The sequence below is a fragment of the Dermacentor silvarum genome, chromosome 4 (genome assembly GCF_013339745.2).
Source record: "Dermacentor silvarum isolate Dsil-2018 chromosome 4, BIME_Dsil_1.4, whole genome shotgun sequence".
Taxonomy (NCBI): domain Eukaryota; kingdom Metazoa; phylum Arthropoda; class Arachnida; order Ixodida; family Ixodidae; genus Dermacentor; species Dermacentor silvarum.
In genome coordinates, this window is record NC_051157.2 from 107,263,413 (window position 1) to 107,334,391 (window position 70,979).

A 70,979-nucleotide genomic window follows, 5' to 3' on the forward strand; every position below is an offset into this window, starting at 1 on the left:
GTTAATGAAGTCGCACCGTTTTTTGTTTCAACGCAGCTTGCCGGCATTGCGGTGGTGGTGGTGTCAGTGATGCTGCTGCTGGACAGTAGCAAGTACCTGGCCAATGATACGGAGAACAACCAGGATAGCCAGCTGTACTTCTCCATCATCTACATCCTGCTCGCCGCGGGCTGCTTCATGGCCATTGTCGGCTTCTTCGGATGCTGCGGAGCCCTGAGGGAAAGCCCCTGTATGCTCTGCACTGTGAGTTTCGCTGCTTGGCTCTAAAACATACTTGGAAGGAGGTCAGCAAACCACAACAGGGGTGGAGTGGTGGGACCAGTGTTTACAATTACTGTGTGAGTTGTTTAACTAACAAAGGCAGGTATGACCAACGATTCTTTCTGCTCTGTTGCACTGTTGGTGCTGCTTAAGTGTTGCACAGAGGTGACATTTCGTGGTGCACTTTAATACAGTGCAGTACTCCCTTTCTCCCGGGGAAAAAGAAAATGTGGATTTTTCTTAGTGATGGCGCGGCAATGTGTCATCTGTCGCTGTTATCGCAAGAGCAGTGCATGCCATGCTTCGCCCCAACAATGACAGATGGCAGTGCTGTTCCTTTCAGTAGCACAATTACATTCTTGGTTCCACCTCACTGCAGAAGATGTGCAAGTCTGATTTATTCTGAATGTTATAGGCATCTACAGCACTCAAACTGGGTATCTAAAAAAATATGCCACCAATGCTACGTCTATATGTGAAATTGGAGTGTAGACCAGCCAGTTGTATTGCCAGAAGAGCCAAATATAGATCACTCCATCACCGAGAGAGTTCTTCCTCCTCTCCAGACTGTTGCGTGCAAGTGCAATGCGCATATGCTACTGCTTTTGCAGTGCTTTTGTGTTCGCTCTTGTTCACAATAACAGTCCAGAGTGTGTTATGCCGATGCCCAGGGAGCTCTCATTGGAAAGGTCTACAGTTGTTTATACAGGTGACAGGCCACTGATAGCAAGCAGCCAGGTGCCGGGAAGTTTTATTCTTAGGCATGCTTTTGAGAATTTTTCAAGTTTGCCCAGCTTGTATGCATCCAGGCACAGCCATGTCATTTTGTCCTTGTGTGACAGTGTCTTGCCATGGTTTCTGACATTCTTTATCCTCTGTTCCATATGCAGTTCTTCATATTCTTGGTGGTCATCATGGCTGCCGAAGTGACTGGCGGCTTCTGGGCCTGGATGAACCTGGAGGGTGTAAGTTTTGCACGAAGCGCAGCATTAACTATGGCTTGATGATCGTGACACTAATGACACCAATGCAGTCAAACATCATCATTATGATTATGTTGCACCCAGCTTGAAAATACTTACATTTATTATATCTGATATTCATTATTAGTGCGCCCGCTGATATCTTTGGTGGGGGCGGGGGAAAATAAAAAGGAAAAAACATTCATCATTGCGTCTGTGCAAAAGGAATTCAGGCATACATAATGCCTCGAATGGGCTATCAGATGATCTCCTGCCAGTTTTGATGACATGTTGGCATAATTGTCTCCACGAAAAAAAAAAAAAAAAACGACATGATAATAAATGTGCACCATCTAGCCTAACAAGATGTTCTTTTGAATTGCATTTAATGGTCGGTTGGCGGCTTGCTGTGCTGCTATGTGAACAACGCTAAATTGCAAACAGGTATTGCAGTATCGTTAAAATACAACGGCACGATCGGTGTGATCTCACAAGATTGGCTTGCTAGCTACAGGTCAGCCAAGCCATCGGCCAAAACGCACACGTACATCCAGAATGTGTCGTTTCAAGTTGTTCGTTTGACATTTTTACTACCAGAATACAGTAGAACCTCGATTCATACGTTCTGAAAAAGAAAAGAAAAATTCGCGAAGAAAACATACTAACTGGGAAAACGTACGACCCCAAAGTCACTAAAAAAAATTTTGCGCTAGTTCTACACTAACATACTAGTTGTATCATGGAAGCGAAAATTGATACAAGATCAACATTGAAAAAACTTACAGCCACAACAGTGAGCACAGTAATGGACCAACATGAATGAGTATGATGTGCACATAGTAATGAAGCCGAAGCGAGACTCACTTGAGAAAAAGAAATGATGGTACATGGCTGTTCTGATACAACCTAGTGAAGGAGCATTGTTTGAGCAACCCGTCTGCACCCAAGTGTTTTTTCCCAGATTATGGCAAAAATAGTTTTGATAACCGTAGCTGTGGCCCTCCTTTGTCTGTTTTTAATCTGATCGTGGCTCCCCTTTGTCCTTGCAGTTCGAGAAAGCAGTGAAAGGCCAGGTGCAGCACATGATGCATAAGGACTACTCTGTGTCTGACGTCATCACCAAGACCATCGACACCATGCAGCATGATGTAAGCACACAATAAATCTTCTCCTTTTTTTCTTGTCACAGGCATTTGGTGCACGGTACAGTAGTGGCTGCCACCGGCACAGATTCTCCATAATTCAATGAGCTCAATGGCCCGGGCCAGATTAGATGAGTGTGTTCTGTCGCAGACAACACCATAACGGTGTGAAATTCAAGTCATGTTCACTTTAGAAAATTTCGTGGTCTGTTTTTTTATTACTTTGCTAAACAAAATCTGTGCGAAAGATGGCACGCCGCAAGCATCTGAAATTTGTACTGTTCTAAAATGCAAGCAGTGGACTTTCCAGCTGAAACGGCTCTCAAATCAAGTATGACGGGGACAAGTGAAATGTGTGGAACAGTTGGGACCTGAGAGACAGTGGTGATTGCAGAAAAACTGCAACCACATCAATGATTTCCTCTTTTGGCACTGTACTGAACATGGCACGTTGCAGCGTCCTGCTCTAAATTTAACCATATGACTTGTGAATTTGATTGACTTGCCAATATGCAGTGCCATCTTTTCTTGGTCATCAGGCTTGATTTTACCCTAGAACCAGTGGTTAGATTACCATTGGTACCAGCAAAATCACTAGCCAGGTAGTATGCAACATTGCCATCATCTGTGTCCCCGTAGTTCATTGGTATAATTCACAGTAAAACATCTAGTGGCATTAGCATTACAGGCTATGTGATCTGAAAGTGGCCTTCGTGTAGCACATTTGTTTATGTTGTGTTAGTGCGTTTCTTCGTACACAGGTTTGGCATATTTGATTTCTCTTGAGCAAAAGTATGTGCTCTCTCTTAGACATGGGATAATCCCAGTAATATGAATAACCTCAAACTGGCCTTACACAGGCTTGTGATAATGGTCATGTCGTGCATAAGGGCCATGTAATGCATAGTTGCAGAGGAACCGTAACATGTAGACTTGAACAAAGAAAAGTAAAGCATCATTTCATATATGCGCATTTTATAGGTACTGTTCAAGAAGGAAATCGTACTTGTGTGAAAGAGTATCGGAGCAAAAAGAAAAATACTCTTATTACCAAATAGGTAATGGAGCGTATACATTGTCGGTGAAAAGCTGGACCTGAATTCACAAAAAAAAAATCCTACGCTAGAACTGCTCCTAAGAGCAGATTTCGGACATATTACTACCAGTAAAGGCCGCCAGTCAATGGCAAACAGAACAAAAGAAATGTTTTGTGAATTTGGCCCCTGTGTATTTCCATACTGAAAGGGATAATGCAGCAAAACAGCTCAACGAGTGTTGCGAGGAATGACTGTGAAGTGAATATGCTGCACAGGTGTTGTGCCCACGAGGCAGTGAAGATTGCTCCATTTGGTCGACAATGACTACATGGCTTACATACCAAAAATAGGCTGACTGCTATCAAAAAGAAATTATATAAAAATAAATCTCGTTTTGGTTCTCGTACAACAGCTGTGTGAGGAAGATGTCATTAGCTGAAACAGAATGTGGCGTATCTCAGCACCACTGCCCATAAACATTCCCGGCATTGTCGGCTTAACTTCAGAATGCTTCACCCATCCAGTCATATTCCATCCTGACACTTACGCCGATGTGGCCATAGCTTATGCGACTTCAGCTTATGCGACTTCACTTGGGGGTGTTGAGTGTGCTCTGAATGTTGTCAGCAAACAAACCATTATGGTTGCATGCAGTCCAAGCACACTGCAGACTGTACTGCAATTTTAAGATTGTGCTTTAGCACAAACCAGAACCAGAAGCTAGATGTATCGGCCGAATTTCAAGCAGTTGTTTATTTTTTTTATTTATATTATTTATTCCTACTGTAAGCCTTCCCGGGCTCTTGCAGGTATGGGCAGAATAGTACACCATCAGTATTTGCTAACAAAATAAAAAAATAACAAGCGAATAACTACCGCACTCACTGGCAGTACATATACATAAACTGGTGCAGAAGTGAAGCAAGCAAGGAACACATACACAACAAATGTAATGCAACGAGTGGAAAAACTAGAGAAAAACAAGAACTGAGCGAAAGGATGAACAACATGTCCTAGATTTCAACAAAATCAAGCTTTCAGGCAAGTAAGCACACATACAATAAAGGAAAAAAAAATAAGTACTCAAGTGTTAAGAAGTAGATTTAATAGTATAGAGCAATCAGCTCATACTGCTGTGCTTGTGTGTTATGTATCTGCTTTACCATCACATAAATAATTTTCCACCTTCGTCGCGAATGATTCTAGAGGCTGCACTGATATACACTCGGTGCGGCAGCTTCTTCCATGTTTCTATTAAATATAGGGAAAATGAGTGCCTGAACAGTTTTGCAGGATTACAGTCTGGCTGCACATGACTTTTCCCTTTCTTGATGTTGAAATAGACTTCCTGGACATAAGCTCAGAGGAAAACGAACAAATCTTGATTTGCATTGCAAGCGTCACACTTAATGTTATCAGCCTTTAGAATAAATAGCGATTTGATTTGATCTGGCTCACTTAAGCATACCTGTAATCGTCTGCTATACTGCAACAGTGCCGGCACGCCAATAGTGTGCAAGGTGCAGAGGGTGATAAATTGAGCATAGAGCAGGAGAGTGCCGCAGATATGTTGCAACTTTTTCTTTCTTTCCTCTCTCTCTCTCTTATTTATTTATTTATTTATTTATTTTTTATTATTATTATTTTTTTGTAATTGAGTTTTACAGCAGGCAGGTTCGTGTGAGCTATCTAGGCCATGAATGATGCACCACAGGAGAAGCTGCTGAAAGAGGCCTACGTCCAGTTTTCCAAGAAGCCACTTCTTAGTTGGTTGAAAAGGACGGGACAAATCGTCACTGGCAAAAAGTAAAAACAGTAAAAACAATGTACAAGTGGCAGTACACGCAGCCGCATAGCAGACATGCTAGTCTGCATGCACGAAATGTTCATGGCAGCTGTAGAAAGTAGAACGCAGCCATCGTTCCGCTGCCGAATCGAGTGAGGGAAATGCAACAGTGTGTCTGCTTGTCTTTTGTGATGTTTTGCAACTACGTTGACTGCACATCAGTTGTGTCCCCGGGACAGACACTTAAAAAAATAAATGTTAAACTGGCACAGTCAACGAGAGTGTGGGCAGTGAGAGAATGAAAGATCATAAGTTAGAGCTCATCAGAAACATTCTAGTATTAACTTGACACTTGAGTGCTGATGGAGTTGTCACAGTCTTCTTTTCTGCATTGTAGAAATGGACTGTTAAAGTACCAAAATTTGGGTCAGTTAGTGTGAATTTACCTTTTGAACGTATACCAACCAATAGACAAGCCAGTAGACAAGGGATGTAAAAAAAAGGCAGCCTTACACTGGCACTGCTATCAACTGCCAAAAATTTAATGAAGGAAATCTGAAGAAAAAAAATTACTCCATCTCCCGCTAAAGGGAACCATGTGTGGATGCGAAGCAGCGGGGAGATGGTTATCTTGAGCGGGAGATGGTTTCATAGCAGCGGCCCGAGCGCTCATCGCGGCGCTGCACAGGAGAGAGAATGAGGCGCGCGCACTCCGTCATTTTCATACCGCGGAACTACTGTGGCGCCCCCAGCAGAGTATGCCGCTGTCGCACCACCTGTCGAGCGCGCCGCTCCGGATTCCTAGAGGAGGGAAAGGGGGGAGCATAGGAGAGGAGAGGGGGAGGGGACGCGCATGCGCTGTGGGGGTGTGGGACGTGGGAGCGATGGACAGAGCCGCCGGCAAGAAATGCTTCGCATTTAAAAAAACGACATATTGAGGATCAGAATCTGCACTGAGTGAGCAGTGCTTATAAATGTAGCATTTACTTCATTTAATTTGGTTGTTGGTTTGGTAGTTGTGAGTAGCACTGGGGGGGGGGGAGGGGTATTCTGTAAGAGTCCACCTAGTGGACTGTCCATTTCAGATGCAAGCGATTGGCTGCAGCTGCCCACGTGCGAAGTAGACTGGCTGCATTCGTCTCGCTTGTGCACCTGGAGCCAATCGACGAACTAGAGCCAGCCAAAATAGACAGTCCACTAGATGGACTCTTACAGAATACCCCCCCCCCCCCCCCCTGGTGTACATCTAACTATTCTGTATCCTTTTTATGTTGGCACTTTGTTCAATAGATTCAATAAGTTAGAGCTCTGGAATATGGCCAAATAGACCATTAGCGTCATATATACAATCTTTAATACGAAATTGGAAATAAAAATCTCTGTAGTGCCTCCATTTAACGAGTTCCTTGAGGCCTCTGTCATGCACTGTACTCACCTGCTTTGGAATCTTCCTTCAGCTGCGCTGCTGTGGAGTCGAGGGCCCGCAGGACTGGGCATCGGCCCGCATCAACCAGAAGCCATCAGAACAGGGCGGTGTTCTGGAAACTGTCGCTGAGATTGGCATCCAGGCCGTGGGGGCGTACCAGGTGCCACGTTCGTGCTGCGTTGAGCAGGATTCGACCACCTGTGAAGTCAATCGGAAGTTTGGCGGAGGGAACTTCCTCCTGCATGGCCTGCACGCACAGGTTGGCACTACCCCATTTCATTTTGCTAGCACAAAACCTGCAAGTGCACTTCCCAACTCACCTGCAACCTTGCTTAACCTGTAAAGTTGAGCCCGCTTATAACAAATACCACTACTATCATGCAGGGCATGTTTGTTATAGCCGAGCGTTCATAATAGGTGGACATGCAAGAACAAACCAACGAAGTGGCAATAGCTCTTTTTTAAAATTATTGATAAGCTTGCTTTAATTCTTCAATGGCTACCTAATAATCATAGTTTCCAGATTGTTCAAAGCAGGCAAGTGCCTATAACTGAGGGCTGTCATCGGGTAACTTCCATCAATGTTCGTGCACAAAAGCTCGGTCACTCTGACTTTGCTCTTTTGGCCACTGGCACACTTGTCACCTTTAAGTGCGTATGTCTTCTCTGGCAGCATTCGAAAGAACACTGGGGTTTCATCAGCATTGCAAACCTCTTGCTCGCAATGGTTGGCTTTTTCGAAAGGGAAAATTTCCCATTTCATGAATCTTCCTCCACCTTGTGGACTTCCATAGAACTGATTTGCCATATTCTGTCTCCCTGTTACAAGTTGTTGATAGTTAACATTTCAATTTTGCTCTCTAGAAATAGTTACCATAAAGTTTACTTCACATATTGAATGCACCCGCCAACTCTGCATCATTTTTTCGAAAAAAATAATGTGCATTCATTATGCAAGTAAATAAGGTATATGCATATAACGAATATGGTATGTAACGAAGGTATATTTTCGTGTTGGATGAGCCTTCATTAAAATGACATTTAAATGCATGACTTCTGCCATTGTCAGCCACAATGGCCACGTTTGAGTTCTGGTGGAATGCAATAAACACCCATGTAAATCGTTAAAAGAACCCCAAGTGGTTGTAATCATAGCCACAGCATCTCTCGCAGCCCAGGTGTAGTTCTAGTGAGGCATCAATTATATAACGGCCTGTCAGTCATATAACTGCTCAATCGAGCTCACTGGAAAGTGCGCCAATGCCCCACGAAACTGTGTTCTTAGCGACCTCCTCCATTTTGCAGCTCTAGGGGATGGACGTCCATCCGATTGTTTGCTTGGTTGATTGCCCGCAGAAAAGGACGAACACTCCCCATTTTAGTCATAATAATGGCCATTTACATTTGTAAATTTCAAAAATAGTGACAAAGCATTGCGTGTCATGTTGCCTCTACTGACAGCCCACTTTTTTTTTTTTTTCCATCTACAGGGCTGTGGAACGGCTCTTTGGAATGGCCTGTACAATAATCTCGTCCTCGTTTGTTGCATTGGCCTGGGCATTGCAGTGTTGCAGGTGAGTGTCAAGGCTTAGGGCGACTCATTCACACCAGTTACTCGCAAAGGTTGTGCGACCAAGCTGGTCGCAAAGTGACTGTTTTGGGTCGGTCGCTCAGCTGCTAGATTTTTCAGTTGCGTGACTGCAGTCGCAGACCTACTGAACAAATCAGCAGCGCAATAGGAGCATGTCAGAATGCACTTACATTTATTTGATGTGGCGGTGGCGGTGTGAGCAGACGTGAACGGCATCAATCGCGAGACATTTCAGTGTGAACATCAGTCGCCGTGAGTCGCTCCTTGGTCGCCAGGCACGGTTGGTCACGCAACTGCTGTCAATCGCCGGTGTGAATGCACCGCTTGCTGAAAGTGTAGCGCACAGTACCAGCTATTGCTCGACTAGCCGAGCAGGGACTGTGCCACCATCAGTGTGGGCATTACTTCACCTAAGCATTTCTAGAAACATCAAATGCAGAAGACGTTCCATGCTAGCCAGCCAATGCCCGCATTCACTGAAATGTGAAAATGGAAGATGCAGTAGCAAAATTTGGCACTGTTTCTCCCCGTCCATCACTTATCCCTAAATTTGGTAACTTGACGCTTTATGTGACCACCCAGTGGTGCACTACAGGGTTTAATGTTGTTACAAGGTTTAATGCTGACAGTGCTGCTGTTCTTGCAGTGAGAGTACTACTTTGTGCACAGAATGTGACCTCGTACAGGGAAGGCATGCAGCCCCTAGTTCCACGCTAGCCAACGCCATAGGACTTGGTAGAAACTCTGTCAGGAAGCAGCATTTGTAGGAAACATGCAGTGCATTTTTGAAGAAACCTTTTCTAAGGGAAGAAATGGGGGTCGTCCCTTTATTTGGTTGCCCTAAAAAATGTGTCGACCTGATTCTGATATTTTACTACTAGGAAAAAAAGTTAGCATGTCTCCAATTTCGCTATGAAAAAAAAATGCAACCTGCACAATTTACCTTCACTCATCTCAGACAGCTTTTTATCGCTACCTAAGTTGTCCTTCATGCAGTACATTGCATTTGATGTTCTGCATTTCTTGAACGACTTTGCAGCCATAATGAATGGGATAGAGGTGCAGGCCTCGGAACTAACCACTTTGCCAATTCATCTTGCAACATGCACAAGTCTCTGGAACATCAAAAACAGGCTATGTGGCTATGCTGCCGCTAGCTTAGGGCATATTTATTTCGAATGCACCTACGTAATGAAAGTTGCCCACAGTCATCGCCAGCCTTCTACCGTGTCCCTGTCGCAGTGCTTCTGTCATGTTTCACAGGGGAAAGAGAAACTGGAGAGAAGCATGTAGTGCAGCAACATGCACGGCATAGGCAGGGGCTCGTGTTTTGTTCTTTTCCCCAGATTTTGCGTTACTTTTTCTTTCAGCGCAGACAGCAGTTCTGCAAGCAGTTTATTTTACCATAGAACACACAAAAGCTTTCGGTGCTGCGGCTGCTCACTGTTACATCCGAGTATTGTTGAAAACCAGTGAAGTTATAAGTGGGTCCGGCTGTACAGTACAACCTAGTTGATGTGATCCCGTTACAATTTCCTGGCGCCAACGTTCGCAATCGAGAACAAAAAAAAAAAATGACCAAAGAGAATTACGCTTAATTTTTTACCGGGTCATACGTTCCGGGAAAACACAATCTTTCAGCACCAACTGTGATCGCCAAACTGTGATCGTATGATACGTTTTTCGGATGCTACAGTGTAGACCACTTATAACATAACCGCTTATAGTGCTCCGATTTCCCGACCGGACCGCGAAAACGTCCGGAAAATCGGGCAGTCCGGAAAAACGAATGCACGGTCTTTTCAGACTCCCATTAATTTTCCTAAAAGAGCCGTAAAAAAAAAAAAAAATACGCACTCTATGTATACGGTCGTTGCTTGCGATCATGCTTATAGTGCAGTGGCGTACACCGGACAGTGTCGTGCTCGCGTCAAATACCTCTTCGTTCTCGTTCGGAGTCAATCCTCCGTGACGGCGTTCCTGCACATAGCTCGAGGTCTTTGTCAGTTCGGTTATCAGACACGCCGGCAGCGCGCAGATCAACCGTCCGCGGATGGCACGGCAGTTCGCGGTTGGCAAAGGCGCGGACGAAGACGAAGGAGCAGTCCCCTCAAGCTCGACAAATAGGAACTCATAAGGTCGGGAAACGTGATCACTCGCGCAATCTAACACGACCGGAGCTATACGCGTATCGCTTATAGTGCAGTGGCGGGACACGAAATACCGGTTACAGTGCGGCTTCCTGGAAGTTCGGCAGTCAACCTAGACGGCAAACGCTCCCCTCAAGCCACAAATACCATATTTACTCGAATCTAACGCGGACTTTTTTCCCGATAAATCAAGTCCAAAAATTGCATGCGCATTAGAATCGAGTACGACCCTAAATCTGAGTTACCATATAGCCGTCGGCATTTCAAAATGGCCGCCTCGCACACACGTCGAGCCTAGCTACTCTCGAGCCTAGCTACCATAGCTTCCTCCATGTGCTGCATAGAGTGCAGTCCACTTATAACGATATTAAGAACGAAAAATCCGATGGTTATAACCGATCATCGCTATATCTGGACTGTATCAAAAAAACAAAAAAAAGCTGCCGAACCTGCCTTAGTCTCGAAACAAAGAAACAAATTTGCCACTTGCTAAAGAAATCGACATTGCAGAAAGTAGGCTGTGATAAATAAAATGCTTATTTATACCTCTAAATAGCGTCTCAATCGTTATGCGTGCTGAAATAGAAATCTGCACTTGCTCATGTGGAAGTTTCGGATTCGCAACCGTGCTGTGCATCACGTCGAGCTGCTGCGCGAGCACTGGTGGCTATAATTTAACGTGCATGAAATCAATGAGCGACTCGATTAACGACATTGTGCGTTTGGTTGACTATCAGGGTCGGCGTCAAAGATGGGCCATTGTCAATCTCGTCGTCACTGCCGCTATTGTCGTCGCCTCCGTCACCAACGCCGCCGTCTGTCGCGACGACGATCGCCCCATCGGAGATCCCTTTGCAGAACGAGGCAGCACTATCTGCAGTCAGAAACTCTTCCATCGAAGCACCGCCTTTTTCATCATCAGTAGCGACATGTTCCTAGAGTTCGGTAATGCCAGCAACTTCAACCATGGGGGTTTCATCCTGGCGCACAAAGCCCGCCTTCACCGCTGATCGGCATGGCCACTGCTTCTAGCCTTCACGATCATGGCGCTCCCGGTTTTCATAATCATCTATATCATCGACTGTCCGAGCTCGTACTTCATCGAGTCTTGCAAAATTTGCAGCTGCGTCTCAAACGACACAGCTTTGCGCTTTGTCCGTGCGCCTCCCGCTGCTTCCGCGACGCATTTCCACGCTCGCTGAGAGAGAGAGATGGAGGGAGATTGTAAAGGGAGCGCAGAAGCCGCTCGCTTATCGCGTTCTCATTTTTTTTCCCTCTTTCTTTTTCTTCTCTTCTATGGACGCTCACACGATCAGCAGCGACGCGAAGCAGCTGGCACCATCTTGTGCTCACTGCGCCAACTTGCGATACTCTCCGTGACTTTCGCCATCGGTGCGCGGGCGGGACGCGCTGCGTGGTAATGGCGGCAGATACAAACTCACGTAGGCAAACTTTTCGCCCCGTCTCAATTAAGGGCAACTTAGGAAAGCAAATTTCCCGATTATTTCGCATGAAAAACGCCGCCCAGAAGCAATACTTCAATCGTTATATCCGATATGCGGTGAATAACGTATCGTTATATATGTTTTTTTTTTTTTCTCATAGCCCCCATGCATAAGTTGATACTCTTAGGTCGACTCATCGTTATAACCGATATATCGTTATATGTGGTATCGTTATAAGTGGACTGCACTGTACACGTGCTTAGGCAATAGTCTACCGTCTGTCTTCACGTTCTCTGCGTCTGCTCTATCAGCATGAAGTACCGAGTTCATAATGATGCCGCATTTAAAAGGAAAGGGATCATGTGTGCAGAGACTGACGGAAATCGGGCCGCATCACGGGCATTCGGAGAATTCAAAACTTGCGTTCAGGACTGGCACAAACAGAAGGAGGGAATTTTCGCCAGCAAAGCAACGCGGAACGGTTTCAGTGGACCGAAGCAGGACGTAATCTGTGACGATCCACTTCGGCGATACGATCGCCTTGGCCCTATCTTGAAAACAATCTGCGACGGGGAAAGTCCTCCGCGCGCCATGTTTTCGCCACTTATAGGGAATGATAGCACGAGGTCAATTCACTCGCCGTGCTTCGTCACTCGAGCATTTTGACAGTTCATTTCCGCGGTCAACAAGCGAGATGTATTCATGTTTGCATGTGCGCGCGTGACGCCGTGCTTGTTAATTTATTTAGTAAGCGAATACGGAACCTAGAGCACGGTGACAGTGACGGCAGAAATGTGCCTGGAATGTCCATTATCACAATAAAATAGTTGTTTTGGTTATAGTACAGTACCATTTACAGTGCGGATATTCGCGACTCCGGCGACTTATGTTATAAGCGGTCTACACTGTCGATCGCGTGTAAACAAGAAAATGCATGAGGCGCACGTGATCGAGAACAGTAGCTGCCCGCCGCGGAAGCTTCACCGCAGTACATACTCGCCCGCCCGTGTCACGTGAGAACGCCGGCACTCACCTAGTTTCCTATTCAGGTACCAGTAAATCATCTCCCGGGTCGTCACACACCACATTCACAGATATTGCCACTAACCCTATTGCGATAAGCGCTTTCACCTATCTGTTTCACAGCGTGTATGTGGTTCCGTTAGAAGTGTACTGCATGCTCTTAATAGGCGATAACCCAAACGCGCTGCCGTCCCCTGCTGCTGACTGTGATCATATGATAGTTTTCCTGGCCAGCTTCCCTGCAATACTTGCCCTCTTGTCTCACGCAAGAACACTGGCGCGCACTCGGTTTCTTATTCCGATAATAGCAAATCCTCCCAAGTTATCGCATGCCGCATTCACAGCTATTGCCGCTAGCCCTATTTCGATAACCATCCTCATCTATCTGTTTTACAGCACGTTGAGTGTAGGGCTGTTGGAAGCATACTGCATGGTTTTGGTAGGCTATAACACAAACATGCCACCGTTTTGTGCTGCAGGCAGCATGATGTGAGCGCCACATTTCACTTTGGCGGCATCGGCATTGAACACCAACTCAAGTTTGTTTCGGTTTCCTATCGCCGTCTTGAAACACTACACATTAGAAAACAACAAAACACGTCTTGGGCCGCCAGAGCCCCACCTCCTGGACACGCGTCGGCATCTCATGCCACAACACTTCGCATTACGTAGATGTCAACTACAGCTGAGTCTGTCAACATTTTTTTTGTTTCTTCAGATCGTACGTTTTCCCGGTTAGTGTGTTCTTGTCTTTTATTCCGAAATGTATGAACGAGGTTCTACTGTACTTCCTTCTGTCTAATTAGAATGTTTTGATGTCTGTCCCACATTAAAGAACAACGGGTTGTCAAAATTAATCTGGAGTCCTCCACTACGGTGTGCCTCATAATCATATTGTGGTTTTGACATGTAAAACCCCAGAATGTTTTTTTTATGTCTGTCCCCTCTGCAACCAATTATCAGTTATAACAATGAAATTTTAGTTCATTATGCGAGTAAATACAGTAAGTGGGTTCGACTGTATTCACTCCTCCTTTTGTTGTGTGATATTGTAAAGGATTGCGATTTTCTCCAGTGCTGAAACATGCAGTTTTTTTCTTGTACCTCATGAAAATCACTACCACTGCTGAGCTTTAGTTAAGCTTCACATTGAGTGCCCTGCGCATTGCTACCCTTTTGTTCTGTGCTTTTGAATACCGCCGTGTTTGTTCTGCAGATCCTCGGCCTGATATTCACCATGGTGCTGTGCTGTGCGGTGCGAAGGGACAGCGGGACCAGCTTCAAGGCTTGAAAGCGGCGCCCCCTGTGCTTTCCTCGTGCTCGGCGCTTGGCGCCTTTTTTGTTTTGCGCCTTCCACGGCCCCTTGCTGCTATGTTTCCGAGCCTCCCCCAATCTCTCTCTCTCTCTCACTCCCACGAGTGGTCATGGCAGCGGACCAGCGGCTATTCCAGCCTCGTTGCAGGGCTTTCGGGCACACCTTCGGAGGATGTGACTGGTGACAATAGCTCCTTCAGCCACGTATTTCTAGGTGGGGTTGCTCCCTATCGTTGCCTCATTTCTATTGGGTTGTTCTTGAATAGGTGAACAGCTTGCAAGCAGCCCTCTGTCAAGCTCTTACAAAGATCTATAGGCTATCGTCTGTTTTGCTTTGAAGTGCAAGTACTTCATGTATTGAGTACAGCACCGACATAAATTAGGTGACGTGTTTCTGACTGCCTAACTGACTGTTCGTAGTTGTTGAGAGACAGGTCACCAAGCTTACAATTAATGTATTTAGTTTTTTTCCCATAACTCCCACACTCCTTTGCTCAGTCATCGAATGCCAAGGAACAACTTGCAGTGCCAGTGCCATGTGCTGAGCCATTTCAAACAAGACGACCACTATGTGATAGCAGTGCGGACACTTTCATGCACCAATGCCTCATGCTAGTTTCCGGGTGCTTGTATTTGCAGTGCCCCATTAATTCTGTATACCATTGGCACGGCTTGCCGTGAGTGCGAAGAAATCGTGCCATAAGGCAGGTGCTCGTTTGTCTACGAGTTTTACTTGCTGCAGCCAATGCTTACGCTGAGTAGGGATTAGTTTCTAAAGAAAGTCTACCATGTCAGCCCACTTATTTAACTGTTGGCATGCTTTATTCCTCTGTTAGCGTACCTCCTCAAGTACGGAAGGTAATGTCGAGAGAGAGAGGTTGGGATTGACCCTGAAAAAAAAACAAGAGAGAGAGAGGCTGTTCTAATGTCACCTCCCTGAGACAGAGATGTTGAGGGGATCAACGTCTTTGACTGCCACAACTGTTTAATTGTACGTACGAGTATATGGTTGTAAAGGGCCTTTCTCGCATCTTTTCGGTTGAACTGCCACCAATCTCTACATGCGCCCTATTTTGTGTCTGTTTCTTTTGTACATTCTGCGAGGCGCACCCACTTTCGCGAAGTGATTATTTGTGCCCGCGAGAACAAGTGCACTCTCGCCTGTTGCTGACTGTACTTAGCGTGCATGAGCGCGTGTAGTCCTGGACAAAGTGCACCGCAATCACGCCACGCTGATGACTGTTGCTTGACTAGATGGATGTGCATTTATTTTTTATGAACACATCGTAACGTGCATATGTAATTGCTGCTAGCATGTTGTAGGATGCTTATTTGCCGGTGGAGCACAATGCATACTTATACTCGTGGATGGATATTCTCAGGGCAATGTTGCAGCAGTGAAGAGCCCACCAATTTTTGGAATTTTCTCATCCGACTGAAATTTTAACAAAAGGGTTAAATAAACATTACTATACAAGATATTGGTTTCTGGTGAGAGAATGTCTGGGATTTATCGCGCGTATCCTGGCCATAGAAGAGCTGGACCCTTGAAGGCCTCAGCCAGAAAGTAATGCGGCAGGTACGTTAGCTGCGTTACTGCAGAATGTGTCAAACAAAAAGTTGAAGTAATGCCAGATTTAGTAATGCCATTGCTTGTAATGCTTCTAATAATGCTGGAAATGCTGTCATGGCTTTGTCTTATTCCTTTTTGTTTTCTACACAGCTGCAAGAGTATGATAAGGGCTTATGTCTCGATGCCAGACAGCCGAAAAATGTGTCGCAGCAACGGCTGCTAGGCAACTAGCGTCGAAATTGTTGGGCTTTTGCACTGCGCACGACAAGCCGCTGCATAATTGTTGCACATTTCCTGTTGAAAAGCTGCCGCACGGACTGCCGTGTCTTTTGTGAAGTGCTTGAACTCAACTTTGATGCACCACCGTTTTTTGGGAGAATTGAAAGACACTAGACTTTTGTATCATAACTCTGTTGAACCTTCGGCCATTTACAGAAGCAGATGAACAAAGCTGTTATATATCATATGGGGCCAATGTTTGAGCATTGTGTCGCAGGAAAGCCGGAGGGCCACACGATGGCGTGTGCCCTCGTCATTTGAGCTGTATTCTTGCTGGCGTCGCTCCCTGCATTGGCACAAATTTAGGATTTGAAGCAAAAATTTTGAATGTGTTTGCTCAAAGGTTCAGAGAGTCGCACGGTGTTTCCCTAAGGATGATGAGTTGCACATCACTTGTTGGGCTAATGTCCCTGTTCTTCGTTTCACGTGTTTCGTTCATCTCATTTATATAATACTGTTTGCATCATCTCGTTGTGAATAAGTCCGCTTAATTATTACCATTATTATTTTTTCTTTCTGCATATCGAAGTGTTACCAGATTTGTCTAAATGTTGCTAATATATCACATGACAATAGTATTTCTTCTACAGTTTTGAGTATTTGTACGCTATGTACATTTGTAGCATCCGAAAACACTGTTGCCGAAACATGGTATGTGTCATGTTTATTCATCGTCCTACAGTTCTTGCAAAGTATTTCCTGTGCTGTATTTGCAATACATAAAGGAGTGCAAGTGTATAAACAGTTATGATCTCTGTTGTGCATCTTTTTTTTTTCTTCTCTTTTAATTACTGTGGAAGTTTGACAGCCATGTAATATTGTGAACCCAATAAACCTGTTTTCCTGTATTCCACAAACAATCGTATGTGTTGTTTAAATGTTTGCCTTAAGAAAAAAATCTAGACTAGAAGACCGGTAGAGAGATGGCTAGTGATAAAGGTCCTCTCCGTGTCTTTGTTGTTTACTTAGTCAGTGAGAAATAGCCTTTACTGACTGTGTCATTTCCTTATTCTTGGAATTGCTGACCTTAACTCTCAACATACTATTATTTTTAGTAAACACCCAAGTTACTTGTGACAACACATCGAACCAGTTGCAGTGCCTAATTGCAGCAGTGGGCGCTTCTTGATGCGCCCTTGTACATATGCTTTCACAATGCGTTTAACAGTTTTGTTATAAAATCGCGTGGATGGAATATTACTGCCCAAAATATCTTTTGCCACGTCGACATCTCACTCAAGCAGAGACTGCTGGCACCAATGATGACTAGAGTATAGTGAAAGCAATATTCTCACGCATACATTGTTTTACTTTTTTTGTGGAGGGGGGAGATGTTGATAGACGGCAGCAGCACAAGTCATTGCTTTTGGCTGAGGCGGTTCAGGCTGCAGTTTTGGAAACTCTTAATTGCTGGATCTCTTCTTTGATGTCAGCAATCGGGGCCACCTGAGGATGTGACGCTGGAAACACCTTCCACAGCTCCTTGAGCACAACAGCTTTGATTGTCTGATCGCAGGGGTTTGGAGCCCAGTGCTTGAACTTTGTTGCTGTTTGGCATCGGCAATCAACGGTTATATTGCCTGGTCTGCATGTCAAGCGTGCGTCTTATGCTTTCACGCTTATGGTTGTGGTTGAGGCAGTATTAAAAGTCCGCACCAGGCTAGACGCCACAGATAAATGGTTTTTGTAAAACTTAACTGGGGCGCCAAAACGAACAATGAGACAGACATGAAAGCAACACAAGAGAATAGCACAATGGGAAGGTTAAACTGAAGTGCAGCGCATACAAAACGCATGAAAAATAGCAAGCTGTTGCGTGTGAAATTAAAATGTCATAACCAAGACGTGTGCACTTGTACAGTCGCGAGCAAAAGTTTGGAGACCACAGCATCAGCAAAAAATTAAAATATCTTCAAGCGCAGCTCCGCGGCCTGGGGTTGGTTTAATGCACTGTATTGATCAAACGCGCACGTAGGCATGCACTCTTTGTTTCAGCTGGAATACCCAGGCGGCGAGGAAAATACAAAATCGCAACACCTTTGGTCCCCAAACTAATGCTCGCGACAGTACATGCATGAATTAGTGAGGTGTATTGGTGATTGCGGAGCAATAAACAAACGTCTATTACACATAACGCATTTTAATGAACACCCACTGGGGGTGTGGTGGCTGTGGCTTTGCACTGCCGAGTTGAGATCATGGGTTTGGTCCCAGTCACAGTGGCTGCATTTCGATGGGGGCAGATTGCAAAAGCGCATGTGTATTTAGATTCAGGTGCTGTTAAGGCACCCCAGGTGGTCGAAATTAATTCGGAGTCCCTCACTAAGGCATGCCTCATAATCAGATTGTTGTTTTGTCTCGTAAAACCCCAGTATTTTAGTTAATCTTAATTAACATAGCAAGAAGTGTAACTTCAAGGCTTTGTGTAAATGAGTATTAAAAATGTGAATAATGCAGTTACAGCACACAAAAAAGAATGAATCGTGATTAAGAACATAAAGTAGCTACAGAAAGTAAGCTCTAGTGAAAGCCAGCTTGAAACTTTACGTGATGGGCACAATTTTAAAACTGTCAGTTTGTGCAGATGATAGACACTACATAATAAGCATCTTTAGTTTTCGTACATGATTTAACGTTTAATTTTAGCACAGTGTGATCAAAAAGCACCAAGGCGTCTTGTGATGCTCACAAGAAGGTCTCTGTTTTCCTGCCGTGTCAGAATGAACCAGTCGCTGTTTGGCTTCTCGAGCTCCATTTGCGAATGTAACCCTGCATTAATTAAGCACTAACAGTTTCAGGAATTTTAGAGCCGCCTCCTGTTATCATCTTGGTAAGAATTTCCATTTTAAAACTAAAATCTCTCGCTTCGTCTCTCATATTCATGGTGCAGTGTAAAAATGAATAATTATGCTGGTTATTGATTAGGCCTTTTGTCACCATCATTCTCACTCGAACACACCTTGCAGCAAATACAATAACAGTTCTCCAAATTGGAGTTTATAAGGATCTCTTGAATATCTGCACTATTCAAAAACTGCATGAGCTTCTTGGACCGGTCCGCCATCTTGGAAAGAGACGAGAGCTCAGAGATGCATGAAAGCAACATCGACAAATGAGCTTTATTGTGCCACCTGTTGTAGAGATAAAAAAACTGCCATGCAATTTATGTTTAAAGCTTCTGTGAGCTCGTCCGCCCTTCCATAAAATGAAAAGGCTAACTTGAAAATGTAAACAAGCAACGTTGACAGATAAGCTTTATTGTGCCACCTGTCATCTACATGCAAAAAGTCATGCACTTTCAATTTAATTAACTTCCTGTGTGGTGTGACCAGTGCATGGAGACCTGTATGACGAGGGATTAATTATGTCCCAAGCGAATTCCTATCTTTGATATGCATTGGAAATGCCTCAATAATGAAGACCACTACAACGAATTTGCCTGTACGAGAAGGAATTTCGGTGTCACCGACAGCTGAATTGTTCCTTTACAACGAATGCCATGTAGGGACGTCACCGGTGCCCTTCATAGATGCCGCTTAGCTGCTCTCTATGTTAGCGCTAACGGCAGCCCCAGTGATGCACTTGACGAGCGTGCCAATGCCTGCAAATGTTACAGTCCTGCTGCACTGCTTCAGGAATCGCTCAGCTGATAAGCTGGTTGTTGAAACACAGCAGCTGGAGCGGCGGCTGACGAATATGGTGCATTTGCTGACTACATGATGATATAAACATAAATGACGACTGACAATGTTTTCAAAGTCATCTAGGGTGGAAAGGACATGAATGTCAAAAAAAAAAAGGTAACGGTTATTAAGAGTCTGTAAACAAACCAAGAATTTGGAAGGCAAAGGAGACGATAGTGGCATTCGAAGATGTGCAGCTTTAACTTCCGTCTCTCCCACATTTCTCCACGGAGCATGCCCTGAACCTCGGTGCAATAAGGTAGGCTGCAGTCGCACATTCTGCCAGGTTAAGTGCCCACAGGGAAAATAAGCGACTTATTTCAGTATGTTTCTCTTAACATTATGTTAAATAAAGGTTTTCTCCTGTTGAACAAGCGTAGCCTGTTATGTTCTGTGCGCAATTTTCAATGAATTGACCTGTATAACGAAGAATGTTGGAGGTCCCAAGCACTTTGTTATAAGGCGTTAGACTGTATACGTAGTGATGGTTCACATGTATTCTACTTTGAAGTTGAGCTCGCACACATGGAGGGTGTGCGAGCTCAACTCTTTACTCCGCCATTCAGATTTATGTGCATTCGATTTATCGGATGTAAGTTGTATCGCCCATAGCTAATGAACGGCTGCAATGTATAGTGTGAGAACATGCTTTTGAGTCTTGCAAAGAGAGGATGTCATCACCATCTTGACGGATAGCATGTGCCCACTTTGCTCGACAGACACGATATTACAGGGGAATAAAAAAAAAAAACTTGGAACCTTGGGCCTGTTGTAGTTACCACGGCAATACAGTACACAGAGCGGCCCATCGCTGTTGCATATTCACATGTGTGGTACAGTAGTAGCATTCTGTGACTGCAGTGCCACACGCGATACAGCTCTTTACAGAACTCTGAGTGCATCACGTTTCTTCAGTTGGAAGATTATGCTGGATTTATGCCACTGCTGGGCCGTCTATCCCAATAGTACCATTGTCTATCTGAGCTCAGGGCCCATGACACTCAGTTCATTGTCAGACTACCCATTGCAAAAGGGGTCGCAGCTACTCCTCTTTGATTATGTATAGGCATATTCACAAATATGCATGCCAAAACAGACTGCAGAGCGACCCAAGACGTACACACAAAAAAATCGTACAGGATTAAGATTGTAGGGCTGAACTGCTGCTTGTGAAGGGAAACTGTATATGTCGCATGCATGAAGCCAGCTGACCGGCAATGAGAGAGCAGTTGTAGCAATCTGGACGATAATGTAGACATATAAGTTGCAGGTGGGAAGTGAAAGATTGAGTGCACAAACCGGAGAATCGATGTGACGCTGATGACCTACATTTTCTTCTGTCATGGTGGCCACATCATGTGAGCAGCATTTTCTTCTTTCCCAGTTGCACCGTCATGTGACCTGGTCCAAAAGCTGTCTTTTGATTTGTCATCAGCTAGGATGGCCCGAGACACTGCTGCGTTTAGCCAATCAGTTATGACATATGCAGCATCTCGGGGCGGTATGAGACAACAAATTAAAGACACCCAGAACTTTGATACAGGGTCCAGGAGCAGCCTGCTGTAAATAGGAGGAGTGCCGAAGTCGGCCCAGTGGCTGGAAAGATCTACCCCATAGATCTTTCCAACAGAAAGCTCCCAGGGTGTCGCTCTAATGCCTTCTGACTTTTGAGCTTGCAGGAGACCCCTCTCGAAAGCATTGTATGTAGAAGCATTGCACTTTGTGCATGCTTCTACATACATGCACATGCCACAGTATGCGAGCTCTGCGCAGCTCGAGCGCACACAATATCTTGTGTAATTATTCTAAACCAACATCACAAACTCTGACTCGTCAGATCGCACCACCGCCAAATTGCAGCAGTTCAAGAAATAAGGGATATACACTTGCCACACCTCACGAGCAGCACACTATAGTGTTTTTCCTAGCAGGAAAGAAGTCCGCGAATACAAACAAAATTGTCGCGCGACTGGACTGCTCGAGGCATTTCTTCGTGTATTTGAGGGCTTCTTTGACGTTCGTAAAAACACTTTTATGTAGCACGAATTGAGCAACATAAAGCTGTATTGGGAGTTTTTCATGTTGCTCTACCATTTTCTTATTGACACTTTTCATCAATTATGTTTGAGAAGTTGATTAAACAATTAAGACTAGTTATGTAATTGGGTGGAATGTAAAAAATAGTCTATCTCCAAGCGACGGCAAACATCAACTTGGTTTTGTCCAACTACATGGCATTTGCATATTTTAAAATCTTAATTGGTGCATGCTAGTTGGGACACCCGGCCTGTATATGGACAAGGTTGGGTCAGAAGAGTTTTTCCCAGTTGGGTTGCTGGTACATAATGTGAATGATCTAGCATCACATTTACTGCCAATTGCAGCGCACTTGACGTTGTGTAACTTCAGCTGAAGCCAATAGCGGCAGTGCGGCAGAACTGCGTCTACAAGACTACTCTTGCGCCGTGTACATATTTGGCTCACAATTTTCCATCCTTCATGACGTGCAGTGCATGCAGCAAATTTTCATACTCGAAATTCTCCGAAATTGCCACTGAAGCGCAGGTCACACGGACAGATATGCCGCAGCTCCAGGCATGACAATGGTATAACGACTGCTGAGTCGACAGTAATGAGCACGACGACATCACGGCCGGCAACCCTGCCACAACGCCGATGGAATGACAATGACTGCTCGCAAATGACCATATATGGTATGAGCTGGCAACGGTACGGAGTGGCTTTAGTACTGGCATGTCTGCGTAATTCCACCCTCGTACTTTCTAATCCCTAGATCTTAAGAGTAGTGGGAGAGAGAGAGCTGAGCAGCTCTCGCCCTGAGGACCAGCTCCGGCTGGTAGACCAGGCAACGAGGGCAGCAAGATATCCACCGAGGGTCCTGGACTAAGGAGATCGCCCACCACGTGAGATTCTTGGGTTTCAATAAAAGTTTATAATTCCTCCTCCTCCATGCATGCATTCACTTGCATTCTCTAGCAGACGCACGACCTTCATGGGTTCTGAACTACCCGAAACCAAAAAATGCGGCATGGAGAGCGCTGCTGACCGGTGCTTTCTAAAGCCCCTGTAAACAAATTTTTTTTTCAGGGACTTTAGTGCTTTCACAACGCCGCCTGGCTGTGCTCACCGCCCCAAATCCTTTCGATACAGTCATAGAGTTTCATATGTATTTATTTAGATACTCTATGGGTACATGTGTACTAGATTATCTAGTACACTATACTTTCGGTAGTACTTCTGTGTTAGTGCTAGCAGTACAAACGTACATGTACCAGCCAAGCGGATACATACTGCAGGTAGAGTGTACTAATCGAAGTTGCTTGGCGCACTGTAACAAAATTAAATTAAAATGAATAATGATTGTAACTACGGCTAAAGTGGCCATGTAATGCGGTTACATTTGGGGTAGAAAAACAGCTCTCAAAATGTGCAATGCGCATGGAATAAGGTTATGTTCCTGCAAATATTTAGGCAGGCCTGAAGAAGGTCCTTGGAAATCATTTAAAAGTTCTGCATGTTGACACCAGAGTTACCAACCTCCGACGCTAATTTCCCCCTAACTTGGATAAAGAAATTACCTAGATTTCCCAAGATTTAGGCAAAATGTGGTTATTTAGTATGTTCTCTGTAAGATATATAAACTGCTTCGAGGAAAACGAATATTGTGCAAGATTCAAACAAGGACGAAGCGAGGGACACAGACAAGCGCTAGCGCTAACAAGGACGAAGTGAGGGACACGGACAAGCGCTAGCGCTTGGCGCACTAGCGCAATTGTCCGTGTCCCTCACTTCGTCCTTGTTTGAATCCTGTGCAGTATATTTGTTTTCCTCGAAGTATGAACAGCAGATTTTAGTTTTAAGACTCATTTATGTATGTATGTATGTATGTATGTATGTATGTATGTATGTATGTATGTATGTATGTATGAATGAATGTATGTATGTATGTATGTATGTATGTATGTATGTATGTATGTATGGCAGGAATTACCAAATCCTGACTGGGAGCTTACCACTATCATTGAAAAGAAAAGTGTACAATCATTGCATTCTACCGGTGCTATCATATGGGGCAGAAACTTGGAGGTTAACGAAGAAGCACGAGAACGAGTTAAGGACCGCACAAAGAGCAATGGAACGAAAAATGTTAGGCCTAACGTTAAGAGACGGGAAGAGAGCGGTGTGGATCTGAGAACAAACGGGGATAGCCGATATTCTAGTTGACATTTTAAGCGAAAAAAATGGAGCTGGGCAGGCCATGTAATGCGTAGGATGGATAACTGGTGGACCATTAGAGTTACAGAATGGAGTACCAAGAGAAGGGAAGCGCAGTCGAGGACAGCAGAAAACTAGGTGGGGTGATGAAGTTAGGAATTTTGCAGGCGCAAGTTGTAATCAGCTAGCGCAAGACAGGGGTAATTGGAGATCACAGGGAGAGGCCTTCATCCTGCAGTGGACATAAATATAGGCTGATGATGATGATGCATTTGTTTGAAAGGATTTATTGAAGTCACTGTGCTTAAGCTGAAATGATGTCACAGTGCAGGTTGCAATGCTTGCAACAACATTTATTCGCACACAGCTTCAACAATGTCAAACGTAGGAGCAAAATGCACAAGAAAGCAGACATAAAGGTTGCTGTCATCTACCGGTCTCAACCGCTCCACTCATTCGCATCGGCTAACTTGTACTTTGTAATACATTTCTTATAGGATGACTTCGGTTCTGCACTCATATCATACCGACAGTTCCTTTGGCCAGTTTCAGATATACAGGGTGTCCCAGCTAAAAGTAGTCAATGTTTCAAAAATGACGGAGTGCGCTAGGAGGCTCAAACCAACTCACTGGGGTTGAGGATCGCGTGTCCTAGTCTGTGGTATTTTTTTTTTTTTCGTTTTGCAAAGTCAATTAATTAGCATAAACTAATTGCCCAACTTTTTAAATATTGGCTTCACCAAGAAAGTGCCAATACGAAAGTTGTAGATCACATTTAAATATGTCTGACTGGAGTGTGTGCAATTAAGTACCATTGATGGAGCGTCTTGTAATTGGCTTTAAAGAAAGCCCGCGAAATACAAAAATAACCGCGTGTAGCACCAAAATACCACAGCGCCATTCTCTTGCCGCCACCGCGCTCACCCCGGCGTTTCCTCCTCGCCGCCTCCTGTCGCCCCAGCCTCCTCCGCTCCCCCATTGGCCAATCCGTGTCACGTGGAAGCACGCGTTGCGCTTTTGTTTCCAGCGCGCTCCGACCGCCATTCTCGGGCCTGTGCGAGGAAAGTGCTGTACGCACAAACGGATCAAACGTGTTAGGGACAAGAACTTCGTTGTGATGGCATGCTGCTGTGCCTTCAGTTGCCGCAACCGACAAGGCGAGGGCAAAATGCTTTTTTTGTTTACCATTCGGCGAGCGCAAACGCTTGCTGCACACTTGGTATTTGCGCCGTCTCGCATCGTCGCGTTGCTACTTCCAAAACGGCATTATTAAAGCCACTTACTGACTGACGAAGCAAAATCGCGCCTCAAAAACTTCTCCGCACGACGCGATCGAAGTTTTCCGCGGATTTCCTCTGGTAGCGCGTTATCTGTCGTCTGCCACGGCAGGCCCGGCGTAGGCGGCGCCACTTCGAGATTGTGCCTAAAGCTTTAATTGTGCCTCGATCGCGCTGGCCGTGCCTAAAGTCCCTAGATAATTTTTTAATTATCTAACCAATGCCACCCAGAAAAAAAAAAATGTTTTTTTTTTTTTTTTTTTTTTTTGTTCTAGCTATAGGTGGCATTGGCCGAGCGCGACAGTGGAATGGAGGAAGAGAGAAGTGGTTGGCGCTACTTTTTATATATAGGGGTTTTAACAGCACCACTACGACCGATCACTAGAAGGCCTTTTTTTTTTTCGAGGCACTGTGCCTTGTCGCTATCGGGCGCACAGAGCGAGCGGCGGTGAGGAAGGTGCGTCGCGCTTCGACGTGACGTGCATTAACATATCATTCGCTCCACTTGTGGAATGAAGCCCGAACACACAAGGCAAGAAGAAGGAAAAAAAAAAAAAAAGAAGCTCGGGCTTGAATAAATGTTGATCGCATTTAATCTGTTTAATCGGGAAGGAAAATGCTGATGTCATGTTATTCTATTCGTTCGCTATATCTTACTAGCGACAGTTGCTGGCGCGTACCTTGCGGCCCCCGTAAACGCCAAGCCCGTCCCGGAACCGCTGTACAGATACCCGGATTTCGTTTCAAAGTTAGGCAATTAGTTTATGCTAATTAATTGACTTTGCAAAACGAAAAAAAAAAAAACACCGCAGACACGCGAACCTCAACACCACTGAGTTGGTTTGAGCCTCCTACCACACTCCGTCGTTTTTAGAACATTGGCTACCTTTAGCTGGGACACCCTGTATATTTCATTAAAGGTAGCCACCGTATTAAAGGTATGCAGAAATTGACAGCAACACTATAGGTATACGAACTGCAATATAGCTCAGTAAGAGTGATCTGTTAACTGCCGCAGGGCATCCACACCTTGTCGTTTACTTGACAATTTCACTGAACTGTTGTACGATTATAAGTTATACATAGCGTGCCAATGCGAAAGTAATTTGCAGTGACTAAAATCAAACCACGCCGTCACCTCTGTAGTTCCATCGCGACAGTGGTTTCTTTCCTCCATGTGTAAGCGGAAAACTTCCCTAGATTTTGACAATTTTCCCCTTTTCCCTAACGACGACGTACATTTCTTAGATTTAGAGAAATTTCCCTAGGGTCGGCAGCACTGGTTGACACGTCATTAATTTTTTCGGCTGATACACATACTTTTACAATTGACGAGAATCAACATTACCAAATAAGTAGTTATCGCTAAATTTACTCATTTTTAAAAATACAAATCACCAACTTCGTTTTTTTTATTTTGTTAGCTTTTTTTTTTTTTTTCATGGCTTTTCTATTTGTAGTTTGCATTTTGCAGTCTGCGGCACGGTTGGTCTGCGGTCCTGCCACAGTGCATGCTGGGATAGGTCTAGGCGTTTTTCGGTTTCTCGTGGCGCCTTAGCTTGCGGTGGTCGGATCGCCGCACATTTGAGATAAAAAAAGGTGGGTCTGTTTTGCGTACAACGCTTGCACATTCTGGTTCAGTAGTAACTAAGTGTTGTCTACAAGACTTATGAAGGAGCCACATTTCGTTAACGAGTTCGATGCAAGTTGTAAACTTAAAACAAAGGAAGCGGTATCTCTAAGCCTATCCGGCCGGTTAGCGCTGCTAGTGAAAATAGCGGTCTTGTTCTCGCAATTAATTTACTTTACGTTTGAGCAACATTATAAGCGCGAAATCGCACTAAATAATTCTGCCCCCATTGTGTAGAAGGCTTGCTGCTGAAACGTTTGAGTTATGGCGCGCCGGCATAAACATGGCGGCAGTGCCTGCTTTACGGCAGGCTTTCTATTCCCTCATGCGGTTTTCTAGTCGAAAAAAGAGCAGATAGTGCTTTACCTGTTTAACGCGTTTCTCCCCTTGTTTTCATATTTGACTTAAGTGCTCTTGCTTAGCAGGTGCTGTTTTTCTCTACTTTAGTTGCGTAGCGTGCCTGAAGTTCGCCGGCCCGAATTACATCGATAAGATTACACGCCCTGAAATTTTACGCCATCTTCTGAAAACAACGTAGCCGATCCAAGAACCACGGTACGTTTCATGGTCGATGCGTTGAACAGTGCTGCGCCATAACGTCTGCGGTAGTTTAACGCGTTCGAATTTCGATTTGCACCGAACAGCGCTCCCCGCTACGGGTGGCTGAAAAAGCTCTGCGACTTTCGGTGGTATGGCGGATTAACTACTCTACCGATTGTACCAGCGGTGTGATGACCAGCGTAGTTCAGAATTTGGCACACGTTCTCAGTTTAGGTCTAGCTTTTCACTTCGGTGTTAATGGTCTCGTCCGTACGCCTCAAGAAAGGGGGAAATAAGAAAAAAAAGAAAAAGAAAAACGGACGTAGCGCAGCCGTTTCTTGATAGCACCACGCGAGTCGCAGTGTTTTAGTAGCACGAACATATTTGAGAAATGAAAAGGAACCAGTGGTTGTTTTCATGACTCCTCCTTGCACGTACTACAAGCTTCTATTTTTACCTCTGCCCCCCATTCCCCCCTATTGACGTTCGCCAGACGAGCTACCCGTCGAACCGTGGTGTTTGGCCGAGCGAGCCTGGCGAGCAAGTGTGTGCGTGTGCGCCGCTAACGTGTGTTTGTGTGGTCGCGTGTGTGTGTGGTATTCGCCAGGACAGCTCCAGTGGATGTCCTGTCAGCTTTTGCCGCCCCTCCTCCCCACGCACGGCGTCTGCAGTCCAACGCAAAAATGTCCTCCCGGGATTCTCCGCAGATGGCACGCTACAGAGACACCTGCCCCATAGACTGCAAGGTGTACGTCGGTGAGTTGGGCAACAGTGGCACCAAGCATGAGTTGGAGGAGGCATTTGGCTACTATGGGCCCCTGCGCAACGTTTGGGTAGCCCGAAGTCCGCCAGGCTTCGCTTTCGTCGAGTTTGAGGACCCCCGAGACGCACGGGATGCTGTGCGAGCTCTTGATGGCAAGTGAGTACCGCGGTGCAGCGCAACGCTCATTCCATTTTCTTGCTAGCATAAGTCTGCTAACGCAGCCATTTGCTCATTTGGTGTTGAGGGGCACTAAAGAGGAATGCTAAGTTGGGCTGTAGTAGTTTACGCTTCTGCAATAGCGAAGAGATAACTCGCCATCAGAAAAACGACTTGGTAGGCCAGCAAACATATGGAAAGTAAAGATGAGGTGGTGACGCCACTGTGTGAAGCTTCTGCACCAGCTTATTAATTTATAGGCGTCTTCTGTAGCCTGGTTATCCTTTTATGAATATATAAACATGTTGCATTTTTAGAAAACCAACCTAGCAAGCTTTTCCTGTGTTACGAGGTGCCTGAAATTGGAAAATGCTTTGAAAGCTGATGTCTTCCACACGTTCCAAAACACCTTTTTTATAGCATTAAATGTAACGGATGTTGGTTTTCATTTTATTTGCTAATAATCAATATTAATCCACTGAAAGTTTGAAAATAGAACTTTGAAATCGTACTTTACCAGTCTAAATTGACTTATGTTGCTCATTAGTGTCCCTTTAATTTCATAGAATGCCAAAGGTACATATATGTCACTTGTGAAAAAAACAGCACCAGACCTCATTGGTTTGCATACACTACTGCCAGCTGTTGGGCATGATTTCTCTTTTTTGGTCAAGTGTACAGCAAGGATAAAGCGTGTATAGCACACAAGGTGGCCTCTGCATTGCAGTGGCAATGTTTTCAGATGACTGTGGCCATGAAGCATCCCTCTGTTAAGACTGTCCCGGCTGCTGTGGTTGCATTTCAGTAGGGGTGAAATGCGAAAAACGTTAATGTATACTTAGATTTAAGTGCACGGTAAAGAACCCCAGTTAGTCAAATTAATCCTCCAGAGTCCGCAACTGTGGTGTGCGTCATAGCTAGATTAGGGGTTGCAGGCTTGTAAAATCCGAGAATTTAATTTCTTTCTAGCTCTCTTCTATAGACTTAACAGCCCTTTTCTGAACCCACATACACTAGTGGCTTGTTTTCTGCTTCCTGCGCTTGAGAAGGACACTGCGAGACCTCAATCACACATCTGACTGGGTTACCGCTAAATGGAAACTATTCCGATTTGATTACCGATAAGTGTGCTCTGGTAAGCTTAAACAGTGGCAGCTGCAGTCTTCATTTGTGATTAGCAGTGTCTATAGAGAGTGTTTCACTTAACTTGGACCAAACTTTAAAAATATGCAAATGCTACGTAGCTAGACAGAACCAAGGTAATGTTGTTTGCCATCACTTGCAAATACTCAGATTTTTTCATTTCGCCTAATTAGATAGTCTTAATAATCAACTTCTCAATTATTATAATTAGATGAAAAGTGTCAATGATGAAATTGTAGAGCAACATGAGAAACTCCCGATGCAGCTTTCTTTTGCACAATATGTGCTACATAAGCTATTTTCCGAACGTGAAAGATGCCCGCAAATACACGCAAAGTGCCTAGAGCGGCCAGTTGCACAACAATTTTGGGCGTATTTGTGGGCTTCTATCACGCTCTGAAAAACACTTATGTAGCAACAGAAAGGTGTATCGGGAATTTCAAAAATTTTTTTTACTTCGTAATACACTTGGAATAAAGCACAGCCGATTTGCGTACAGTAATCTCGTATACTATGTCCTAAGTATGAAGGCTTCACCGCCAGTTCACGCCACTGTTTTTTGAGACTTTCTTTGCCAAATTAAAATTAGTTACTTCTGAAATCACGAACAGGGCACTTGATTCTATCGCTATAAATCATGTCTATTGCATTTCCATCATCTTGCTACATATTCTGGTCAGTTATCAGTCCGTTTAAAGTTACAATAAGGCAAATACTAAGTCGACGTGGACTGTTCAAATACTTTTCCAGAAACCTCAAAACGCTTGTCTCATGCAAAGAAAAGACTTAGTTTACGAGAAAATTGGATCTGAAGGGTCCAAGTACCTTTATTGCAATTCAAATCACCCGCCACGCCAACCGAGGAGTGGTGACGTTGCATACGCCATTTTCTGCCGTTGGTGAGTGTAACAGCGCCCGACAGATGGCGGTACGGTGCGCCGCTGCAGCTTATTTTGGTAAAGTGGCGTAGACCGTTCGGGCATTCCGCGACGTCGCATGGAAGTGGAACTCTCTGCTACTTGCAGTTAGTGCGAGGTTCGCGAGCCAGAAAAACAAGCGCAACACTACACGATAACAGAAAAACTGAAACGCGAAAGTGCAGGCGGCGCAGAGTCGAGCGAAGACGAAACCTTTTGACCGCCCGCGTCATTGTCAACGGTGTAATGTCAGTTCTTTTCCGTAAAAGTGTAATAGAACTGGTGAAGTAGTATTTTCTTCTTCTTATAATACAGTACAATGATGTTTTTATAACGAGTGGTTCAGTACTAGAGACAGAATTTAAATGAGTGCCTTCGTCATCGGGCGAGTACTTGAATGTCCCAGGGGAGTCGCTAATCGTGTCCTGCATTTACCTTAATTTATCTATTACTAAGGCTCTGCTCGCGACAATATTGACGCTTTAGAGATACTCGTGCACTAATACATCACTTCAGCTTGACTTAGTATTTGCCTTTAGTGTCCCTTTAAATAGCTGACTCGCTGAAGTAGCATAACAGCTGCGACCATAAAAATATTCCCTGAGTAATTGCTCTTTCAAGCAATAGACATTTAAATCAAGTCTCGTTTCATTCTCTTGTGCAACGTACCCTTAGCAACCTGAGAGAGAGAACACTGTAGGTGTTCGCTGCTGCTTCTGCTGTTCTGGCCAATTGGACTGCTTTCCTTGGGGAGTCTTTGTGGTTTTATAATGTGCCCACATGTTGTGGCAACAACTGGTTGGGCTTTGCTGCCGCTGCAGTAACTGGTGGTTTTTCAGGATGCTTTGCGGCCGTCGTGTGCGTGTAGAGTTGTCCACAGGGAAGTCTCGCAACTCTTACCGCGGCTCCTCGCGCCCCTTCCAACCAACTGACCGTTGCTACGACTGCGGCGAAAGGGGACACTATGCCAGAGACTGCAGAGTCTACTCGCGCAGGAACTCCTCGCGGTAAGTGATTTTCTCTGATCGCAGGCGCTTGTCATTAAATTTTTTTTCTCATTACACTGGTAGAAAATTTAGTCAGGACAGAGTAGAGTAGTGGTAGTGCACTTTACTGTAGGGAACGAAAATGTGTAAACTTTTAAGAGAGGCAAACATTGACTTCCTAATCTTTTGCCTGTCCTTGTAAGGGTGTCATGTTACAGGAGCTATGGGACATGGGTGCTAGTGGGCAGATGTAGACAGGTTATTGTGACTCAAGTTGGCTGTGGGGCTTTTGGGTTTCTTTGCATTGCATAGGTGGCGTATGTGTGTGTGAGTGCGTGCACGTGCGTCTGTGTGGCGAGTAATGCTGATGCCCCGTGTTTTGTAGGCCTGAGCCTCGCCCCCGTTGTCGTAAATGTCTGCGCACGAGAGGCTTCGGTTGAGTCGGCGGTGGTTGGCAGCGGCTCACGATGCCAGCACTCCCACCACAGCCACTACTACTACTACTACTACTACAGCGCCAAAAAAGGGGGCAGCTAGACAGATGATCACATGATGAGCGAGGCGGCCACTGCTGCAAGCGAACGGGGGCGGCAGCCAGCACTGCTACTCGGCTTCTTCCGCTCTGCTAGTCTGCTAAGAGAGAAAGAGAGCTTCCACTGCCACTGAGACACGATGGGGGCAAACCGCTCCGCGGAACACACTACTACTACTGCGTACTTCCACAGCTACTACTACTTCTACTACTGAGAGGGTGTCGGGAAGAGAGTTGCCACTAGCGGCAAGAGATTGCACTGTGCACCTCGGCGAGTGGGCAGAATGCGCGGCGGCTGCTTCTGCTGCTGCTGCTGCTGCCAAAGGTGAGTGGTGTCCGAGGTTGGGGGCCCCGCCTCACGGGGCTGCCCTGCACTTCCTAAGTGGCCCGATCTGAGAGTTATGCGGTGAATGAGCCCTCTTTTGCGTTTTTTGATGGCATGAGCCCTGTGGCTCCTTTTTGTCGAGAGGCCTCTGGAGAGCAGCGCTTGCGGGCCCCGTTCTATGGGAACGGGTAGGAATGGGGAAGCCACGGGTGTGTCGAGTGGTTGTGGAAGGTGAAGGAGGGGGCGTTCTCCAGCCGCGTGTGAGGAAGAGCGTCTTAAGGGGGTCCCTCGAGCCCGTGGCCCAATAAGTGAGCAGCACCTTGATGCTTGCGGGAAAGGTTTAGTATGGCTGGAGTAGTGGGACTGGCGTTGCCTAGTTGGTGGAAGGGGTTCTTTGTGTGCTGAATGGCTGAGTGCAGGCTCTCAAGTGTCATGCAGACTCTGGGTGCCCATTGCAAAGGTCTGGGAAAGAGGTAGCACAGTGTGATGCATGCTGCATTGCTCGGAAGGAACTGTGTGACACACCTAGAAGAGCATCCCAGGTGGTGAAGGGTTTTTATTTGTGGTCACTCTTTGCACCTTGGGCTTTTTTTTTTTTTGTGTGTGTGCAGTGAGAAGACTGGCTACATCACATTGCTGGCCAATATTTTAAAGCTGGTCAGGTTAATTTTCGTAAGTTAGTAATTGTACAGTTGTAAGACGCAATGTTTTTCTTGAGAAATCTACGCATATGCAATTTTTGTGCAGTGTTAAAAAAAAAAAGGACCTGTTAAATTGTGCAGCGCAGCTTTGAGGAAAATTGAGATAGATGTACCATCTTTAACAGATTTTAACATACTCTCAATTGTAATGCCCAACCGATTTTTATAGCCAGAAGTGTAAATCCAATTTTCTTGGTTGTAACAAGCACCCCAGTTTTCATGCTCAAAAATGAAAAAAAAAAAAAAAACGAGAAAGAAATCGTAAATTGAATGTCCTTGATTGTACACTCATCAGTGTGTCATTGTAAGACAGAGTAATCGCAGTTTGTGCTCACTTAGAAAAAGAAAACTGATTGTATCCGTGCTACTGTAGAATATGTACCACTCATTGTTGCTATCAAAGGACTTGCATAGAAGCATCTTATCTTTCGTGCTGCCTGTGGGTTTCTAGAAGGCTACTGCATTTCTTAAATTCCTTGTAGGCCATAGCCTAAATATAGTGTCTAGAATATACTATATAGCCTGACAAATTTATGGAATGGGCACAAAGCTATGTAGTTCCTACAGCTGTAGCAACATGTGGATTGGGTTTAATTACAGAAATGTTTCATGCCAAGAATGAAAGCTTGTCAGTATTGTAGTGCAGGTTAGAATCGAGTAAATGTGGTAATTACACACTTCATGTTTATTGCATAACATGTTTTGTAGCCTGGGTTCATGTTGCTACAGTTCTTGAGCATGTATGAGTTCACTTAGCTCCGTGGTGTGCCAGCTTTCTGTTCTAGAATTTTCTTTGTCTTTCTCCAACTTGGCACTTTGTTGGACTTTTCTTTTGGATGGTTGCTGTTTACCTTTTAAGGCTTTGCAGTGTTTCTTGGTCACAGCATCATTGCTATAGTACAGTGGAACCTCATTGATACGATTCTGCGTACATTTTTTTTTTTCTTTTCCCGATGATACGATTTGGTTGGATAAGCTTTATTTTCCTGTTCCGAGAGATCGAAATTCCACTGTACTCGCAAGTTACCATTTCTCAAAAGTTCTACAATTTGGCATGAGCTTTGTCAAGTTAATGCCAGGCACCAAATGCAAGTATATTGGAATAGCCTTTAAAAATAGTTTGTGGTGGCTGCTAAGGCTTATTTCAGTCATGTCACATTTATTAGGTATGTCAGTATGATTCTGTATGCCAACCCAAATGCCATGTCATGAGAAAGGAATTCTGTTGTCAGTCTGTCACATGCCAAATTTAGGTTGCTGTAGGTGATGCACTTCAGGTGAATGTCTAGCATGCTTTGTGAGCTCTTCAATTTACCCCCCCCCCCCCCTTTCTGCCATTTTTGTTTTCTTTGTTTCTATTGCTTTTTGTTTCTCCCTTCTTATCCCACATTCCAAATTGTCATGTGTGTTTGGGTCATGGGAGTGGGGTGCAGAAGAAAGGGGAGGGTTTTTGGTGTAGAAGGCAGGTTGTCGCCATCAGGGTTTGGGCCACCCAAGGTTTAAGCCATGGCAGGAGTAAGCCTAGCGGTGTCAGAGTTTGTTGACTGCAGTAACAGGTCGTGGTCTCGGGGTCGTCATTCGCGCAGCCGCAGCCGATCAAGGTCCAGGAGCCGGTCATTCAGTCCCCGTCGCGGAGGTGGTGGTGGTGGTGGCCGGTCCCGCTCGCTGAGCCGGTCGCCGCGGAGGTCCCCGCCTGCTGGATCTCGCAGCCGCTCACGCAGCCGGTGAGTGGCACAACCCCCTCCCACGGCCACTGCAGGTAACTGCACACCGAGACACGGTTTCTCTGTTGTCCCCCCACTGCCTGCCTGCTGCTGCTGCACGTGCATGGCACCTCTGCTTGGCCGGTGTCGGGAGCAAGTTTGTTGCCACTGTTGGGTCGGAACAGTGTGTAGGTCGGGTTCTTATTGAAAGCTCTGGGCTGCGCAGAGACGTATGCACACAAGTCACAGCCCACGCAATGTTAGATAAACTTCGATTCGATTTGAAATGTTAACCAAAGGCCAACCTAAATATATGAAAGAAATTGGTAGAAAGCATGACATTTTCTTTTTTACAAAAGTTTCTTGGGATATTAAGAGAGAATAGGATGTCAAGTTTTCTTTTCTGATGTGAATCACTTGGAAATTTCACTACTACTAATACACAGCGGTAACCGTTTATAGTTACCAGCTATAAACCGACCGTAATTATAGTAACTGGCTATAACTCAACCTTTTCCGACTCCTGTTTAACCTCCCATAAAACTCCGTGTATGCGCATAGGGCTTATAGTGCAGCTGTGCGAGACGAAATACTAGTTATAATAAAGCTCTCACGGGAAAAATCCCGCAGGCGAGTGCACTTTTTAATGAGGTGCGTCGACCAAAAGTGGGCAGAGTAATGAGGGTGATTCGGAGGAGGGGGAGCCGCGTGCGAAGAGCAACCAAACCAGGAATGGAAAAAGAATGGCAGCGCGATGCGGGCACGCAGTGGTTGCCTAGGCTGCAGGGAAGCCTTTCTTCGGCCACATAACAGCGGTGTGCACTCCGCAGTGAGTGCCGCTTCAGTTTGTAAGCGCCTGTTGTGAAGTCCAGATATCGCGCGTGTGACCTTGACTGCTGTCAGTTTAAGCGGTGTTCTGCAAATTTAGTTCTTTATGCCCACAGGCGAGCTTTTGCTGTTCCTACCAGTACGAGCACATACAAACTTGGTAGGGATTCACAGTAGTTGCCGCGGCTGATAGCCCGAGAAACACACTCCATTTCACACGTGCTGTCAGTTCAGCCTGTGCGCATGTTCACATGCCCAAGCTCTAGGTGATCGTCTATGGGTACGAACCGATCAAGGGGCGAGCTTCCCATGACAGCATACCGTCAGACACCCCCGCCGCCTAGCCCTAACCAGTGCGCCTCGTCGGGAGTCAACGACTAACGTTGCGGATTGATGCCGAGTCAATGAAGCACATTGCAGTGACTGTACGGCGCTTGGAAAGCAGAGGAACCACCTTGATGACGAAAGTGAGGGCACAGGTGGCCCGGGCAACACTTGAATGGCGGCAACTTGGTTTGTGGTCGTCATGTTTTCGTTATTGCGCGTACACCAATCAGTCTGAGTAATCAAACCAGACACTGCATGGCGTCTGAAATTCTGCTCGCCGCTCTGCATTAGTTCTGTGGCATAATGGCAATGCTGCAGGGAATTTCGAATAATTGAGCAATTTTGTTTCGTCCTTTTTAGTTTAATGCGAAAAGAGCTGTGCTTAAATTAAATGGACGCAAACATCCCAGTCATATGCTTCGATTCTTTTATATGCGTGGCTGCTTGGTCTGCATGTTCTGCACATGTGCAGCCTTTGGAAATGTGGTTTTGGTTATAGTGCAGATATTTGCGACTCCGGGTGACTTACGCTATGAGTGGTCTGTGCTGTAGCTTTTTTTGACCAACTATCACTTCCCCTGCTGTTGGACTATGTGCTTCTGTAGGGAAAAAAAAAATTGCTCACTGAAAGCTTCCAGTTGAACATTCAACAGCCTCGGAGCACCTGACAGGCTCTAGTGTACTTTTGTATCGTGCCATTAGTGGTGCTTGGCCAATTTGGCCGCTACTGTTGCTGTGGCAACTGCTACTGGATGTAACAATTGTGGCAGGCACATGTGACCACTGTAAGGCAAACCAAATGCCAATGCTCTGACCAGCTTTGATGGCTTAGCTATGCTATGGAAGGTGACCTTGGCATGTGGCTACCACACACTCCAAGAAGCACTCTTTCCAAGAAGGGGGATGTGAGTGGAACAGACGAAAGGGGGCAGTGCCTCCATTCAAGTTGTTCTCAAAGTAGGAAACGTCGTGTAAAATGAATTGGTGAAACAAATTTTTTTCCAACATTTGAAGTTGTACAGTTTCTCTATACAATAGGTTGCACGGACGTCATTGCGGACGCCATATTGGGGTACCAGCAGGTCGAGAAGGGGCGTAAGCAAGGAACATGACAGCAACAAAAAGCGCGTCTTGCGTCGAACATCAGAGCGATAACAATGATAAACCGGTGAAACGGCAACAAAAAGCGCGTCTTGCGTCGAACGTCAGAGCGATAACAATGATAAACCGGTGAAAAACAATCGCCGTGAAAAAGCCAAACCGTCTGCGCGTGATAATACGTTGCACTGACGTCATCGTAGTGGCCATCTTCGGGTACCAGCGCGGTGAGATATGGCTGCGCGACGATCTTAGGCGCACTAGAGGCCCACCTGTGATTTTTATGGGCTGCAAAAAAAAATAAACCAAACTTAGCTGTAAATGTAATCGAAACAAAATGTTCAGCGTAACTTTAAGAGAGATGGGAAGAGAGTAGTAGAAGAGATGGGAAGAGAGTAGAGAGCAGATGGGAAGAGAGTAGTAGAGTAGGAGAAGAGTCGGAGAGCAGACGGGGATAGCCGAAATTCTAGTTGACATTAAGAGAAAGAATGGAGCTGGGCAGGCCCGGTAATGCGTAGGATGGATAACCGGTGAACCATTATGGCACGTACACACTACCGGCAAAACGCGCGCTGCCGGCGTCAAAACGCAGCTGCGGCAGGGTGGCCACACCAACTGGCGGCGCACCACTGCGGCAATCATGTGACAGACTAGACTCCTCGCCCCTTCTCGAACTATCCGTCAGCTCCGTCCGGGAGCTGACGCGTGCAGACGGTAGTGCGAAACGAGTGGTCGGGCGGGTCCGCGTGACACCAGTTTCCCGCGCGCACGTCAAGCAAGCGGGCCACTCTGATTGGTCTCCTTCATCCGCGGCACGCGGCAAACCGCAAAAAATCGGTCCAGGAGCGATCCCTGCCGCGGCAAGAAAAACCTGTTTCGCGGCTGCTCTCGCAGCGCGCGTTTTGCCGCTAATGTGTACGTGCCATTAGAGTTACAGAATGGATACCAAGTGAAGGGAAGCGCAGTCGAGCATGGCAGAAAATCAAGTTTAGTGATAAAATGAGGAAATTATGGCCAGTGGACATAAAAATAGGCTGATCAGGATGACTGCTGTAAATATAGTGCTGTTCATCTTGCAAAATTAAATTTTCTGTTCAACAATGACCCCTGTAGTATTGGCACGCTACTTTTATCACTTAGTTTATATTCAGAAAGCACCCTCGAATTCCTTTCTTGCTAGTCTGCAGGATTGTCGGTGTTTTCCATTATGTCCTTCACACTGTGTGTTTGGTGTTTAATTTTGAGGGATGTTAAGAAGCTGGCAAACGTCTGCAGAATCCCCAATGTGCTGTTACTGGATACAGTTAGATACACAGCTGTAATCCCATACCTACCAACTGTCCCAATTTTTTTTATAAGCTTTACTCATTCTGTGACTTTATGATTGTTGCATCAAGTTCTATGAAAAATAAATTCTGTTTGTAAAACTGATTTAATGTTGTGGCAGTGCAAGATTGCTAAAGTGCATGCAAGAAATAGTGATACTTGCGGTGTCCTCAAAGACAGCACTCAAAATGTGACTTGTTTTGAGCAAGGTTATCCAGGTATGTTCCTGAAGCAAAGAAAACTGGAGGCTGTGAAAGCGCTGGAAAAAACTTAGTGATCTAAACACAATCTTGTCATGACAAGTCTCTGATGTTTCAAGTTGGCTGTCACTTGCGTGCTATGTCTAAAAGTGTGCACGTATCCAATAAGGGGTGCTAAAAACACTTTCCTAAGTGTGATATTCTCACTCCCCCTCCCCTTACGTGGGATTTTGTACACAAAATTTTTTAGTTATAAAATTAACAAGTTTGCTGGTAGATAAGCGATTCAGAAATTATGGTAAATTTGAGCTGTGTTACATTGCCTTAGTGGCTGCTCAGTAATGAACATGTCATGGCAGCAGTGTGATGTAATGAACTTGACAGAATGAGTAGCTGGTCTTCACATAGGCTTCCGTTTATGAAACATGCTCAAACACACTATCAGACCGTGAAATAAGTGCCCAGAGCAGTACTTCTTGCTAGGTTTTCATAGTGGCCTGCTTTGTATTGTTTGTCCAAGAACTTCTGAACCTTCACCAAGTGCATAGTTTGAGAATTGGAACTGTACCAGAAACTTATAAGAGCAGGCTGGAGATAGCACTAGCAAGTATTTTCCACCAGCGTACTTGGAAAGCATGGTTTCATAGCTGCTAACATTTACAAGTTTATTGTATAGTATGCCGGATTTTTAACCTTGTTTACAATTGTCATAGTGATATCGGCAATTTCACCATTTTATTCCCATCTAGCTTAGCACAATAGTCCTTATATAAAAAAAAAAAACAGATATTTGCTATCTTACAGAGCTTGTTCTTTCAAAGCCATTGATCATTCTTACCTATCGGCAGCTGCGACACCAACTCCAACAACCAATCGGGGTTGTTGGCCGTCTTTGTGGATATTTCAAGAGTGAAGCTCACAGGCGTTTCTATTCTCCGGTGCCTATTATTCTAGCTGCGAATCTGTAATGTTTTGAAATAATCATAAAAGCAGTATATTTCACCAAATTTTAATATTATTGGTTTCAACTTCAACAAACCATGTGGGGTGTACACTGTGCTTCTTTTACATTGTCGTGGCCCTCTGCACAATGGAGCTGGACCATCTGGAGGAGGGCAGCACCATTTTTTTCAAACACGGAGAGCCTTGCATAAATTTGGTGGCTAGCACATTGACTTGTTCCTGGCAGTGCTGAAATCAAATGCACGTGGCACTGTGCGAACCCTTGTCTGTGACCTTCGTTCAACCCTCGCATTCACTGGACCAACTGCTAGCTTGTGCTTGTGTGATGCTAATTGTACCTCATGTCTGCTGCTTAGCTTGCTTCTCGCTGTGCGTATATCATTTTGTTTGCTTTAAGTTTTTTATCTTTGCACAGCCACGGGTGGGCTTTTAAACACTATACAGTAAGTAGCGTTCAAAGTGAGCTGCAACATGGTACCCATGGGCGAAGAGGCTCCAAGACTGCGCAGTAGTGCCGACGTATGAAAAATTGCTTGAATATGAGTAATTGGAACTGTGTTTTTGTGTGTTGACGCTGTGCAGTCTTGGCAGTCTTCGACCACGGGCACTGTGTTGGAGCGCATATTGAACGCGATTATACAGTGGGCTGCATTTTTAGGTTGCTAGCGTAGCTGTGCCTTTAGTGTTGCATAAATAGCAGTGTCATGTGCACGCGGCACTTCCTGCTAAACATGCTGGCTAAGAACTCAATGTGAGGCTTATAGCGCATGAAAAGACAAGGACGAATGAAGAGGTGACACACACAGGCGCTAACTCAAATTTTGCAGATATGTGCCATTTTGCATGAAGTTAGTTCATTACCATGTGTTCGGGCATAATTTATCAGTTTCGTTTTCTATAAATCCAAGGTGGGCGCTGTCTGCAGCAAGGTTACAAAAAAATTTTTTATTTCACTGCAACAGCATGGTAGTGCCACTGTCACGGGTAAGACGTAAACACTGTTCACTGTAGCAGTGACATACAGCACGACCATTCCATTAAAGTGGAATCTAAATGTTTTGAGTAGTGTCGCCTAAGGCACCGCCCTTTTCGGAATTTGTTGTGGACGGAAATGAGGGTTGTACATACTAATGCCCGAAAACATAGTAGTATGAAACAAAACTTCATAGAAAATGGTACGTCTGTGTGAGATTTCAGCGCAGGTCGGCCAATGGTTAAGCAGTACGTACACCTAAACAACACTCTGCTTGTGGACTGCAAGGCTGTTTGTGCTGTCCAAAGTATGATTTTGGGCTGGTTGGTGCATAGATGTCAATGTAGGACTAAAAAAATTGAGTGTCATCACCAGTTGCCACCGCCCCAGTCCCAACTTCATCCACTTGAGAGTTGGCAGCACTAGTGCCGTGTGTCTTCATACAGGACTTGCAGTTTGTCATATATTGGGGCAAGGGAAAAACAAAAATTAAGGGCATCAAATATTATGCACACATAAATGCAATTTGGGCTTCTTGCTGCACCATTTGCTGATATACTGGAGTGTGATATTCACACCAGTTAGTAGTTGTAGCTTTGGGCATGTTGTCCATAGATATCTGCTAATCTTGGTCAGAGGCTAAAAGTATTGAGCCAATGGGCCATTTTTACCTTTATGACATGCCTGTGATGTGAGATGTAATAATTGTTGCATTGTAATGCACTCTTGTCGTTGCAGTTGCCACCTTTCCAAACATTTGTCTTTCACAAACTTCAGCTCTGGACATTAGTGTCTAACCTTTCTTCCTGCCGCATGCATCACAGAGGCTGGGGAAAAGATTATTACTTTTTTTTGCGGCACTTGTGCGTGATAACTTGAGGGAAGGAGAACCATGCTCTTTAAAAAAAATTTATTTGGTGATAGTACTTACAAATTAAACTTTACTCCTTGTGCATTTTGATGAGCTAGATTCAACTGCTGCATATTTTTTTGATGTGGTGTGTAGTTTTTGAAGGGACTCAAAAGAAAATATCAAAGAAGCCTGTAAACATTTTTTGAAGCTAGAAAATCTGATCTGTTATCGAGGCTCCTGTGATCATGAGCCAAATATTATTGCATCGAATGCAGTCGGAAATTTACAATCTTGTGTCAAAAGCAGTGTAACACGGCTTTCTCTCGCTTTCGCAATGTCGTGCAGCATCATTGCAAGCAGCTGGACCCACAACAGCCATTAGCCGATTGTGATTGCTACAACATTCTCAGTAATAGAATTATTGCTCATTTGATTTAAATAAATGAAAAATATAATGTTTGCAATCTGAAAAAAGTCAAACACCATTTCGTCTTTGTATTGCCGATCTTACAGTTGAGCATTGTATGTAGCCTCTTAGATAAGAGCACAGAGTGCTGGGCCAGGAAACACTTACGCCCCCTTGCTTTCTCCGTGTAGCTTCCAGCGTGGTAGTTGAAGTGAAAGGAGAGAGGTGCTCATTGGTCTAATAACTTCGCTTGTACTTTAAGGATATGAAATTTTTTTGCAGTGGGAGATTTGTGAGGCGACGCAATTTAATAGGGATGTCATTCTGTGATTAGGTAGCGTTTCAGGGCCCCTTTAAGGCAAGTGAGATCGATAGGTTATTCGTCTAGAAATCTCATTTCCTCTGTGCGAATATATGGCTTTGTTGCTTAGAAAATTGCCAGCGATGGACCAGCTGTGGCTCCTCAATTTGAATTGCTGTGCCAAAATGGACGAGTGAACATAATCTCCACATGACTTATCTGCTGCTCTCTGTGAAACAGCCAGGGTTGATCTCGCATGAGAGGGAACCGTAGTCTAAAATAGGAGGTGCCACTGATTTTTTTATTTCCGTAAGTGCTTATTACCATTATAGCTGAAGCCACATCTTTGGATCTAGCTCGCCTTAATTTTTGCTTTTAGTGTCCTTTTAACCTGACAAAGGGAGAACACCATTCCACATCGAGGAGAATTAAAACAACTTGTTAACATTTATTTCTGGCCATGGAAACGTGCTAACAGTTATTTCTGGTACAAAAAAGAAAAAGTGAAACAGTAAAAATATTTAGTATGCATAGTACTTAGTAACTCGTTTGCTGAACTATCCACAACAGAAAACTCCCTGCAGCATATATAAAAAAAAAACGCTAGTAAGGTCTTTATATCAGGTAGAGTTCGTCTTGAATGATGGAAATTAGTGTACCCACTGTGGTTATGGCGAAGGTATCTGTAAGCATGAATGAGCTGAAGTTTGTGAAGTGAATCTGTGTAATCTGCGAATTATGGTGTCTTTTGCTTGTTTTGTGAACCAGGGTAACTTGGAAAGCAACTACAAAATAGTTTGCTTTGCACCTGAACATCCAGTGTCAGAGACTGCCAGGGAATTTGCGTTTAATGTCTGGGAAGCTGTTGAAAAAATATTAAAATCGTGTCTGCCATTCAAGCCAGTAGAAATACTTAGTGTGATTGATAATTGAGATGCTTTGCAAACAAGCCAGGGAGCATCACAGAAAGTTACTTTGTCACTTCAATTTGTAAACGTTTCTAAACAGGCTCAAGAAGTCCTAATAATGTGGTGGCTGAAACATGCTGTTACTTGCATGTTGTTTTGATAATTTGCCTAAGTCACCCATAAATTGAACTGTGTTGCATTATAAACATGATTATGATTAGATTAAGGGTAATGGAGCCTAACGTATAATATCAGGTTTCTGAAAAGTAGCTAGGTCCTGTGCTGAAAGCTTGGAACATTGCAAAGTTTCTCAACTGTGATTTGCTGAATGTAGGGTACTTCTTTCATTTGTCAGTACTGTGCTGAGTTGAAGAAATGCTAATTGTGTTAATGAAATGGGCAAGCAGGAATTGTCTGCTGATTGGTTAGATCAGCAAAACAACACATTCTGTGTTTGTTTTACATGCTTTGATAACTATACTCAGAATTGGTCGGCCATTATCTCACTTGTGTCCACTCGAGTGCCACCTAGCATGGTGCACTCGAGATGCTGTCTTCGTCATGCACCAAACCATGTTTCCTTTTGTTTGCATGTTGACCAGATCACCTATTGCCAAGAGGGGCCGCAGTGGATCCAAGTCACCAAGCCGCAGGGACTCTCGCAATGGAAACCTTGACTAAAAAGATGCACAAGACCTTGACTGAAAAGATGCACGCACTCGTCCTTTAACGCAGGTGCCGGCAGCAGCAAACCTCATCAGTCCTGCATTCATCACCCCCTAAAAAAAAAAAAGCTTGCATCTGCATTCTCCTAAATTCACATTGCAGACATTTCACGTACTTCTTCCTCAGCTTGGCTAAATAATCATAGCTCTTGTCATTCATTTGTTCTTGTCAAGAAGTGTTCATTCTCTTAGGTCAGTTTATTTCTGCAAGAGGTTCTGTGGGGAGGAAAGGCACAGGGTGTGCACTTGTCTCAACGTTAAGGACATTCCAAGTGAAAGCCCACAATCAGTCCAGCTGCCCACAAACATCTTGCCACAGAACATTCAATTACCACCATACGTTTCCTTCTCTGTGAAAAATAAAAATAAAATGTGCTGTCATCACCCCTTATGTGTCCGCCGTGTGACTGATTTGTCGAGGTGCACGGATCGACTGGTTTCCAAGTGCCTGGCGATTCCTGTCAAGTGTGTTTTCAAAACAAATATGGTTAAGTATATTGTTAATTTTAGTGCTCTATAAGCCCCCATGTAATCTAGGGTCCGCCATGTATAGTCGAAATCTCGCGTAATTGGCTTGCGGCAGTGTGTACTTGGGTTCTCTATTCCTCATTTAGAAGTTATAGTGGCCAGTTAGAACAGACGACGGATGTAGCTGGGTCAAGTGCCGAAACTTTGTTGTCCACCGACCGCATTCCTGGAGAGGAAACAAACTGACTTGGTAGCTGTAGTGCTTCGTGGTCTATGAGCCGCACATGTGACGGCCTTGCTCCTTGACGCGTATACGGCGCTTCGTTATCGAGCTGCGGCTCTACGCAACGGAAGAAGTTTAGGACTGGTCTTGCATACTACCAGTCTCTTCCGCCCTATGGAAATACCCAAAACGAATTCAATAATAATAATAAAAAAAAATCGTTTTTTTTGCAAGCGAATCTTGTGTATATTGGATCACAACGTTACTGCTGGCCAAACGCAGCAACGCTAAAAAAAGAATTGCACGCTTTACAAGTTCCTCTCGCATTCTCCATAATACCACTAAGCAAGGCCATTTGGGTGAGTAGCATAGAGTTTCTAAAAGTTATAGTAATATGAAACTCTATGGTGAGTAGCAATCGGTGCGGCAGCGGCACGGTTCCAGTAATTTCGAACGATTGATAGCGCCATCTCGCCGCAGCGTCTTATTGGCTGCACTGCCACCAGTAGGGGGCCTGCTCACCTGCTGTTCATCCGGGAGCTTGCAAGGCATTGCGTCGATCGCTGTGGGAGCAGTGGTAGGCCGGAAGCCGAATTAAAGATTTCTGTGGAAAGTACTGGACGGCGCAGTTTCACGAAATGTGAGTACCTCTCCTATGTCCTTCGCGATGCGGTGGAATAGCGTGTGCCGATTTTTGACTTAGCGGAATGGTGCGACGTCTGCTCCTGTTGGCGTACACAAAACGTTCTAAGCCTAGTCGTAGCTACGCCTCGTCGCGGTCTACGGTGGGTGCACTCGACCGTGCGCTGTGGCATTGACTGTGGACACGCTCTACTGAAATACTTCGCATGCGCAAGAAAAGCCAACGCTGTTTTCACTAAAAATACGCGCCGCTCGACGGTCAAATGTGTTGCGTTTAAGAGCGGGGATGTTATCTATTTAAGCTGGTGGTAGGCGGATGACCATGACTTTATGAGCAAGCTGTTATCGTTGCTTGAGCCTTCCGCGGCACGTGTGTTATGTGCGCGCGTCAACGGCCCGATGCCACTTGTGTTCTACAACAGTCGAGCATTTCGCTAGTAGTGGTTGCATCAACGATGCACCGCCACGAACACTCGTAGCGCGCGCTTGTACTCGTTCTACCGGAAAACGGCTGGCTCGTTCCCTTTTCCACTGTAGGCTACGTGAATTTCTCGTTGGCCATTTTAGACCTTTTTCGTGTCATCGATGAGCCGCATTATGATCATTCTGAGTGTTGCGCTGGCGGTGTGCATATTCGGATTATGTCGTGCGCTTCCCGCAATGTGATTTTAAGTGTTCGCAAGATCAGCCTTCAATCGCGCAGCCTCATCGTTAAACGAATATGTTGGCCGTTCGACTTCTCTTTACTTAGCCAGGCTGATGCAGCTCGAATTTGCCTACAGGCGAAGAGGCCGCGTTGAGTAGTTTCGTTTTTGCATGGCGTACCCGCCAACTCTCCCGAACTTTTAAAGCCCAAACCGCATGAGAGCGATTTTGTGCGCGACATGCTTCGAGCGACGAAACGGGTCGTCGCGCGAACAGATCACTCGTTCTTGTCGCTCGTAGCCCGGAAGTGCTATAAGCGACTAGCCAATAGCGCTGAAGCCGAAACTGGTCGAAAGCCGAAGTCAGCCAAGTACTACCGATTGTCGCACGTAACGACTTGTATGCTAGATTTGATACGTGCAAGGATAATAACGTAGTGCAACTTTAGAAATATTTCTGCTGCTCTTTACGCTAAAACACATCAACTTAAATTAATAAAGCACGCGTCACGCAAGTTCCGGCGAGTATTTGCTGCCCTCATACCGGCAACACCGGGGAGACGTCGCTCTAAAGTCGTCGCTTGTCTGGTCGCTCGCATGGACTTGTAGGCGACGAGCGAACGCGACAGCTATGTCCATCGCGTCGCTTGTCGCTATCGCGCCCAAGATCGCTGCGCATGCGGTTTATACTTTTAAGCTTACGAATTTTAGTTGTTTATGCGATTTTACAAATCTTGCCGTCAAGTTTTACGAAGAATAAATTGTTTGCTAAAAAAAAATTCTAAAAAAATGGGGTGGTGCGTGATTGAAAAAAAGAAAAAATATGGCTACAAAAAAAATTGTATTGGTATCCGTGCCGACCTCTATAACAAGGCGGCATATGCCAACTTGAACGAGTTTATTTAGAAAGTTTCGGAAGCAGGACATATCGGCAAAAGTAAAGTTACTGCTTGCTGCTGCTTCCATGCTACATCTAGAGATAAACTATCGTTAAATTGTGTATGTATGCCGCAAAAGGTGTGTGTGCTCAGAGAAATGCGTGCCATTCCTCTTATCCCCTTGCGTCCTGTCCGCGGGGCTTTCCCAAAAATTTTAAGTTCGCAGGCACGCACGCCAGACTGGGCATAATGCAATTTTGACTCTTGTCAGCGATGATTTTCACATGCATGATATTGCTTTAGATTTGAAGTGCGTCCCCTTGTTGCTCACAGGGAGTGGAGCCTTGACTGCAAGGTGTATGTGGGTAACCTGGGGAGCGGGGCAGCCAAGCACGAGATCGAGGCGGCCTTCACCAAGTTCGGCCCCTTGCGCAATGTCTGGGTGGCCCGCAACCCTCCGGGCTTTGCGTTTGTCGAGTTCGAGGACTCGCGTGACGCTGAAGATGCCTGCCGTGCCCTGGATGGCAGGTAAGTGGGGCAGGGCTGCACTTCCTTACCACACCGATGACCTGCAGTGTTTAAATAGCCAGTCTTCTGTTAATTATCTTTTTTCTTTTTTTGTTTTGCCAAGCATCACGTGCAAGGCTGAAAACAGTTTTACTGCCCAGCCATCAAGCTGTGGCTCATCACATTTTTTAGCCCACCAGGGGTGCAACAGCTGTGCCAATTGCGCAATTTCGATACAATTTTATATTGGGCTGAGCTGCGCCAAAACCGTGATATATGTTGAAATTGTGCCAAAATGCCCGACCAGCCGCGAAATTTCTCGGTTACGCTAGTTTTAGCGGCAAACAAAGACCGCGTTGGCAACTTGCAGCTTGGACGTCGCCATCCACTACAGCCCGATCCAGTAGCGCAGACGAGATCCAACCACATGCGCAGTCGAGACGGTGTGTTTGCTGGTGGGCGCCGAAGAATGTTTTTGCTGCTGGTTGCAGTGCAGCGTGTTGTATATGCAGTAAAATCTCTCGGAGACACGGAGCGCGCTTTGCTTGCAGTAACGAAAGCAGTTCGCCATTGCCGCGTTCACTCAACAAGATCCTCACCGTATCCGTGCACGCGGTCACGAGCGGAGCGGGTACGAATACTCTACGGGAAACTCGCTTGTACGGTACAGCAAGCGACCCTGCACTGACAGCGTGAGCTTTGTAGGTGGCTCAATGCACAAAACTAGGAAGGCTTCGGTTTCATGCGGCAACAGGCACCGCGTTGTAATGAAATGGTGCTGATCTTTGCTGTACACCGCTGAAACGCCAAAAGATTGTCAAACAGTCGCGTGTTTCGACTACTGCCGGAACGTCGAGGACACAGTCGGTGAAAAAAAAAAAAAAAAAAACGAACGGCAACCACTCGCGAAGAAATGCATGTGTACTTTCCACATGTTTGGTGGAAAATTTTGCGTGCAGTCGAGGTCATTGTTCGGAGCGCGCATTCATTTCGCCGGGCACAGCCTAGGTCAACCGTGCATGGCGAAACAACGTGCGCTCTGAACAACGATCTCCGATTGCGCCCCTGCCCTCACCTGTGCTGCTAATGTGAATTACCGTATATAGTCGCATAAGAAATGCACTTTTTTTCCCATAAATCCAATGCAAAGTTGGGGTGTGCGTTTATTATGCGAGGTAAATTTTATGGCGTTTTATGAGTAAGCGTTCTTTGTGAAACTGCTTCAAATTTGGGATTTAGTGTTCCATAATGTTTTTTTTTTTCTTGTAACCTGCTCCAAATTTGGATTTTCCTGCTCCAAAAATTGCTCCAAATCCTATTTTGGCTGTTGCACCGCTCAGCCCACTTGCATATCTGACAAGTCTGATAATCCTGTATTGCATACTGTGGGGTAATTTGAGGCTAACTGGATCTCGGTGTTTTCTTCAACTGCACAGCCGTCTTTGCGGAACAAGAGTGAGGGTGGAAATGTCCCATGGCCGATCGCGCCGTGGCGGAGCTAGCAGGCGCCCGGCTGCACCGCCACCTCGGTAAGTTCTTGTTGCTTTCTCAGCCTCCCTACGAAATCTGAATGCCTCGTGCCAATAGATAACAAGTGGCAGTGTTTGAGAGGCTTGAAGGACGGATTACTTGTCCACACTGGATACTTTCGTTTTTGTGGCAGTACAGTCGAGTCCCGCTTCAACGAAATTCACGGTACACGCGAAAAATTTTGTTGTGGCGGAACTTCGTTGGCGCGAAATTGGTATGTATACGTACGCCAAACGGCAAAGCCGCAAACAAAACCGAAACCATCGTCTGGGAAATCTTTGCGATGGTGTAGGGGCAAAGGTTGAGACGTACCGAAGGCAGTCGAGAAAGTGTCAACTTCACGAGAGAATGCATTTCGCACCGCTGTTACAGTATTTTTCGTGTAGTGCGGCAGACGCCTAACCCAACGCGCATGCCTGGCCGATCGCAGGAACACTCATTTTGCGGCACATGCACCGTCGCAATGAAGCGGTTTGCGTTGTCACAATTTCACTGCATATTTATGACAAAGTTGGCAAGCTTGCGCTTACCGGAAGGTTTATTTCTAGAAGTCGGTCAGCTTGAATTCCTTACGCTTCACGGCAAGCAAAGGCGTTAAGAGAGTCCGCAGTCCATTAAAAGAACCATCGCAATGTCATTGCCGTGGGTTCTGATAACTATTTTTATGAGGTGAAAAGGATCCATTGCTTTCAAAGCAGACGCTGGAGTCGGTGTGTCGACTGGATTGTCATTTTCTCCAGACAAGACGTTAGCATCCTGTTGACAACAGCGGCTGTGGCGTGGCCGCTCGGGTGCTATCTTGAAAGCAATCTGCGACAGGCACCAAGTGAGTGCCTGCGTGGGCCTCATCTTCAAAGTGATCTGCGATGCGGGCAAAGTGCAACTAGTGACTGTAGAGTTTGCTGCGCTGTGCTTTCCACGTTTAGTTTGCGGTGAAGCGAGAGACGGCACGGAGGTCAATTTGCTCGCTGCTATTGCTGCGCCTTCTCACTCCAGCGTGTTGACACAGTTTCCGCGGTCATCGAGCGATATGTGTTCATGTTAACCTGTGCGCGCGTGACACCGTGCTCGGTAATTTAGTTGGCAAATGTTTACAAGTTTATACGGCCAATAAAACTACTATCCTTAGTTCGTATAGCTGTCTACTAATCTGCTATTGCAGTCGATGCTTCGCCTTTCGGGCGAAACTGCCATTTTTTTTCCTTCCGCTTTCTGCCTCGGCGATCATATGTGCCTTCTCCTCGAGAAATTTACGCTTCGTTGGCGTAGCCATTTCGACTGGACACAGACCACAGAAAACGGCAGCAATTGAAGTGATCACCTGCAGTCTCGCGCAGGTGTGTGATCACGTGTGGCTATGTATCGCAGTGGCTTAAATCGGTACTTTGAATTTCATTTCGTTCGCGAAAACGTCATTCAAGCGGACATATGATCGTCACAGCTTTGGAAGGGCCTTTTCATTTGACTACTCGGCAGTTCCAATTTCATTTCAGTCCCAGTTTCGTTCTCGAAAAGTTCGTTGAAGCGGAAATACCGAATAAAATGCCTTCGCTATGAAGGGACTTTGTTTGTATTACGTTCTATGGGCAGCTGATGGGGAATCGGAAAATCTTCGTTGTGGCGGAAATTTCGTTGTAGCGGCATTTGTTGTAGGGGGATTCGACTGTACATTATCGTGAGTTGTGATAGTCCACCACATCGATTCTCTAGGTCACTAGCTAAAGACAGTGTTGATGTTGGCCAGCCTGCAATAGCTCATTACAGCTATGGAGAAATTGTAGGCAGTTGTGGCAGTGCTGGTTATTGCTAGGTAGAAATGTTGCAGGTAATTGCAGAGGGTGTATGTTATTGTGGCTGTATTTTTAAACTGCAGTTTGCTAGCTTTTTTTTTTCCCATTGAGTCAGCCTGCCGTTTCATGATTTGGTTTGCCTTTGTTGGTCTACCTTTCGAACAGTAAACTTTTCTTGCTTCATTTGGATGCTTCTGTGGGGAAGGTTAATGGTTCAAACCTGCACAGGAACTTGAATATGTCACCATGTGTACAAGGAAGTCTGCGCGTTTAGATTTTTTTAAAATGCATGCAAAATCAGTGTTCCTTCCTTTCTTTTCTTTTTGCTTTTCTAGCTACGGAGGTTACGGAGCTAAAAGGTCCAGGTAGGTTTCTTCCAGGTGGGCTGTGTGCCTGTGCTGTCCATGTGCTTTTTTTGTCACTGCTTAGAACTGCAGAACTGGCTTTACCACACTTCGGTTTCTTCACCTCCTTGCTTGTCTTGTTTTGTGTTTGTAGGTTTATGCTTGAAATGGTGGTGGGAGGTGTGTCCGTTGATTGCTAGTCTTAGAGGAAGGGCGATATGAGGAACATATTTATTGTTACCCTTTTACTGGTATTGCAAATCTGAGAAAGGCCATACCCAAGCCCAGGCAGTTGTGTACAAAGGTTTTTGAATGGTTATGCCGCGACTTGAGATTTATGATGCTGATGTATTAAACTTTTTTAAATTGTTGCCTAGCAGTATGTTTTGTGGATGAATTGTGGCATCCATTCTAGTACGCATCATTTTAAGACACCCTGTTGCCAGAGGCCTTTGTTTAATTGTGTGTTAACTTGTATTTGTCTGTCTTTCTGAATTCCTGAACGGCCCTGTGTGGTGTGTAGCCACACTTGATGCCTGGGTTTGGCGTCTGGGCCGTTCCTGTGCAGGTTCCTGTAATGATTCTCATGATGGGGCACCTTACAGGGCATGCGACATCATCTCTAACTCTGCCCCCCGAGGGACTAAAGTGACCCAACCTACCACCACCACCACCTTTCTCCTTCGTCAACAACAACCACCGCCACACTTCTATCTCGCTGCGCGGGAAGGGTTTGCCGCCGACGCGGCTGGCTGAGCCACCAACCCCCTCACCCCCTTGAGAGAGAAAACGTCGGGACGCCGCCCCTGTGCGAGCAAATCGAGGCAGCAATGCCAGCGCCAACAGCTTCCCAACCAACACACTTCCGCTGGGGGATGGCAGCGCATTCGGTGGCAGACGCCTTCTTCCCTTCTCGTGCCCCCCTTCGCTCGCCACCGCTCGCCTAGCTGGCCGGTCGGCGCTCAACGCTCTTCTTTGCCACTGGCACAGGTTACCCGTTTGCTGTCATTCTCGCGTCACTGGGGGTTGCAAAGGGGCACCTTCCGTGACCCTCTCTTGTAGCTTGTTGTGGGCCAACCCTAGTGCAGAATTGGAGGATATGCAGTGCTATTCAGAGAGAGCGGCTTGCAGGAAGGCTTAGCTGTTTGCCTAGCTCTATATTTGCCGCCTCGCACCAGAATTTTTTGTGCGTAGCTTGGCAAGTATTCATGACATGTTTAATACTTAAGGGTTCTGAGAACAGCATTTAGCACTTGACTGTATTGAAGCAGTTGGTTGTTAGTGTTCAGATTTGTGTATGCAGCAATGTGGTGGATGGCTTCAAAGTGGAGGGAGTTTGATAATGTGTAATCTAGGAGCTTAATAAGCAAAGCATCGAATTGTGTTGGATGGGGCTTGTTGCTGAAAGTGAAGTAGCATTCATTCAGAGGTTAGAATGTCGCACATTGATTGCATGGGGTTTCTCAAGAAGGGAATTTAAACATTAGTGTCCGAGGCTAGTTTAACTGTTGCGAGGTGATCATTTGCCTGACAAAAAGACCTTGGTTGGTGCTGTCGGAGCTTGCATAATGTCAAATAGCGCCTGTTACAAAGGCACCGCTTGGCAGATGCATGAGTTTGGAATGCCTAAAAGAGGTGCAGGTAATTGCTATCTGGTGAGGCAAAGGATTAGAGAAAGGAAAGTGTGGGGGGTGCTTCAATTTCTGAATTGTCATTGCAGGTCTCGCTCTCCACGAAGGCGTTACTCCCGAAGCCGCAGTCGTAGCCGCTCCCGCAGCTTGCGCAGGTCCACTGGAAGCCGCTCACTTTCTCGGGAGAGGCGTTGACAGGTAGGGCGTTTTATTGCATTTCAGGGCACTGCAGATACCTTCGCATCGACTTGCCAGCAGAGAGCTGCGTCCTGCTCCGAGCGCTGTTCACACGCCTCTCAGCTTAAAAGCATTCTCAACTGGCCTTCGCATCGCATGTCTCTTCTTGGCTTGTTCGAGAGCCAACAACGGTGTGCATAGTGCAAGCATGGCGTCCCAACTGTGCAGGGCCGAGGGCTGGCCACTCTGCTGTGCTGCTGGCATCCTGCGATGGACTGTGGGAAGACTGAGGAAGCAGGACATGCAGTTTCCACCACGTTGCATGTGTGATTCCATAACTTTTTTTTTTTTGTCATGTTAAGTTTGTTTTCAGCTAAGAAAAAAAGACTACGAAAACAAAAACCTTGGTCATGAGTGTCGTGTAGCTATTTCATAAATTGGCAAGACATCACAATAAAAGCCTTTTCCAACCCCGTCAGCTGGTCTTTGCCTATTTATGTGCATACTGCTACATGGTTCACCCTTTCACAGTGTGTGCGGGAGCTGTGTAGCTGATATTGTAAGCAGAGAGAAAATGGCAGTAAAGAAAGCTGTTGTGGTTAATCCAAGAGTAATGGGGTTTGTTAACCTATGCAAGGGAATAGGAACACTGTATAAAGTTGGTAATTCGTATCTCACTAGACTGGGAGAAATCCCATCAAATATCAAGAAAACCCTCTGGGAAAGTATTTGATGCGATTTTGGGCAGTGGGGGAGGCAGCAACTGGAGTCGGCTTGTCTGACATTGTCTATTTCACAGGTACCCGTGCAAACTGATTGTGGCAAAAGGAGGGTATTGTGTCGAATACCATTCTTCACTGTGCGACTGTATTGGGCGAGACGAAGACTACAAGCGCTCCTGTCTGCAGCTGCAAGTTGGAATCGCGTGGATCACTTGTGTCACTGAATTCTTTACTGGGCTGACAAGGACCTGCTGGAACCTTCCCTCATCATTTGGCAGTGGAGGCAGCAATGAAGTCTGCTCATCTGACGTTTATTGTCTATTTCACAGGTGCCACGGCAAACTGATACATTCTGAGGCAAGCAGGGTATTGTGTTGAATTCCGTTCTTCATTGTGCGATTGTGTTGGGCGAGACGGAGACTACAAGCGTTCCTGTCTGCAGCTGCGAGTTGGGATTGCATGGATCACTTACGTCGTGAATTCTTCGCTGGGCTGATAAAAAGGACCTGTGGAACCTTCCCTCGTCATTTGGCAGTGGAGGCGGACAACGAAGTCGGTTGTCTGATGTTTATTGTGTATTTCACAGGTTTGACATATACTCCTTTCTGTTAATTTAATTTTTTTTTTTTTTTGCTGCGTCTTTTGCCAACTGTTACCGTTTCTTGGGGGAGGAAATTTGTGTGGAGGCACACAAATTGTGCCTCCACACAATTGTGCTTCATTTTCTATTTGGCACTGCTGCTTTTGAGTCATGGGAAACGTCGCTGAACTCAAAATGTGAACTAGGTAACCTTAAATGGGACCTTCGCAAAGAAATCGCAAGACCTCAAGCAGAGCATATAGTTCATGATGAGCAAATAGTACCGAGGACATGCTGAGTGTGAAAGGTAAAAGCTGAAAATACTGCACTCAAAGCAACGCAAGAGCCACTATTCGAACTTCAAGCACCAAAAAAAAAAAAAAAAAGTGCGTGCAAACACGTCAACGCAGGATCAATACTCGCGCAACAAAACGTTGAAGGGAAATCGATGCAATGAGAACGAAAATCTCGGGAATGTGTTTGGAAAGGTTGGTGATGTGCTGGGTGTGACGTTAAACTGAGAACAATATTGTAGGACAAGGCTGACAACTCAAGACGTTGGCTTTACCGATATGTCTGTTTGTAAACGAACGTTCGTGTCCCCAACTACAAAAACTTCTTGGCATGATCGTTAAGAAAGCAGTGAAGTGGAGCTTTGCTTGGGTGAAGAAGGGGAAGGTGCTTGCGTGAAAAATGGAGACCTCTTGACGGGTTATTCATATATCGAACGAGGCGGACCTCGTGAAGATCTCGTATAAGCACGGTGTAAGAACAGTAAACAGAGCTGGACACTCTCCCCCCCCCCCCCCAACGCTCGCAAAAGCGCTGCCTGCTCGCAGCCAGATTATGTTCGACTCGGTTACAGCTCGGTCGGTGCCGTCATAGAGGGCGATGTGCAATGCGGTCCCAGTCCCAGCGGCAAGGCACGTGCTGCCGCTGCTGGCATGTGCGGCCGCGTCGTTTTGAAGGCACGCTTTTTGTTAGCATGCATTTCATGAGTAGACACCGGATTTTAGGCAAATGCATTTTTTGTTCCTTGCGCTCCTATCGCCCCACTTTGATATATGAGCATGAATTAGAGGTTAAGCCTTTCAGGCCCAAATTATAATTCTGTTCATTGTAAAAAAATGGTCTTTACAATTTGAGATGTGCATGATCGTGGTAGTTAAAAAAATTAAAAAAAAAATTGTGCTCACACTCTTCAATCAAAACTTATTAAATGATTCCAATTGGAATCAGTGGGACTTGGTGGACTTGAAATGCGTCGTTTCAAGCAATACGTGAAAAGTCTATTTTAGATGAAATTCTTTGAAGCAATTGTTTTCTTTGTTGAGGCAGAGGTGTGCGCCACACTTCTTGCACCGAATGCGGGAGTAAGAGCACATTTTTTATTTTTTATAGTTTGAGCAATGACTTCTTTTTCATCGGACGAATCAATGTCACCTCGAGGGATCAGCACAAGCTTCGCGACTTCTTTCTTTTTCCAATAAAACTCGCATGCGCTGATTGTCGCCGTCTGTTCCGAAAGAAATTGCCCCCCAAAAAGTTAATCTACACGGCATAAGCTCATATCAACAGCATGAAATCACAAAAAGCTGAGCATGGCTCCACCAATAATACAGGCTCCTGACGCGATAATGAAATATCAGGGTAACACGCGCCCAAAGCATGGCCAAGTACAGCATGGAAACGCCGTTTGAGCGCGAATAAACACGCGATTTAGTCAGCGAGGTAACGTCAATCGAAAATGTATCGCGTGAGTAGTCGGGGCCGCTACGTCCCAATGATTCCAATAAGAAAGAAAAATGTGGTGTGCACGCGGCTTTTGTTTTGCTTGTCAAGATTCGCAAAGATCTCCGGTACCCGCAAATACTTTTTGCCGAATAAATTTACTGCGAAGGGATAGCATAGCACCTAATAGTACAAATAGAAATGTTCGATACACAAATAAAATAATTGTCGTACCTCTGCACGGTGAAAAGAAGAGGGGATCTCAGCTAATGGCAGGAACAGTGCAAGCGATTCTTTTATTTTTTTCGTTCAGAGGTGACAGCACTTCCTTGAGTCTACCATCTTGCCAGCATATGTAGAGCAAGGGCTCTACCTTTTTCTTTTAACCCGGTGTTGCCCACTGAGCTACAAAATTGATGATTCCATTTGGAATCACTGGGCCTTAAAGGGTTAAGAAGGGCTTTTATAGTGTTTTGTAGTGCCTATAAATGCCTATTTTGGCGTTTGTGCCTAAATGCTTATAAATGCCTATTTTCAATATCGGTGCCTATAGTGAACACTATTTAGCCTCAAGTTTCGCTTTCGAGTGCAGTTAGAGACCGTTATTCATGTTACTGGGCAACACTGACTGTTCGCAACTCTATGGGGTTCAACCTAGTCCTTTAGTTCAACCAACTCCCGGAAAACAACTGCTAGCAGCATTGAAATGAGATGCGACGGCCAGCATACGCCGACGCGCTGACATTGCGCGAGCGGTTGGCGAATGCGAAACCGCGGAGAGCCGTCAGGGGAAAGGAAAGTGAAGAGCAAAATAAGAAAGAAAAATGTGATGTGCACGCGGCTTTTGTTTTGCTTGTAATTTACTTTTTAAGGCGTTCACCGCCGTCGGGCATTTGTTCTCAGCGTACGAGATCATTCTCAGTGACAAGAGGCACAATTTTGAATCCGAAAATCTGGAGATGGTGGTAGTTTGCTATTGTTTCCACAATCTTCACAGTGATTCTTCGACTACGTTCCTCGTGCTCTCCAAACATATTTCTTCAAACACGTGCGCTTCATATGGGCGGAAGTGTATTTGGCAGTGTTGGGACGTCTGGCCTGTACAATTCGGATAGTGTCATTGTATATGAGAAAATTACGAAGAGTTGCACCTAACAGTCCTCATGTAAGAATATGCTAATTTCTTAATAAATTGTAGTCTCTCTTGCATTTGTTATTTGTCTGCTTTTGTCGTGTCTTAGTTTAATTGCGTCAGGCAGACATAAAGTATTGTTTTTTTTTTTTAATCAGTATGCCCAGCTTTCAAGTATTGTTTTTCATGCCTGTTTCACTATATGCGACGCCCGAGTACAGTGGCCATTGAACATGTATATGAGCAGTGAGCTTATTGAATGAAGCCAATTGATCGTCATTAGTCCAGCAGTTTTATGGGACAATTGCACGGCTATGTTCAACTGGTGGCGCCTTTGTGCCATCATAGACAACAACATTTCTTGTTTTCCTATCGTAGATATAGGCGGCGCGCGTCATCGTTTGAAATTATTTGCATTTATGTAAACATTTATTGTGACTATATTTACGACGTTGGAAGCCTAAAACGTTTTGCCTGCCTATTTTTGGCGCCTAAAACGCGCTTTTTTAATGCCTAAAGATCCGGCCTCTCTTCATGAGCTTGTGTTTTGGTATTGCCACGCGCGCAAAGCATTGTCGCCACGGGCCCTCGACAAAGGTGGCAGCGGCCTTCTGAGGAGTGTTTGCAATGGGTAGAAAGTGCTTTGTTCCGAACTGCAATCTTGGATAACCGGACTTGTGCGGAGCGTTTGCTTCTATTCAAAGCGCCATCGGACTGCGGTCGTCTAGAGCAGTGGCGCCGTGCAATTCCGAGGGCAGACTGAACTGTAGTGCCTACCGATCACTTCTGTGCCAAGCATTTTTCAGAGGATATGATATCGACGGCATATTACATGGAGCTCGATGAAAAGGTGCTACTTGATGCGCCAAAGACCCTCGTTCTGTCTGCAAATGCAGTTGCCACCTTATTTCTGAACTGTCCAAAGTACCTCAGACGGTCAGATAAACCTCGAAAGCCGCTCCGGAAGAAAGCCGCACCCGTGTACCAACAAAAACGCTGTGTGAGAAACTGCTGTGTGCCACAGCAGTTTGTGGAAATTTTTCTGCATGTATAAGATATATACAGGGTGTCCCAACTATCATGCACCAAGATTTAAATATATGCCAATGTCGCGTAGCTGGACAGAACCAACGTAATGTTAGTCGTCGCTTGCCAATACTCGGATTATTTTTTGCATTCTGCCTAATTACATAATTTATATTTGATGAATCGACTTTTCAAATACTATAATTATCTAAAAGGTGTCGATGCGAAAATTGTAGACCAACATGAAAAACTGCTGCTACAGCATTCTGTTGGTCAATACGATACATAAGTGTTGTCCGACCATGAAAGCAATTATTGTGCTAAAATTATCTTGTGCCGTTTCATTTATATTGCGGCCACACTGAATTCGCGCAACGATGCTTGAACAGTTTTCTGAGTGTGAATGGAAGCAGCGATTGGCATGAAAAAAATTTTCCGGTGCAGTCACTATTTTATTTTGATCGAGGGGTAGCTTGCGGGCTAACGCTTTTATGTTATATGCGTGGATGAACGGCTAGACCGGTCGAAACGAATTGTGCGCACGAGCCGAATTTGAGTGGGCTTTGAGTGCTGCCCGATCATAGGCACCGACTACGGGGGGACTCCGGGGCTCGAGCCCCCTCCGGAGTTTTCCGGGGGGGGGGGGGGGCAGCCCCCCCGGCGATGCTGAAGCCCCCCCCCTCCTACAATGTCATTACCAGAGTCCTGTTACCCAAATCATTTATGGTTTCTTTTGAGTTGCCTCTACCTTTTTCCTTAACCAGTGAATGTGGCTACAAGCTAATGGCATCATTGTTGACGCGGATGTGCACGTATTTTATTCATACTTTTGCTTTATTTCTGCAAATCCTGACAATAGGAAAACAAGTGCATTAGAAGCACCTACCTCATCCGTATTTTTTCACTTTAGCATGTTATTTTAATTTCCAGTGTGAAACACCATGCACAGACACTTTATATTTCAATGTGTACGCAGGACAATGTTTATGATATTGTGAAAGAGAAAGAGGTAGCCAACTAACAATTATTTCTAATGATATGGATAGCCTATGTCTAGAGAATGAATACGTTTCTGTATGTTCAACTCGCTACGAATTGCTTTGCGTGCTTTTTCGACACTGAAAAAGACCTGCAGACTTCAGTGACCCCTTCGGCAGAGTCTTTTATCAACGGTGTGTGAAATGCACCTGAGTGATGTGTCTCAGCATTGCTTCTCTTTCCAGTAGGTAATGCTAACGACTCCCGAAAAAAAAAAGAAACATAATAATTTACAACATTTATTGGGGATGGAAACATCGCAACGTGCATGCAGAGTTCATAAATATATATAATTAGTAACCGAAGTGACGCCAAGCCGGATTCACTCGAAATCAGAATAGCAGTCATGCGCAGCAGAGCTTTTACTAGGACTCGGAATTTAAAAAAAGGAGGCTGCCGTTTCGTCGCATAGGCGAAGCAGTATTGGTGATAGCGAAGCATAAGACAATTGCACGAAGATTCTTCCCGTATAAATCCGTGTAAGAGCCGCACCCCCAACTTGAAAGTTTTTTGTAATTAATACTGAGACGCAATCGCATTCACCGCTGATTCCGATCGCGCTCCACTGCTAATTTTCCTGCGCAGCATACTTTCGCGCGTTGCAACTATATAAAAAAAAGTCGGTTACAACTTAAGAAGACAGGAGAGGTGCCCCGCCCTGATCACTGAAGCGCAGCAGCTCGATTGCCACCGCGACTGAAGAAATAGTCCCGCTGACGCGACTCAGCCCAGCTCGAAGCGCGGGCTGCCATGTCCTCTGCCGGCGCGGTCACCGACCGTCTGGCTCATGACGTCAGTCTAGAGTGCGCGCCCATTGGTGGACACTCGTGTGCATCCGCCTTTGAGGGGCAAATGTCGCTACATTCTAAAGTTGTACACGGCTATAGATGGCGATAGGAGGCGATCGTGGAGGTTTACGGCAGATTTCATACTCGTACAGTTAAACCTGCTTATAACGAACCTCCATATAACGAAGTTTTTCTATTCCCTGCCGTTACTCCATAGAAGCACATGTATTTGAGACCTCTACGTAACGAAGTGGCAGCGGGAGACCCCCTCGATATAACGAATTTTCCCCTCCGACAACCTAGAGATTTCACTCCAAATTTTGTCATTTTTGCGCGAGCAGCAACCGGAAGCACCTTCTCCGCCGCGACGGAATGCGAAGCGAGCGCACGTGTGCGTGCGTGCGTGTGCGAGGTGGGCCTGCAGTAGTAAGTGGTTCGTGAGGAAAGGGAAAGGTTGACGCTATCTTCTGCAGCCCTTGAGGGAGCACGGCTCAGCGCCATGGCCTGCATCCCTCGACCCGGCGATCTTGCCGCCGCGGGCGTGACCTTTCCCCCTCCCTTCATTCAAACCTGATCCTGCCGCTTGCTGCAGCTGGCCTAGCCCGCCAAGCCGGCACTCTCTCCTTTTCCAGTTGATGTTGCCGACGCGCTGGTACACGCTGTGACACATCACACTCGATGAGCGCGACACGCGCTTTCAAACGCTGGCGGCGTGTGGAAGCGCCGCTGGAGAAGTGAGCGAAGTGACCTTCGTGCTGTTGCCTATCGCTTCAACGCAAACTGAGCGCCGAGAACACACAGCACGCATAAAGCTACGAGCCGCCGAGGCACCTACACAGCTAGACCCTGCCCCAACGAAGATCGCTTTCAAGATACAGCCCGCGCGAGGCGCGCCGCCGTGCAGTACGCAGTTGATGCCAGAGTACAGCACAATGCCGCCCCGCTATCCCTCCCCCCCTCGCTCCCTCGCCGGTGCCTCGAGCGCAACGAAGGAAGGCGCGCTTCCTCCCTGCTTTTCTTGCGCGCGCGAGATTTGACGCGGTCGTCGGCTCCCCTCGCACGTTTTCACTCGCACATACAACATACGCCGCGCGGCGACTGCGTTATCGCCCTTGGACTTTTTACGGAATATCTATGAGCCAAAACCAATTTTAGGGCCACAACGCGTCATAGACACCATCTTTATATAGCAAATACGAATCTCAAGGACCATACTTTTGCTGGCGGAAACCGAAAATACGTCATAGTTGTCGCCCCCGGCACTTCGGGCGGCCAATGCCATCGTCAAGCCACCAAGCCAAGCGACATGAAAAGTCAAAATGGCCGCTCGGGCCGGCGCGGGGTGGCAGTTTGCAACTTATGACGCGGGAACGGTCCCACAGTTGCGACGCAACAGCGGGGTTACCTATGTATTGGGTTCTAAGGGAGCTGTGCCGGGACCGGCCGAAAACGACGTAACAGCCGGGAAAACGCAGCCCCCGGGAACGCAACAGCGGGGTTCTACTGTAACACTATACGACGCTACGACGCCATCGTGACGCTTGCTCTTCGTTTCCGATGCCTCGCATTTGTGCGAAACGACACGCGTCCACGCATCCGGTACCTGTTGTGACATTCCAAGGATGAGTGCTTCGACGAAAACGGAAAATGGTTGCGCGTTACAATTGAGGGCGCGTTAGAATCGAGTAAATACGGTAAGCGTTTCTTTTTCGAATTTTCGTGCCGAACCTGCATATAACGAAATCCTCTTTATAACGAAGCTTTTCGGGAATTTGTCAATTTCGTTATATCCAGGTTTAACTGTATATATATATACGCATACATACACGTACATGGGTAGGCGCTATATGTGCGTACATGAGTAGGCTGATCAGGCCCCAGCCCCCCCCGAAAAAAAAAAACTTTCCGCGTATGTGCCCGATCGATCTGTGTTCACATCATTTACGCCCTGCAAAATATACTTTAATGTTAGCGAAGCATTAAGCCTGGTACACTTATCATGTTAATCGGAAATAACGAATTTCCTGCGCGCTTTGAGTTTTACTCACTCCACTATGAACGAAAATTTATGGGAGGGCGAGGAATGTCAATTCGTCGGTGCCGCTAAGCTGGGACCGCTGACCGCAGCGCCATCTGTCTGCTCGCAGCAGAGCTACTTGGCGCGCCCGCGCGCTGCCGAACATATTCTGGATGCTCGCTCGCGCACACGCAGTGTCAACGCCTAAATATTCTTACTCCGTGGCTAGGAGGGATGCGTGGCCCGTGTGTTTAACCTATACTTCCTTTGAATATGTCGCTATCACATACCATTGCCTGCCCTACTGGTACCGGCCACATTACTTTCTTGCATTTCAATGCCCAATCGGCAAAAACAAGCAAGACCAAATAATTGCGCTTGTAAACGAATTTACTTTCTTTTTTGACGTTATCACGATAAGCGAAACATGGTACGTGTCTGAAGATGTCTTGCACTTGCCTGGGTACCGAAGCTTCATTAATCAACAGCATCGTCGTGGTAGGGACGTGCTGCAAATTGTGTCGGAGGAGGGGCTTTCATGCAGTTTGCTCAACGATTACTCATTACTCAATGATTACGCTATATTATGAAGTGCTAATACCAGTGGCGCACCGACCGGGGGGGGGGGGGTTCGGGGCTGTAACCCCCCCCCCCCCCCCCTGAGGCCGACTTAACCCCCCCTTTTGTTTAACCCCTTTTCTTTCCTTGCGCATTTGAGTACTGCAACTAAGATGTGAGACGCGTAATCGTCTGCACCCTCGCAAAAAGCGCATTTTTTGACAATTTCCCGTGAGGAAATTGAAATTAGTGCTATTTAGATGGTATTGGCAAACTGTCAATACCCCCCCCCCCCCCCCCTCCCCTGGTAAAGATCCTGGGTGCGCTACTGGCTAACACTGAAACATGGATCCAGTCTTCTCGTAGCTTTGTACCGCCCGCCTGAAGGGAATAATGAAAGCTTCCTTGCCTTCTAAGAACTACTACTTCAATTTGTTAGAATAAACTGACCCTTAATATAGGCGGTGACTGCAACATTAATTTGCTACAGGGTGAATCCAAATAAGAGCGAACAGGTGGTCCTGGTCACCATTCCCGATTTTGATGAAGTTTACTTTAGGCGCAGGTTTTGGGCCCAGAACAACGATTTTGTACTTAGTTCTGTGTAAAAAAATTTCGTTCGCCTGAAAAAATAAAATGAACAAAATTCGGCCGTCGAAAATGCTTTTCCGCCAGTTTTGCGATTTCTGAACTTTGAGCGCGCATAGAGAAACAATGGTACACATATCGATCACAATATTTTTTCCCCACGAAGAACAAGTAAAATACTACCTTATGACTATTTTATTGCACTTGGCTACAAAAATGGTAAACGAACCAAAATACCTGTAGTTCAGGAATTTATTGCTCTAAACTAATTAAAATGAGGATAATGAAACTCGGTGCACATAAACTTTTAATTCTTCACATTATTTAGAAATAATTTTCGTTGCTTTGTCACGCACTGTTACATTTAAAAATCGAACTGAAACATAAGTGGCTTGCCAAAAACATCGAAATTTGAAAATAGTATTCTGAAAAAGGCCTTTTCTAATTTTTTTGAAAGTCACTCTGGTTGAAGTCAAGGACATTGTCTACCACTGTGCATAAAAAAAAAAACGTATTATTTGAGTACCGAACAAGTTAAAATGCGTCAAATGTGACCACACTATTCACCCTCCGCACTGGTGATGTCAATTATTACAAGAATGTGTACTAACTGGCTTTTGCAGGTGGTTTGGAAATGCGTCAAACACAGTCGGACAACTTCCGGGTCGCAACCGTATCGTCGGCCCGGTCCGGTCGAAACAACCCGGCTTGAAGTGCCTCGAACACATGCAATGGCCGTCTTTTTGCTTACAGCCTTCCCGCCAAACAGCCCGCTCCCACGTGCTTCGCACATTTGGGTCCTTAGGAAATCTGTTTGGATAAAACAATGACCGTCAGATGTGAAATTGCCGACAGATTGCGAGCTGTCAGCATGTGTTGTGACATGCAGAGAAGTTTTCATGAAGTTCAAAATGTGCTGCTTACAAGTGAAACGTAATCCCAGAGTCCTTTTTCGCTCGATTTGTGCAGCCGTACGCAACGCACGATGCAACGATTACAACGTCCGGGCGCCACCACACTGACTACGCACTGCGGCTGCTGTGGCAGAAGGCGCACTTTCTGCCTATGCCAAGATGGCGGCGCGCAGCTTCAGCTCAGGGCCGTCCCCTCCACTCCAAGTTTTATTTAAGCCTCCTTGGGCCCAATCGGCGCGGTAACAATTCCTGGGTCACTATATGCCACCTGCAGACCCAGAGAGCCGCAGTCGACCCTAGGCTGCTTTAACATAAAACTATTCTAATCTGTTTTTATTCCAAATGCGCCTATAGCCCTTCCTGATTGGTCAAAATGGGTCAGGCATCGCCCATTTGGGCATAAAAACAGACTGGAATAGTCTCACGTTATACCGGCCCTGGGAACAGAAACGCCCGCCAGCTGAACCAGCTGCAGCGCGCGCTGTTGCGACTCGGGGGTCTGAGGATTCGTGGTATCCATTCCGCAGGCGGAGGACGTGGGGCTGGGCCCGACACCCAAGACGTCGAAATACACACGTTTATATTACATATTTACAGGAGAAATTCAAGAAGTGTTGAAGATACATGTTTTTGGTTCAATTGAACCAAAAACATGTATCTTCAACACTTCTTGAATTTCTTAAGTGCCAGCTCTCGAAGAAGGCCACCGAGCGTGCGTCGTCGTCTTTTAACACCTTCGTTCCCTTTGTCCCGTGGTCTTCCCCCAATCCGCCGTCAGGAGACGGATTTCGCCATGTGCCGCCAATCCGGAGGTTCGTGGCACTTTTTCTCCGACGAGAGCTTCATGCCATGCACCTGCACCTCACTGGGCAGGAACGGGGGAGAAGGGAGGGGGGTCACACTGACCCCGTCTCCGGCGCGACAGTGCGGCGGATGACGATTCACCCGCAGGAAGGTCCCCTCCCGGCAGAGCCCAACTGCCGGCCATAATCCGCCTTTTTCATGGCGCTACGGCGCATGCGCCCTGCCCTGGCGGATTAGTCGCGAAACGTTTTGGAAGGGTCGCGCGCGCGGCCGTGCGGCCCCGTCTCGGGGGAACGTCCCTCGAAAAAAAAAAAAAATGCGCTCGCACGCGTGCAAGTGCAAACTCGTGCCGTGCACCTCGTTGAAACTTCACTGGTAGGTCGACGTCGGTGCGGTACCGAAAACGTGCGCAGTGTAAGACTGCAACTCCACTTTTAACAGAAAGCGGTGAGGGCTTCGTCTAGACTGCACAGGAAACCACGTAGTTGCCGCCTTGCATTGATGGCTGTAATAGCAAATTTATCGATAAACCTTGCGTTACACTTGGACGACACTTAAAAACGAGTTGCTGACGAAGACTTCTTGCAGCGTCGGTCCTCGCTTGCTGGTAGTGGCAGCGTGTGCCCGACTTCACGTACTCGTTCAAGGCGCGGTAACACTGGGTCGATACGAGACCGACAAGACGCGCACGCCTACGATTGGCTGACCATTCAGCACTGTGTCGCTGAGACCATTTTATCATACCAGGCCTACAAGACGTAACCGACGAGCGCGAGTTGTCGTACTGCGACGGGCTTTCTTGTCGACGGCACCGATAACCATCGTTCAATTTAACTCCGCGCGATCGGCCGTCGAACCAATAACGCAATAGCCGCAACGCCTTCGTTGGTATATATATAAATAATCGCGCTCAAAGTGAGTCAAGACATGCCTACGAAGTTGAAATGCACAAGATTCGACCCTCTCAATCCGTGCACATAAGTTTGAGCCAATGTTGATCCTGTTCAGCGAAGGTTAGGCCTGGCCCGTCGAGTTCGCGCACCCGCTACCGGCGGACCGGTATACTGAAAAGTAAGCAAGTTAGGATGAAGGAAACTGCTTTTATAGTCCAGTTCTAGCCTTAGCGATTTGAAATAAACTACCCTTCGCTTCGATCGCCGCGTACGCAATAAGCTGCAAGCGGGGACACAGCGCTGTGCCCAACGGCTGTGCCAACATCTGTACGTCACCGATCCCGTAGGCTGCCGGTCGTATTCGCAACGTAGATGGGTGGGTTATTACGTGTTGGCATGCTGACACATTTCTTAATTCCTGAGATGTACTCATTATCTCTGCGTCAAACCCGAAACAAGAGACTTCACATTCGGTACAGCAGCATTATATAACAGCCGCCTCGCTCAGTTATATATACCAACGGTGTCAGCGATGGCATCCGTGTTTTTGCAGGAGAACATGACCTTTAAATGAGCGCTTATGCGAGCACAGTTTTCTCTAATAATGCTTTATGACACGCGCGAACTAACTATCGCGAAGTTAAAGAAAAGCGAGAATCAGTAATAAATTCACAGCCCGATATTTCTAATTGGATCACAGTCGCCATTGTTTAAGTGGCTCAGCCGCTCATACTGACTCGTCTCACGATGGAACAACGCGGCTCATATGAGCAGATATGTGTGTTTTATTCTACGTTTTGACATTCCTTCATATCAGCGCATTTTCATATCAGCGTCTTTTCATATATGCACCTTTCCCCTATTTTTTGACGCTATAACGATCTGTGGCTGTAGATGCCGATGTAAGCAAGTGCATCGCTTTGCTAAATTCGACGCGGAAGGCTGCGCACTCGAAAACATCTTATTTATGCGAAATGTCTAAAGAATGTGTAAAAAGAATTACAAAAAAAGCGAGGTGCAAGTGCAGGAGTTAGCGCCAAGAAACTCCAAAGCAGCCGCTACGGCAGAGGGAACTCAGCGTGCCTTTATCGGCCGCACTGTAAACAAAACAGCACACTCAAGACTGCTCACCCTACATATATATAGTTGGTGAGTGCTACTTGGCTTCCAGGAACGACATTCTGCCCCCCAGAAGCCATTAATAATTATTCGCGATCCACGAAACGCACAACCGATGCGCACTTAACACGGGCGCAGGTTCACAAATCAACCGGCGAAAGCCCCAGCACCCTACCAAAACGTTTCCAGCGGCGCGCGGCAGAGGGCAGCACAGGCAAATGAAAAAGGCGGATTCGTCATGGTCGTCGGGTGGCTTGGACGGGGTCGATGGCTCGTTCACGGCTCGTTCACGGCTCATTCATTATCTTCGTGAGCGACCGTTTTCAACATGAAACGGCCGATCACAACAGCGCTTCCCTAATATCTAGTTCGCTCGCAGCAAGCAGCACCCTCATCCCACTTTTCGTTGTTTAGCGCCTTAGCTAGGAAGCGCCGCGCCGCTCGGCCCACTCAACCGCATTCTAGTACACTAAAAAAAAAAAGTCGCAGTCTCGCCCGAAAGCTGAAGCATCGATTGCGATAGCAAATTAGTAGACGAAGTAAGGATAGTAGTTTTATCGGCCGTATAAACTTACAAATATTCGCTTACTAACTAAATTTAAAAGCATGGTGTCAGCGCGCATAGACAAACATGAACACATAACACTCGATGAGCGCGGACACACGCTGTCAAAACGCTGGCGTGAGGAAGCGCTGCAGCAGCAGCGAGCGAAGCGACTTTCGTACCATCTATCGCTTGAACGCAAACTGAGCGGCGAGAACAGAGCACGCACTAAGGTATGAGCCGTCTGCAGATAGCTTTCAAGATAGGGCACGCGTGGCTGCTGCCGGAGTAGAACGCCGCTCCCCTCCTCCCTCCCACGCTGCCTCCCGGCATTCCTCGCCGCGATCTCGGTTCCTCTTTCGCGCGGTCGCGAAGTACGTAGTTGCTGCCGCAGAACAACGCCGCTCCCCCCTCCTTTCTTCCCTCCCATCCCCCCACGGCCTTTCGCGCGACGGAAGACGACTTGTTTCTCAGCTTTCCTGTCTTGTGCACGCCAGATTGAGCCGCGACCATCGGCTTCCATCGCGCGCTTTCACTCGCACATACAGCATACGGTTGCGCGGCCACGGTGTTATCGCTCTTGGACTTGATATGGAACATCATGGTGACATCGACGGCAAAAATCCACCTGGAGTGTGCATATAATTGCTATCATAATAATACAGCCGCCCTGGCCGTTCCGACAGCAGTGACGACAGCCGGGAGTGGCCGCGCGCGGGCCTGCCACTTTCCGGAAACGCCGAATTATAAGCGCGAAAATTGGTAAACTGTGCGGTAGGCGCCGTCGCGCGGTGTGCGGAATGTGAACGGCTGCACTCTTTTTCGGACAACGAATCGCTCGTTGTTCGCGGCCACTGCCGGAGCACGTATGCCGAAGTCGTTCTGGTGCAACGTTCGGTCAATTTTATGTATTTAGCGCAGTTTGGCGCAGGAATTTGCGTTTGTATCAAATTGGCGCAGGAGTCCCACCACTGCAATATTAGCTCCTTGTTTGGCTAGTTAAGCTCTGCGTCCCCAGGTGGATGGATGGGTGGATGGAGGGGAGGAGGAATACACCTTTATTATAGACCAAGCACTTCATGATGGCCGGGCCTAAGCCTCCCATGAGGGAACGTCGAGGGCTTGCCTCACCGCCGCCTCACGGGCGTGCTGGGTAGCCCAGGTTTGGTCGTCGAGGGCGGAGCTCCGCAGAGCCTCACACAACCTCGACGTTCGGTTGTGGTCTTAATGTGTGTGTACTGTGCTGGGCACTCCCACATCATATGCGGAAGTGTAACCGGGTGAGTGCCACAGCACCGGCAGTTTGGGGTAGTGTAAACGTCTGGGAATATATAAGGTGGAGGCGGGCGGGTGAAGGGTACGTGTTTGTTTGTAGCAGACGCATGGTGGTAGCCTGCGCCCGGCTGAACTTGGGGTGAGGGGGGGGGGGAAGGTTCGGCGACTGAGGTAGAAGGCCTAACGAGATGGTTATAAGTGGTCAGATTGTCCTTGGTGTCCAACTCGTCTCCAGTGACTCCGGCGCAGTTGACTAGGCCTCGTGCAGTGGAGTGAGTCACATCGTTGAGGTTGGGGAGGTGTGGGTGGACAGGGCCCGCATGGGCCGGGATCCATGTCAGGGAGATCATGCTGTCTTTAGAGTGTGGTGCCTGGCAGAGGATGCGAAGAGCTTGAGGAGAAATACGGCCTTTGCTGAAGTTAGTGACGGCTGAGCGAGAGTCACACACGATGGTGTGACAGGTGGAATCTAGAGTGGCCAGGGCGATGGCCACTTCAGCCGTCTCGGCAGTGGCGGTAGTGACGCTGGAGGTGTGGTGTAGGACTCCATCGCGTGTGGCGACGGCCACAAATCGTGTGCCATGGGAATATTGGGCTGCATCAACAAAATGACGCCATGTACGTGGGCAAGGGCTTTTATGATAGCTCCGGCCCGAGCTTGGCGATGGACCCTGTTATATTCAGGGTGCATGTTTCTAGGGATAGGGTCTGTGTGGATCCAGCTACGGATGTCAGTCGGAATCGATTGTTTGGGGCCCTGTTGCTGATGGTAAGTGAAGCCAAGCGTGAATAGAATAAAGCGTCCCGTTTCAGTAATTGTGAGCCGTTCAATCTGAGAGCGTTAATGAGTTCGGCAAGGGTGTTGTGAACTCCCAGTGGGTTGAAGAGTTCAGTGCTGGCGTAATGCGGGAGGCCAAGTGCTTGCTTGTAGACCCCTCGTACGAGGGTGTCGAGCTTGTTTTTCTCAGCCCGGTACCAGTTGAGGTACGCAGCAACGTAGGTAATTTGACATATGACAAAGGACTGCACGAGGCGGAGAAGGCTTTCTTCTTTGAGTCCCCCTCGTCGGTTGGAGATAGGTTTCAGAAGGCGTAGGGTGTTTTGAGATTGGGCACAGATCTTGTTGAAAGCCAAGGCGTTGGAACCGTTGGTAGAGATGGTGAGACCGAGGACCCGGATACTATAGGGACATGTGGGATAGGACTGCCATCTTGAAGGCGTAGGGTGATGGCGTCGCAGGGTCGGTGATCAGATTGGTGTTTGGGAGGGCATCTCCGCTGAGTCGGCTTGTAGCGAAGAAGCTCCGATTTAGCCGGCGAACAGTGCAGTCCGGTTCCTTGGAGATAGGCTTCAACCGTGTCAATCGCCGTTTGGAGGGCTGACTCCACTTGACCATCCCTGCCTCGGTACGCCCAGATGGTGATGTCGTCGGCGTAGATGGTATGGTTGATATTGTCGACTCGTTGTAGTTGCTGGGCAAGGTCAATCTGACTAAGTAAAAGAGCATGCGAGAGATGAGAGACAGAAGAAAGGGGAAAGGCAGGGAGGTTAACCAGATGGGAAGATCCGGTTTGCTACCCTACGCTGGGGAGAGAGGGGAGGAGGAGGTAAAGTGACATCAAAGTAGAGATAAAGAAAGTAAGAAGCACAGACACAATCACGATCGGTCACAGGTGGCACAGCACAGTAGCACTTGCAGCACTATAAACATCTGTCCGGGCTACAGCCGCTTGTCGAAGTCTGTTGGCCTTAAAAACTGCAACAGTGCCCTTGTCGCCCTCCGCTGCGATGGCTTGTGATGTCGGCATTCTAAAATGAGTTCCTCTGTTAGAGGTATTTGGTCAAAACGCGCTATCGCCTGTACGAGCGATCGTCTCTGTAAATTTTAGCGAGGATGTTCACAGAGAAGGTGCTGAAGAGTCTCCTCGCTACCACAATCATCACACGAGGCGTCATCGGCCCATCCGATTCGGAATGCAAAAGACTAGCATTGTCGATCATGGCGGCACCAACAGGTCCCGCTTCAGCGTGAATTCGCGTGATGGCTACCGTCTCACTTATGTTCAGGGCCAGGAACTATTGAAATGGGCTTTCGCTTTCTCTAAACTCACCTGAAACGTTAGTTATGAGCGCATAGCGCGTCCAATTTCCGAGACCGTTCGGCGATTCCGACGCGTAGGCCTAACGAGACGCGTCCCCATAGCAACAACAGGATGGCTGCTAATGGATTATCCTTGGCTTGGATACGTTTGGTACGGGGCACCTGACGGCGCCCCGTTTTGTAACGTCTTCCTTACCCCGTTTGCGTTCCCGTACGGTAAACTAAGAGTCTTGAAAGAACACGCACCGTAACGTCCCGAAAACCTGCGTACGTTTAACGTACGTAAGCCACTAACGCTATTTTAAAACAGTCTAATGTTCATAGCGGAAAACATAACCTATAGTGCTGCATTTCAGTCGGTTGACGACGTGCGAGGCGATAGAGCCCCAGGAGAATATTCAGCATACTGAGGACAACCGCATTTTTATGCAACGTACAAATTATCGCTGCAAAAACGCTGATGAGTAGGCCGGGGAAAAAAAAAAAAAAAAAAAAAACGCCTCCTCCCGCGCCAACGGCAGCGAACTGCAAGAGCTCGCCCCGAGAGACGTGCTGGCCGCGTCCCCGGCTGCCGCCGCTACCTCGGAACGACTTGAAGATCATTCTGCTGCCCAAATCAAATGCAGTTCTAATCCAGCTCAAATCCAGCGCTTAATGTAGCTCCAATTCTGCTCGAATCCTGCGCTTGTGTAGTTGAAATCCAGCGCTAATGCAGCTCCACTAACGTGAATCCCGGGGAAGTCCGAAGCAGTGATGCGCCGATGTTTCCCGCGGGAACACCACAGGCAAACCACAGTTGGCGCACCACCCCTTCGCGTGTTCTTCA

General features: G+C 46.4%; 3 protein-coding genes across 15 annotated transcripts in view; all 3 read left to right on the forward strand.

Moving 5' to 3' along the window:
* Window positions 1-16,849, forward strand: part of LOC119450487 (CD9 antigen) — a 92,942-nt gene extending 76,093 nt beyond the window's left edge. For both annotated transcript variants that reach the window (XM_037713949.2, XM_037713948.2), the window contains exons 2-7: window positions 37-243; window positions 1,152-1,226; window positions 2,273-2,371; window positions 6,646-6,873; window positions 8,105-8,188; window positions 14,040-16,849. In XM_037713949.2, coding sequence (XP_037569877.1) covers window positions 37-243; window positions 1,152-1,226; window positions 2,273-2,371; window positions 6,646-6,873; window positions 8,105-8,188; window positions 14,040-14,114 — 768 coding nt within the window. In that variant the 3' untranslated portion in view covers window positions 14,115-16,849. The remainder of the gene's footprint in view (window positions 1-36; window positions 244-1,151; window positions 1,227-2,272; window positions 2,372-6,645; window positions 6,874-8,104; window positions 8,189-14,039) is intronic.
* A 9,794-nt stretch (window positions 16,850-26,643) lies between these two features.
* Window positions 26,644-43,878, forward strand: LOC119450489 (serine/arginine-rich splicing factor 7-like). 8 transcript variants are annotated; one of them, XM_049665917.1, is made up of 6 exons: window positions 26,678-26,784; window positions 27,263-27,370; window positions 28,063-28,274; window positions 31,174-31,341; window positions 34,465-34,602; window positions 43,367-43,878. In XM_049665917.1, exons 3-6 carry the CDS (start codon window positions 28,063-28,065, stop codon window positions 43,443-43,445), a joined length of 597 nt encoding a protein of 198 aa, XP_049521874.1. In that variant the 5' UTR covers window positions 26,678-26,784; window positions 27,263-27,370; the 3' UTR covers window positions 43,446-43,878. The 8 variants fall into 8 exon arrangements, with proteins under 8 accessions (XP_037569886.1, XP_049521875.1, XP_037569880.1 ...); XM_049665914.1 differs by having other exon boundaries at window positions 26,679-26,784; window positions 27,963-28,274; XM_037713958.2 differs by lacking the exon at window positions 27,263-27,370 and having other exon boundaries at window positions 26,644-26,784.
* Window positions 43,879-44,669: 791 nt separating this feature from the next.
* On the forward strand, window positions 44,670-52,801 carry LOC119450490 (serine/arginine-rich splicing factor 3-like). 5 transcript variants are annotated; one of them, XM_037713961.2, is made up of 7 exons: window positions 44,670-44,820; window positions 46,678-46,872; window positions 48,288-48,380; window positions 50,507-50,536; window positions 51,121-51,505; window positions 52,236-52,344; window positions 52,552-52,801. In XM_037713961.2, coding segments are annotated over exons 1-5 (471 nt in total). In that variant the 5' UTR covers window positions 44,670-44,818; the 3' UTR covers window positions 51,272-51,505; window positions 52,236-52,344; window positions 52,552-52,801. The 5 variants fall into 5 exon arrangements, with proteins under 5 accessions (XP_037569889.1, XP_037569888.1, XP_037569891.1 ...); XM_037713960.2 differs by having other exon boundaries at window positions 52,236-52,801; XM_037713963.2 differs by lacking the exon at window positions 51,121-51,505.
* The last annotated feature ends 18,178 nt before the right edge of the window (window positions 52,802-70,979 follow it).

Coding starts and splice junctions, on each gene's coding strand:
- LOC119450489 (XM_037713952.2), top strand. CDS start 28,039: ATGTCCTCCCGGGATTCTCCGCAGATGGCACGCTACAGAGACACCTGC. Junction 28,275..31,173: donor GTGCGAGCTCTTGATGGCAA/GTGAGTACCGCG, acceptor GTGGTTTTTCAG/GATGCTTTGCGGCCGTCGTG. Junction 31,342..34,464: donor TCGCGCAGGAACTCCTCGCG/GTAAGTGATTTT, acceptor TCATTCGCGCAG/CCGCAGCCGATCAAGGTCCA.
- LOC119450490 (XM_037713960.2), top strand. Junction 48,381..50,506: donor CCGGCTGCACCGCCACCTCG/GTAAGTTCTTGT, acceptor TTGCTTTTCTAG/CTACGGAGGTTACGGAGCTA. Junction 50,537..51,120: donor TACGGAGCTAAAAGGTCCAG/GTAGGTTTCTTC, acceptor GGCACCTTACAG/GGCATGCGACATCATCTCTA.